Source organism: Triturus cristatus, chromosome 4_1 (assembly GCF_964204655.1).
Source record: "Triturus cristatus chromosome 4_1, aTriCri1.1, whole genome shotgun sequence".
Classification (NCBI taxonomy): domain Eukaryota; kingdom Metazoa; phylum Chordata; class Amphibia; order Caudata; family Salamandridae; genus Triturus; species Triturus cristatus.
The window spans coordinates 1,055,423,027-1,055,495,115 of record NC_140585.1 but is presented as its reverse complement, the minus strand read 5'-3'; the positions used below and the strand labels follow the sequence as shown (position 1 = coordinate 1,055,495,115).

General features: G+C 47.0%; 1 pseudogene; it reads left to right on the top strand.

Annotated features, from left to right (window-relative positions):
• Positions 1–46,276: 46,276 nt before the first annotated feature.
• Positions 46,277–46,694, top strand: LOC146856047 (small ribosomal subunit protein uS12 pseudogene; annotated as a pseudogene).
• Positions 46,695–72,089: the final 25,395 nt, after the last annotated feature.

Here is a 72,089-nt window from a genome sequence, read left to right as displayed (position 1 = left end):
GTGTTGAAATATTAATTACATACATTCAGAGTAATATAATATTATTCTACAAGTGTCAACAATAAAAACAAATCATTTTGTAACATCATTGAAACGTTAATATTAAAATGGATTTTCTGTCCTATTTGTTCACTCAAAATGTGTTCAAATGTGAATGTTAGTCACAAAGCAAAACTTCAACTCAAAGCTCACATTTCCAGCAGTGTATCAAACACTTCAATCACCTGTGAATGTGATTACCACCCCCCCACCAATCTCCACCAGAATGTCGTTAGCCCAGCAACCAATCACAGCCAGGATGAATACATTATAAAAAAGAGTAACCAGGAAACAAACTGAGTGCATTTGTGGGTTTTCCCAGATAATAAGAATGAATGATCTGAGGAGGAGGATGAGGAGGAGAAGAGGTGAGAGTATTTTCAGACAAAGAATCAATATCTTTTGGATGTTCAGCGAAGATGTGTTTTCCAGATTCCCCTTCCACCTTATGTCATCTTGGACATGGTTTCTGAGTGGAAACAGGATCTTGATTCCGCTACATGCTGCTTTCTGGCTATCACAACCAATGCGAAGATCTTAACAGCTCTACATTTCCTTGCCACTGTATCCTTTCAGAGGGTGTCAATAACATTGTTGGCATTTCAAAGGCAAGCAAGTTCCGATGCTCCCATCCGGTTCTGAAATGCATAACTAGAAGAGTGCTACTTAGCCATGCCGCATACGATGGCAAGAAGGCAAGGGTTGCTGGAGATTTTTATCTCATCTTTCACAACAGTCACCTCTGGCACTCGATCAATGTGCAGGGTGTATATGATGCTAGTGGCTGCTTCACCGATGTGCATGCTGTGTTCCCAGGCAGTACACACAACAGCTTTTTTTTCCACAGATCACCTATTGCATGCTTGTTATTAGTAGACTAATTTGGGAACATATGGCTTCTGGGTGAGTACTCACTCACCATAAAGTTACATTATGCATAAATGTTGGTAAACAGTCCACAGCCATACCAAATGATCCATACTCATACAATAAACATGGCCCTATCTGACACTACATATAGCTTGCTATACATAATATACTACACAGATGAGAGAGGGCCATTTACTATGTTTCATTATTTTCTCCCTCAGGTGATGTGGTGTGTGCAGTCTCTTCTCAGCTCACACCATACTGACGCGAGTGACCACTGTATCTCAGCAAAGGTCCAATATGTCACACATAAATATGGGCCATCACAGAGTGTAGTTTTGGCCCGTAACAGTCGAGACTTGGGGCAGTCAGCGACACCAGTATAGGAAATATCATACAGAATGTGGGATAAAGGAAATAATGTACAGGAAGCAGAAGTCAGCCATTTTGTTATCATTGTGTGCCACCCTAATCTCAGAGAAGCCTCTTCCTCCATCTTGCTGCTCTATTCATCTATCCTAGATGAGGAGGCACCCCGTTCACCAAAAGGGAATTCAAGGTCATTAGTGAGGGGATGCTTCCTAAGTATCCTCAGCTTAATGGGGGTCCTGAAACAAAGCTGAGCAGTGCAGTACGTGATCAATTCTGGTAGGGAAAAATGTGCCAAAAAGGCTGAGAGGACACGCAACACTGGGCGCGGATAAAGGCCCAGAACATCATGGGTGTGTCCTCCCAACCCCATTCACACTGGCCCCCCGTTGATGCCACATTACTGGAGGGTCCTACAGGCAGCCTAGCTGACCCTTAATGCTCAGCTGGAGGAGATTGAGCAGCAGAGAGATGGTACATGAACTGAATTACTTGTCATGAGGTTTGATGTGAGTGGTGAGTAAGATGTCCTGTCATTTATTTGTCACATTTTACTTCACTTGAGTCATGGCAGCAACATGTATAAGGCCAATGCATCAGTAGATCAGCAGGATTTTTTTTCAAGGAATTCTAGGACTTGTTGATTTCTGAACACCAAAGGGTAGATTTGCATCAAAATGCAATGCATGTGTGGTTTCATGAAAAGTGAACCAAGGACCTTATAAAAGTTGAACCCTATGGAGAATATTTGGCCCTGCCACTGTTCTTTATTAGTATGACAGTTAGTAATGTTATAATTTTTGCATCATGCATGCTTTTGGTGAGTGTTGTTTTTCATACCTACTATTTGTTGCATGAAATAAAGGCAAGGCTGGCATTGTATACCTTACCTTACTCCATTTGTTGGCATTTTATTACTTTAAACATTCTGTGCATCTGCTTGCCTCTGGAATGCACATCTGGGTAGGGTGACAGCTGTCCTTTGTTCATTCCTTGTAGACAGTCACACACAAAGAGAACTGAGGTGTGCCTTGCACATTTTGATGGCCCATCATCAGGCTGATGGGTCTTCCTCAGCTAGAGTGAGAGGGAGAAGCTGACACTTGCACCTGAAAAGGTCTATGCCTGTCCCCACACAAAGAGTTGCATACCCCCTTGTAGTGTGTCTGGAGCTAGGGCAAGGAAGGGCATGATCTAGTACACTACAAAGACCTTCATTGGAAGTCTCCCTACTTCAAAGGCTAAAATGGGTATGCGTATCAAAACTCTGCCACCATAAACTCAAAAAACTTCTAGAACTGAGGACATTCTACCAGGAAGAAGTGCTGTTCTGCTGCCAGGAGGAACTGCCACTTTGCTGCTTGCTTTGCTGTGTTGGCCTGCTGCTTCTTGCCTGGGAGTGAGAGGACTGGACTTGACTCTCAAAATTCTGCATCTCTAACGGTTCTCCAAGGGCTTGTTGGGCTTGGCTCCGGATTCTGAAGTCTAAGGGATTTCGAAGACTTCACCTACATCTTGCTACCAGCACCTGGGTTCCCCTGCTGTGAGTTCTGCTCTGCCAAGTGGTGTCAAATCTAGTCCTGGGTCCTTGGAAGTGAGTGTTTGGAGCTGCAACCCAGGAAACCAATGCATCTACACCAAAGCATCATTCACAACTGGCGCATTTCTCTGCAATATCGATGTATCAACACTGCCTGCACCGAAGCCATGGACACTGCTCGCCGACTGGGTGATGCAATGACATCAACTTACAACATAGCCCCACCTTTGCCGATGCAGCAAATACAAATCAGCGCTGCTGCCTGAGTCTCGTATACCACATCGCCAACATCTGCAGCTCCTTTGTGGCAACACATTGACTACATCCCAGTAGTTCGACATCAACACTGCGGAACCAACACACAGTGCTCTTTACATCACTGCATCAATGACAATGCCCAACTTTGGAAATTACCCATCGACCTCGAGAGCGACGCATCTCCTCCTTTTTCCAGTGCATTATCCACAAGCTTTGGTTCTTCCAAGGTACTGTCAGTGGGTCTGTGTGACTCCTGTGTCCGTCCTGCGCTCATTCTCAGTCAGACTGAACTTTTGGATTTGCCCCGGTCAAGTGTGACCAGACAGCTCCAGTTGGAGCTATTGATTTCTGAGCACTGAATTTTGATTTAATCTTGCAAAATGAATATCATGGCTTATTTGGCAAAATTAATATCTTGGCTTGTGAATGTGGGATTTTTGTTGTTTTGGTCTTTATTTTACTCAGATACATATTGGCTATTTTTGTAAACGGGTGTGGAATACTTTTGTGGGGTTTTCACTGTGCTACTGTGTGTGTATGCACAAATACTTTACACATTGCCTCTTTAGTTGAGTCTGACTGCTCAATGCCAAGCTACCAGAGGGTGAACACTGGTAAACTTTATGCAGGCTTCTAGTCTTATAAACCAGAGTTGTCATATTGAGCTGGGTGATAACAGGGATGTTTGCAAAGCCACACAGTGCTAACATATCATTCATTAAATTTGACAATTAGTCTTTTGCGAGGTTGTGTGTAATTGAACTTACCAGGGTCTACCATCCACCCGCTGTGTGGTGCCTGACCAGTTGTGAAGGTAGTACAAGGAACAGAAGTCACTCTTACCTGAAATTAAGTCTTGGCCAACAGCCCAGGCCCTGGATGAAAATCAATATTTAAGATATCAAACCAAAATACAGCAATTAAGTTCACAAGCAGTAAACCACGAAATGGACATTAATTACGGTGTTGGAAAGTGGGTCTTCTCTCAATCACATCTTTCATCTTACTTACATATTTCTATTCTACACTCATATTATTTTTCCTCTTAAATTTTCTTCCTTCTCTATCTTTGCCAAAGCTCCTTGCTCAATATGGAATGTATTTACATATATCTAATTAAAATAAGATTAAATGGTGTTCTCATTGTTTCCACAGAGTGTTTCCTAAAGTCCCTTCTCATTGTTACATAGAACCCTTGTTTGCACCTCATGTAAGAAAATCTATTTGGATGAGTCTGGATTAATACTGACCTCCTCTCGAATGATTAATGTGTCTGCGCCCTGACGAAGGAATCATGGGTCTCTGATTCCACTCAGAAATGCGCGTTGGCGCGTTAGTCTTTCTCTTGTTTTTATTTGTATATATTTATGAAATGTCTCATAATATGTTTTTATCTGTTAAACCATGTTGTGTAGTATGAATGCAGGTGAGGTATGTTTGATAGGCTGAATGTTTGGTTTGGTTAGAACGTATAACCTAGACATTCTCTCCATGTTTGTCTTTTTTCTATTTGGGCTCTTTCTATATAATGTGTTGACTTTGTATTCTATTTTGTAAAATCATAAGTACATTGATATATATTCAAACATTTTTTTAAAAAGAAATCAAAAAAAGCTTTTTGATAAATAAAGTTATGAATTATCAACTCAATTCTGTGGGACAATGTTGTTGTCTTTGATTGTGGAGGTATTACCCAAATTATAATTGAATATTAAGAAGAGGTTCTCTGTTGTCATTGTATAAGTATAGGTATGGGTGCGCTGTGTGCTGTGAGCCGGGATCCGAAGGACTCGTTCCTTCACGGAAAATCTGAACGTTCAGATTTTCCATGAAGGAACGAGTCCTTCGGATCCCGGCTCACAGCACACAGCGCACCCAGGCCCTTATCAAGATGGCCCACGCGCTGTACTGTGTCCACCTATACTTAGGTTCTTTCGATTGTAATATGACAAGAGCGCCTATTTTTGCCCTGAAGAAGTTCATTTCATGAACGAAACGCGTTGGCTGGCTAATCTTTGTCTTTGAAAATAAAAGGGACTTATCACCTACTAAGGCTTATCTGACTCTTTAACTGTCATTGACGTTTCAATAAGCGGTGCACCACTCCACCAACCTGTTCCTTCAGTTGTCTGCATAGCAGTTAGCACTCCTCAACGGCAAGTGCTGGAGTTTGTTTTTGTGCACGCTCTTTCTATTTCTGATGACCAAGTAATACCAAGGGAACTACATAAGGTAGTGCGGTCTTTGTGTCCGCCGTTGTCCGGTACCATAAACTCATCTTCCCCAGGAATATAGGTCTCTCAAACTATGTATTGTGAAATAGTCCCTACTTCATATGGCATGTGCACTAGCTTCAAACAGACGGTGAGGAGGGTGATGGGGGAAGAGGCCACGCAATATGCTGTTAGAGCAGTATGTTTTGCAGGGTGAGTCATTGTAATCGTAGCCTGCACTATGAAACAGGCCATGCCCAACCTACCGAGCCACACTCACAGCTGACTGGGTGTAGAAAGTGGGAATGCATAGGTACTGAGATCGTGCACCACGTATTCAACTCTAAAACATCTCCTGCCTCAATACATGGGAGTGAAGCAGTGATGGCCGGGCTCCCTTAATTCAGAGCAGCCCCATCTGTATCGCATCCCATCTGGAAAATTAGAGCAGTGGAGGATGAGGGGAGCAGCTTCTGACCTACTGCGATGTGTCCCTGGCTGCCTCTTTATTTATAGCTAAAGTGCGAACTTTTACATAAAAAAGGGTATTTTGGATTGTTTAACTTTAGTACCTTAAATTGGATCACTGCACAGAGGGGCCTTATTAGAAATAATGTACCACGCTCTGTTTACCTTGACAGTTGTATTAATGATTAAAGAGGCCAATCAGTTGTCTTGTTTCCCCTATGGAGAAACATCAGGGCCTATTAAACCATACACAAGAGAGAATGTTGTACAAGGTAATCATTAAAATGTGCACTCCGATGTGATGATCATGGAAAAGATGGCTCAGGGAGGAAAAGTGATCAAGAAGGGTCACGCTGTTTGGGCAAGCTTCAAAGTCAAGATTGAAACCAGGTTTCCTGATTAGACATCGCTCCTGGACGGGTATCACATTCTTTCTGCTTATGACAATTTTATTAGAGAATGGCAGAATCATTGAACTTTTGTTAGGCACACAGATACTTTGGGAATAAATGTCCTGCCACTGGAATTGAGGGTAGGATGACACAAGAGGCAAGTCAGTTGTTTAGATACATGGCCTTTATTGTTGTTATTGATAAAGCATCATTATTGTCCATTGTACCATATTTCAGAGAGGTTTTTGTACCATGCACATCCTGAACTGAATTATTTCAAGGTGCTCTCAAATGTAATGATCACTGAAAAGGAGGCAGAGGAAAGAAAATGAATTGCCCAGGGTTACGCAGTTTGGACAAGTAGGGAGCTGTGACTGAAACCAGAGTCTCTTGATCAGGTCTCAACAATTAGTGCTTGCACTGAGTCCAACAAAAGATTCTGACTGGCCTGGGCATATTATGCAAGTGCAATCAAAATATCCTTTGTATTTTTATAAGATAGGGCAGCAGCATTGGAATTAACCCTTTTCATAGAACAGGGGCAACTTGGGCAGAAATACTGTAAGCTTCCCAACTTAACAGGACATGTACAGTGAGGGTAGCATCAATTCAAACTTTTTGCATCACAGACCCGTTACAATTCAGGCCACAGCAGTGCGGGTTTTACTTTCTCACAGAACAGGGACACTAAGGCAGTGACAAAGTAAGCTTCCCTCTCACAATGAACATATACAGATAAGGCATGATTGACATGTAGGTTACAGATAGATTTCTAAGTGGGTGCTTAAGTCAATGTGCTGAATGCATAGGTGTATGAATTAGTGAATATGCAAGTTCTGACACCATTCTTGTTTAGGTGCTATTCCAAGTCAGTCAACATCCTGAAAGTCCTGCTGTTGTCAGTTAGAGACCTGCTGTTTGTGTTGATTCTTCAGTGTTCTGTGCATTGAGAAGTGTCTAAATCTTAGGACACTGTTATTTGGAGCAGCTCAGGCACAGGCTTCTTAACTGTGCTCTAGAGCATGGGTAATTGCAAACATTTTACCCAGGGCCAAAAGTTTGCTCTGTGGTGTGACCAATGCAATGGCATAGCAAGGGGTGTGGGTGGCAGCCTCCCTCCGCTTTTACCTGCAATCGCCAGCGACCCCCCTGCTCTTCAGCTGTACGAGGCAGCAATCTGAGGAATCTCGCCAGTCCCCCCTTCAACGAGGCAGCTGCAGTACAGCAAATGCAGGGGCTGCCATGGGCAGCCAAAGGGCTAGCTACGTCACTGGATCGACAACTGATGAGTGGCAGTCATGGGCAGTGGGCGTGTTTAAGGTGGGCATAGGGGAAGTGAATGAACAAAGTATCTTGAAAAGGCCAGTGTCTGTAAGTGTTGTACAAAGCCTCTCATACACTCTAACCCGTGGGCAGCGGTACATCTTGGTTCTCAGCTTGAGAATGTTAGGTGATTGGTTTTATCATTGGGTCCTTTTCCGCCTCTCCAGGCAGTTAACCTTCCTCCACCTGGAGGGAGCCCATCTGGTCCTCTGACGGTCGTGATTTTGATAGTGTTAGATGTCTTTAAAAATGAAGATGTCCCTAAGGTTAGGGGTTCCTTGGCTGCGGCTGTTTCTCCGCCTTTGCCCCTCTTTTCCTTGGGCTGTTGTGAAGATCGTCCGGGCTGGGAGAGGCTCTGAAGTCCTGGTGACTGCGCCAGCTAGCGCTTCCTGCCACCAAGTGCTACAGCAAAATCGACGGACTTCAAGTCCCAGTGTCCTTTGCCCTCAACTTCAGATGCCGGTGGTCAGGGGGAGGTGTGGCCATCGCGCTTATAGCGCTGCCTCCCCCACCGCGGTGCTGGTTCCTTGGCTGCTGCTGTTTCTCTGCCTTTGCCCCTCTTTTCCTGGGGCTGTTGTGAAGATCGTCCGGGCTGGGAGAGGCTCTGGAGTCCTTGTGACTCCGCCAGCTAGTTGCTTCCTGCCACCAAGTGCTACAGCAAAATCGACGGACTTCAAGCCCCAGTGTCCTTTGCCCTCAACTTCAGGTGCCGGTGGTCAGGGGGAGGTGTGGCCATCGCGCTGATAGCGCTGCCTCCCCCACCGCAGCGCGGGACGCGCACGGGACGCACCCGGGCAAAGCCCGGGCCAAGGGCGGACACGTCCTAGCCCGTCATTGCCAGGAAGAGGCAGGGCCACCCCTCTTGGTTTTGTTTCAGGAGACTCACCGACCATCTAAACTTGGGTAATACTACTTTCAACACTTGTGCAGACATGGTGTGTACAGAGGTATCCAGCATTACTACCTAGGAACTATCGTCCAGCAATCAAGAGGAGGACTGTCTCCACCTAATCTGTAAATTGGGAAGTGGAAAGACTAGCACAATCTTTGTATGCTGCAAGTAGGTGGTTAATAAGGTGTTTAGTCTCCTGCCCATAAGTCTAAATAGCGAAAATCCATTTTGTGGCTGGAACGTAGGAGAAGCAGAGCACGAGTGGGTAGTAAAATGGGGGAAAAAGAAGGCACTGGCAGTAGTAAATCTGCCAGTGCCCGAACGCCACCATCTACATCAATAGATAAAATATTGCAGAGGGCAATTGGGGCTGTGGACACTGAAATTGCACGCACAGAGAGGCAGTTGTCTCTTACCCCGGATATGCCCACCGCGTCACTAGACCCAGCACCGTCATCTCCTATGTCCCAAACGATTTTAGCTGAGTCCACTGAGCTATCTCTTCAGGAAGTTCCTACTAAGAAAGGTCCCCGCAAGGCTAAAACCACATTGCATAACATCAATCCAGGCAAACGTAAATCATCAGCTGAGGCGGGGTCTAAAAATAAGAAAGTATGTGAATTTACACTAGACAGAAAAGGGGGGGTGATGTGCATGATTTCAAACTGGCCAATTCGCAAGATGGTAGAGCTGATACAACTTACCCCTCTTGGGTATTGAATCTGTTGACAGACTTGCACACCAAAGTGCGAGCCACTATTAAGGAAGAACTGGCTCCCTTATCTAGCAGGTGAGCAAAGCTGGAGAAAGCACTAGTAGCAAGGGACGTAGGGACATCGGTCCACCAAGTTGGTCCCACTAGCACTACAGTAGAAAGAGGGGATAAAGGTTGCCAGGTGGATTCTCCAAACATAGCCCACCCGAGGGGGGAGTAGAGACGTTCTTTTGTGGGTCCTGCTAATATTTCAAGAGCAGGGATTTGTAGTACCCATAGGGAGAGCGAAAATATGCCACATGGCCCTATGTCTGGTGCCGGGATGTCAGCCCCTAATGATAGGAGGTGTGCCAACCCTATTTTTCATGCCCAGGACGTAGCAAGTGTAAGGGGGAGGCAACCTGCAGAAGTACATCTTGTAGATGGGAACAAGAGTGCAAACAGCGGTCTGCCCAATATCAACTTACCCCCAGCCTGTGCACCTTATGTAGCCATTCTGACTGGAGCCCCTCCAATCGCACCCAATACAAAGGAAACCCAACTCGAGCTCAGAAATAAATGCCTATTTTGGTTGGCGAGGTATAAGCACTTTGAATATGCTTGAGCTGGGGAGATTTTAACGGTTCGAAGAGTAGGGTGGCTAGGACCCAGCCCAAAAACAGACAAAGGGGAGTGTATAATTATTAATTTTAAAAATCCACTTACTGCTGGAAATCTTATAAATACCACTACCCACTGCCATAGTGTTTTAACCGGAATTACCCTGAGACCTTTGAACTATTTTTATCCCCAACACCAAATGACTAGCAGAGAGGGTGCTATCCCATCTATATCCTGTTTGACTCACCCAAGTGAAGCCAGTAGGGGAGATTCCTTTAGGCGCTCCTCATTTGACATCTCGGTAAGCAACAGATATGAAAGTCTTGAGGGGGTGGGTTGACTGGGGAGTGGACCACCTATAGGAGATATGCCACCAATGCAGTGGCAGGACCCAAAGGGAGAAATAGGTTATGGTGGGAGGCAACAAGTCAGGGACAGTAATACAGATACCACCTTTCATCAAAGACCCTGCAGCGAGAAGGGCCATCGCTGCTACACCTAAAACCCCATTGGCAGGCAAAAATAGTGAGAATAGATCTGAAGCTGTCTCTGCCAACACACAAGGGGCCACCCTGGGTGAACTGTCCCCTCCTCATGCTACTGTACCTTAGGCCATAAGTGAGCCTTAAGCACAGGACAGTGGATTGCGGATATTGTCCTGGAACTTGGCTGGTCTAAATAACAAACTCCCCTGTCCAGACTGGGGGCACTTAGTAGATAAACAGGACATCTTCATATACCAGGAGACTTGGACAAGGGAAACTGTCCACCGGGTTGGCTTTGCGTCTTTTCACATCTTGGCAACTATGGGGGGGAGAGGGAGACCATTTGGTGGATTAGCTATATGGGTAGGTACGCACCTAGGCTGTAGAGCCGAGCAGTTATCTTCACCCTCAAATGACATCCAATGTGTTTTGTTGGTGTTCCCTACCAAGATAAAAATAGCCATCATTAATGTTTACTCTAGACCTGGGAATAGTAGGCACGAATCTGCCGCCTTGGACCATCTGGCGCACTTTATACCCACCCGAGATCCAGCAATGTGGCTGATAGTGGGGGGTGACTTTAATTGCCAATTTGAGCCCCTCATTGATTTCAATCATGCAGCACCCTCAGAGGAAGACCTACTTTGGTCGATTCCTGATCCCTTGATTAATCCTATTAAGGTGTGGTCACCTCTGGCCCTACAACTTTATTCACTCACCCTGGCCTTCTCACTTAGGGCATGTAACAGGAGGACCAAATCGGACGAGCTAGGCCAGTTTACTTTTAACCAGCCAGGACAGGCCTCCTTATTGGATTATATTATGGTGGAAACTAGACTCTGGGGTAAAGTTCTTGACTTTTATGTTGAGCCTAGGCAAGACAGTGACCACAACGCATTGATAGTGATCTTATATGATGGAGAGCTCGGCATGACCAAGCCACTACTCCCGCCCACTAATGACCCAAGTGCTCCAAGGCTGACTAACAATAGAAGGAAGGTAAAATGGCCTTATATTAAACACTCTCCTATAAAACTGGCGAAAGTTTACCAAATAGTTACACCATTGATTTCTACTATGTGGGGGGTAGTACAGGATCCATTAGCACAGAAACGAGATCTAGCAGGCAAAATACACACGGAGCTTGTCACTAAATTGTCTGACATGTTCTATCCATTATCCAAGTGGAGAGAGCGGAAGAGCCCTACCTGTCCATGGTATAATGATAAGTGTTGTAGGGCTAAACGTGATTTGTTGGCGGCACTGAAGCACAACGATAGGTCGCTAATCAATCTTGCAAGGGCAAGGTATAAAGAGACCTCCCTTCAGGAAAGGAAAAACTGGGAAGAAGAGAGGTGGGAGGCCCTAAGGCTGGCCCTGAGTGATAAGGACCTAAAAACCTTCTGGGCTATAGTGAGTACAGGGGACAGCGAAGGGAGTTCAGCTCTAGAGCTCAACATTGCTCCCGAGGCATGGGAGTCTCACTACGGGGCGCTGTATGACATTAAGGATGGTATTAGTGATAACATCAGCTGACCTAGTCAACCTAGGGCTTGTCAGCGGGCAGGGGATTGGGAGATCACTATAACTGAAGTAGCAAATGCTATTAATAATCTCCAGTGTAACAAAGCACCGGGTTTAGATAAACTTCCAAGCGATCTTTTCCGGGAGAAATGTGCTATTTGGGCTCCATATCTGTGCGCCCTGTTCAACGCAATTCTGAATGGTATGGACCCCCCGGACACATGGTTAGAGGCCGAGATAGTCCCCATATTTAAAAAAGGTTGCCCCCTACTTCCCTCGAATTATAGACCCATCAGTTTGATCGACACCACTCAGAAACTGATGGGTCGGGTCCTTCTAGATCGATTACGGGGTTGGAAAGAAGAGGAGGAGATACTATCCCCATCTCAGGCCGGCTTCAGAGCTAAGATGTCAACTGTAGACCAAATATTTAGGTTGCAGTTGCTCTTTTGGAAAACAGTGTTAGTGGAGGGTGGCAGCCTCTATCTAATATTTGTTGATCTGAAGTCGGCCTTTGATTTGGTTCCCAGAGAGAAACTTTGGGAAGTATTAAAGGAGATGGGGATTCCACCCTACTTACTCAATGTGAAAGCAAGGCTCCATTCGGAAAACTATGCCCAAGTAAGGTGTGGAAAACATGGGGAATTGTCCGCACGCTTCCCTGTTAAAAAGGGGGTACGCCAGGGAAGTGTCCTTGCCCCTACATTATTCTGCCTCTTCATAAACGGGCTAATTGAACACTTACTAAATATAAAGGATAACGATGCCCCTAAGTTAGTCACGGGGAAGGTACCCGCACTTATGTTCACGGACGATACCCTTTTGCAGTCAGAATCGCCAATGGGTATACAGCGTATTCATGATGGTTTTGCGAACTTTTGTAAATTGTGGGGCTTGGAAATCAACCTAACCAAGACTAAATTTATGATCTTCAACCCACCCTGGACTACACGCCCTAATCCCGCCTTAAATGGCACACCCCTTGAAAGGGTGAGGACTTTTGAGTATTTGGGAGTCACTCTTTCTGAGAACTTTGAGTGGGGGTTTCAGCTGGCCATGGCAAGCCTTAAGCTTACACAGACCGTGGGCGATATTTTGAAAATGCACAGAGCCTCAGTATCTAAGCCAGCAGCCCCAGTTATGGAAATCTATAAAGCTCAGGCGAGGGGGGCCACGCTTTATGGGGCAGAACTGTGGGGTTTTTGCCCAAGTCCTGATCTAATAAAGGTTGAGAATAATTTTATGAGGCAGCTTATAGGTCTCCCCCGCAGCACGCCTCTAATTCCTCTTCGCTTGGATTTGGGTATGAGGCCTATTGAGGAGGAGGTAGCGATTAGACCTCTTACATTCTAGCGGCAGGTTTGGGTGACCTCGGAGTTGTCTTCTTACAAAGCCGAACTCAAGGAGATTTTGTCACTCACCGCCTCCAGGAAAATACACTGGCTTTGCCATATCAGGGATCTTGCGCTGAGGATGGGTAGGTCTGATTTGTGGAAATCTCCTGAGGCCGCCTGCCCAACCCTAGCCAGGACTGAACTGGTGAGGCTCTATAGGTACGCTAACATTATGGCCATCCAGGGAAGCTCACGGGGAGTTGGCCGTATGACTGCTGAGTTCCTCCAGATAAAAGATGTATACAGAGGCAAACCCTTCCTGGATCTTATCCATTGCCCTGTGGCCAGAAAACTGTATGTCCATTTTAGATTAGGGAATATCCCACTAGCCACACATACAAGCAAATGGGCTAAAGAGTCCAAGGCTGAGTATCCCGTCTGTAATTACAATCTTGAGTCAGAGGCACATGTTTTGTTTTTCTGCCCTGCATATCAACTGCCCCTCAGACGCTGGTTAATCCAAATTTGCAGAAATTTGGGTTTTGTGAGACATGCCCAGGCGTACCAAGTCTTAAAATACGACACGCACCCCCCAATCGTGTTTGCTGTGCCTCGTTTTCTGAACCATATGTGGCACATACGCCCGGGAATGATTAAGACTCAATCTGGGCAGACAGGGTTGTAGGAGGTTTAAAGGCTTCTTTTGGTTATATGGCAGTGGCTTTATGTCCCGCTAATACCTCCCTGTATTTGTAATTTTTAAGGCATATTTTTAATCATTTTATATCTCAAGTTTTTAACTGATATCAGCAGTGTATGAAGATAGCTGTGGCCCAATTGTGTTATTTGGTAATAGTGTGAGAACTTTGCTATTGTAAGGTATTTATAATAAGTGGATTTATAACTGAAAGTGTTTATTCTTTTTAGTGAATTTTTTCTCTTTGTGATTTTATATTTCTGTACTTTTATGGCCCTAGCGGCCGAAATAAAGTTTAACCTGACCTGACCTAAGGTTAGGAGGCACAGGACATCTTAGTTACTTCCTTTCTTTAACTTCAGTTAACCTGCAAAAACATACTTGCCCATTTATTTAACATCTTTATGAATGTTAGTGGCGAGTCAATTAAACAGCATACCAATGCTGCTGTTGACCAGTATGTAAAAGTCAGAAAGGTTGCAAGTGGCCCCGGTGTACTTGGAGTGGCACTGCTCTAGACTGGCATAAAGGTGGTAGCAACCTCTTCGAAATGGTACTGAATGTGTGCCAACCAGGCACTGTGCAAACCCAGGCTCGGTGATGCACCTGTTCTAAATGTTGAGGGCTGCAAGTGCCCGTATATTATCTCAATAGTACAACCACAGTTCATGTATGTACTGGTTTTATAAATGAAAGTATTTTGTTGGTTGTCTTGTTGGTCAATGAGCCACTTACAGTTACACCTGACAATAGCGAAAAAAACACATTTGTTTAGTCGGACCTTGCTGTTAGTTTCCGGGCCGCAGGCTAGCGTGTCAATGGTTTCCTGGCGTCCTCTCAATGACGCACGATTTTCTCTGCTCGGGAGAATCGTCAGTTTGTTTTCAAACAAAATATTTGAATATAGGCGTCAGCATGCCATTTGCCTGTACGTTGTCATCACATCTAAGTTGATAAACACTATGCAGAACGCACAGCCAACATTCTAAATGTCAGGAGTTCCGCAGTAGAGTTGTTTGACGAGTAAAGCTTAATAGCTCGATATGTGTGCGCACCGGTGGACGCCTAGAAACACCACACCTGATTGCCACGCGACAAGTCTTTGTAGATATTTGTATAAGTCGCCCCCGCGTGCGTAAACCAACTGAATTTTGTCTTCTGTCTCGTATATACCATTAATTCCCTGATCACTTTTCTCTGCTGCAGTAAAACCCTCTTTTACCAGCATGAAGAGTACATGTAATTCGCAGGAGCTATTTTACAAAGATGTTCTATTAAAATCACACATTTATCATTTTTTTAATACATAGCAGTTTCTCTGTTTCGTAGCATTTTAAATTGCGGGTTCCACTGTAATATTGAATTGTGAGTACTCAATATACCGGAGGGTAGAAGAATAATCCGCCCTCTGGATCGACTCCTGTACGTGCGGGTTGGAAACTATTGGACAAGTCACGTTTTAAGCCAGCGAGATGCTTTGCCAGCCACAGAGGTCAAGGACGAGACCTTGGCTCACAGGCCAAGTCCACAAACATGTAACTTAGGGACTACTGTGAGTGAAAGCATCAAGCGATTACGCGGTGCATCCCAAAATGCGTGCTTATCAACTGCGTTTCCCCACTGTTCCCGAACAGATACATAATGAAAAAATCAAATCTCCTTACTGTGATATTTTGTGACATTCTGTGACATTTTTATGATAAGATCCAGAATTTCATATGATACATTTAGAATTGAATGAGCTCATGCTTTCTGACAATCCGTGTCCCTCAAAAGGCCAGTGTTCAGGAGGTTATCGCACTAGCTCTTTGTCGCAGGGATGGCGCCTTCGAGCACGCGCCTGCTGCAGACTTGGGCTCGCGAGCGTGAGCCATTTGCCTGGGTGGATCCCGTCAGCCTTAGAAAGCATGGATTCCATACTCCCTCCAATAATGTCACCGCTCACATTTTCCCATTATAGCATTACATGTTTTAAATATATTTGGTTTATATTGTAATGTATTGATATTTGTATCAGAGTTGCCTACACATTACAACAAGGCCCAAAATTGCAGGCAGGTAAGTGGTCCTTTTGTTATGCCCGGTTAAAAGATGCCTATCACGGGCATGCATTTGTTCTGTACTTGATGTTTGGTGGAAGGCGCCATCTGTACTGCAGCAGGCACATTGCAGTGCAGTATTGCCTGAGATATGAGTGGGAGAGACTGGGTTGGGAAGAAAGACACATCTTTTTTTTTCTTCAAATAGCCCCCTTTTCAAATTACGTTTTAAGAAACAGTCAGGTTTTTATTGCATTTCTAACTTCTAGGGGATTGTCGATTTTTCCAGCTGTGCCAGTGTTGTGCCTTGATGGTAAAGACGAAGGGCCATATTATCAAGAACGGGCGTAACATAATCGACGCTTTAGCGGCAGGAAACAGCCGCTAAAGCGGCGATAAGGGGCATGATAATCTGCCCTTGAGAATTCCAACAGAAGCCCTGGTTTGATGTCCTTCCCACCAAAACCTGGGCTTCTATTGGATTTCTCTAGGGCATATTATCAAGCCTCTTATTGTCGCTTTAACGGCAGTTTTCTGCCGCTAAAGCGGCGATAATGTTATCGCCCGTTCTTGATAATATGGCCCCCAGTGCTCACGTGGGCGCAGGTTTACACATGTAACACTTCTATGGGTGAGGGGGTTAAAAAATGACCGGGGATGGAATTGTTTTACCTTGAATCTTCATGTGTTGCCTTGTATTTTCATACTGTGAAATATTTAATCTTTGAAACGCTGCATGGACTATCACATTTGAAAAACACATTTTGCCATCTGATTCACTAGTGAAATGGCACAATCAAACTCAGTTCTATTTCTTAACAGCAGGTCTCTCCCCATTTGACATCCTTTTGTAACCACATTCTACTTCCTGGGGGACTGCTCTACATGATGAAGAGTAGTGGTTTATTTTTGGGGGGGTTGCTCCATATGATAATGTGTACTGGTATATTCCTCGTAGACAGTTCCTAATGATGATGAGTACTGGTATATTCCTGGGGGAGCCGCTCCGTTCGATGTAGCAGGGTCGGATTGGTAACACGGGCACTCGGAAAATGTCAGAAGGGCCGATAGCCGAGTTCCAGCTATGTGCTGCTTTTTTGGGCAGCCTGAGGGCTGTCTGGGGTGTTAGGATGCCGCCAGCTAGAGGCAGATGGGCGGAGGTGTCACTCCCTTTCTCTTGCTGGGCCGGTCCGTTAATGTATGCTGATTGAGCGGGGGTCTGAGTAGAAGTGGTGTCACTTGCATTCATGTGTGGCTCAGCAGTGTGAACTAATCTGTGCATTTTTTTTATCCAAGAGAAGTTAATAAAACATGCCCCCATCCCCTTTCTTTTCATAAAACTTCACTGAAGCAGTGTTTTGTGCAAAAACAATACCCACATTTGTGCCACTTTTTTTTAGGTGTGCCTGAGCCGATTTTTGATCCCACTCCAACACTGCGAAGAAGACTACTGGTATATTCCGGAAGGGGATGGCGCTCCATATGATGATGAGTACTGGTATACTCCTGGGAGACCGTTCCATACGATGCAGACTACTGGTATATTCGGGAGGAGGGGGGCACTCTATACGATGAAGAGCACTGGTATATTATTGGAGACCGGCCCATACGATTAAGAGTATTTGGGAGAGCATTCCATATGATGATGAGTACTGGTATATTCCAGGAGGGGGTGGGGCTCCACATTTTAATTTTTTTATTTATTTGAGTTTTATATAGTGCTGGCTAGACCTGGAGGTATCAGAGCGCTTTACATGAGGAGAGTTACATAGGTTACAAATTACATATTGTTACAGGAGGTACCACAGTTACAAGTTACATTCTTAGGTTAATGGCGTGTAAAGGGGTAAGGTGTAATGTAAAAGGGTGAGGGGAGGGAGAATTAAGCGGAGCATAGGCTTAAGGAAAGACAAAGCAGGCAGGTGGAGAGGAATTCAGGGGAGAGAGGAAGGGAAAAGGGGAGGTAGCCAAAGAATGAAGGAGGGAAGCGGAGGTGGAGGGGGTGGGGGACACAGCGTGGAAACGGGGAAGTAACTGCGTCTGACGTCTGGCTGGGTGGGACAGGGATCATTCTCAGTCCTCAGTTTTGTGTGATTCCCATTTTCACAGTGGACCCTCTCAACGGGGTTGCTGAGATTCCAGGGCATAAGATGCTGGATCCCTCCCCAACAAGGGAGGAGGAGTGCTTTGGTCACAGGTACGCTCTGAGGAATGAAGGAGGGAAGAGGTGGGGCAGGGGGTAGGAAACCCAGCAGGAACAGAGTGTCCGACAACCGTCAGGGTAGGGGACGGCTCCCAGTGGTAAGGGGATCAGTCCCAGTCCTCCACTATGTGTGACACCCTTGTCACTGTGGACTCTCTCAGAGGGGTCTCTGAAACTCCAGTGCAAAGATACTGGATCCATCCCCAACAAGGGGAGTAGGAGTGCTTTGGACAAGGGCATAGTTATGGGGGCCATTTAAGGGAGTCAAGTTGGTAAAGAAAGGCTCTCCCTGTAAAAGGGTCTAATGGCATTGCCTCTTCCCACTTGGCTAGCGCCACGTTGACAAAACATCAAATAGCCAAGTTGGAAGGAGGAGCTCCGTGTTGCTTGTACAGTCGCCATTTTAAGGACAGGCAACACGCTTTAAACGAACAACAGCAGAGCCCCTAATAGAGTCAAAAAATGCGGCAGATACCTCATCGTGTGTGCGTCCGGTTGGATTAAAGTTAGATCCTTGGGTTGTTCCAGCGTTGTACTTTGATGGCGCCGCCTTCGACCACAGTGAGGCAACCATGTCAAGACAGCAGAATCAACAAGCAGCCCCAAACCCTCTCTACTTCCGGAACTCCAGCCGTGCCAGGGATTTCCAAATATAGAACCAGGAGAGGCACCCCAGTCCTCAGCCGTAGGAGCGCACGGGCAGCGCAGGGAACAGTTCAAAGACCCCAAAGAAATCAGGGCGTCAATGTAGGCAGAGGGAGGGGTAATCCCTGAAGTTGGATTATAATACATAGGATGATAAGTACAGGTATAGTCCTTGGAGACCATTTCATATGATAAAGGGCACTAGTATATTGCTGGGGGGCCACTCTATACAGTGAAAAGTATTGGTATATTTCTGGGGGACCATTCCATATGATGAAGAGTACGGGTATATTTCTAGGGGCCCGCTCTATACAATGAAGAGTACTGGTGTATTCCGCGGGGGAGGGAGCTGCTGCATAAGATCAAAAGTTTTGTGGTAAGGTGTGCCATTATTTTCAGATAGATCTTAGTAATCACACCAAGACATTGATACTCAGTGGAACCTCCCCAAATCCCCAGATGCTGTAAGGGATGACGCTCAGAGGAGCAGGTCAAGGACCTTCTGGGCAAAACCTGTGCAGCCCTTTTGATCTCCCCCTTTTCTTTTTCTCTCTTGGCTTCTGGGCTGCAGAGTGAAGGCAGGTAAGTGATGCTTTACAGAGTATCATTATGGGGGCGATAGGCACCTCAGTGTCACTCTTATTGACCCACTAGCATATTTTTCTAAAGCTGTGCTGAAGCTCACTTCAATTAAAGCTGCCACCCCTCCATTATCAGTATGACCTTGCCTTTTCTACAGTGAATTTCAGGACCCTGGTTAGAGTGTCTGGCGCAGTTCATATGTTCTGTAAACCAGACTATCACCCTTTGCCATGCCATATGCTTTAGTCATCATTTATTGTAACATTAAAAAATGTACACCATTCAGGTAATTAACAGATAATATATGGGATAAAATACCCCCTGCTGTATATCATAACAATATTGCAAGTCACTGAAGAGTCCAATGGCCATATAGAGGAACAAGGCTGAAGGAAGAGTTCCTTTTTAAGGTTATGGAATTCCTTCGTTTACAAGGTTATGGAAGCCCGCGATGACTTGCAATATCCTTATTATGTATAGCAGGGGGGTACTATATTCCTTATAATGCTTGGTCACACTATCACCTTTTCCACAAACCACTTAAATAATTAGTGCATAGCTATTTCCTATGACAGAAAGAGCATGTTTGTAAATATAAAGAATTAAAATAGAATCTCTACTGCAAAATTGAAGACATCAAAAAAGCTGTTACTTGATTGTTGCAAAAGGTATTAGAACTGGTTTAATACAAGTCGGTATTTTAAAAAGAGAAGCAGAAGCTTGGAATGTGTGGACAGAGAATTCTTCAAATTTTCCTACAATTACCTATACAGTGCAAAAATAAACATGTTGCTATAAATATCTCCTTTGCCAGAAAAACAGATCACAAAAATGTGTTGTTTTCGTTCTTTAAATAGCTGCTTTATTTACACTCAGTGATCTGACTTGCCTTTCCCCTCGGCTACCGGCTCAGCCACAGGTATTGTGACATTCAAACTCAGCTGTAATACCTTATTACAGTTGAGTCGATATGTTATTTCTTTATAATAGGCGACTGTATGCGTCAGAAGGTACTGATTATATTTAGAATTATGAGAGGGGTAAAGTACCCCCTGTCATACATTATGAGGATTGTACAACTCATCGAGGAGTTCCATAACCGTGTAGAGGAACGCGGTCAAGCTCCTTTATAAGGTTATGGATCATATACTACAGGGGGTATTTTATCCCAAATATTACTGGTGCTTAGCTCTTTCATAGGTAAGAGCAAGCTGGTTTGAAAACTTGAAGATTAAAAATAAAACCTCTATTGCAAAATTAAACACATCAAAAACCTGTTAGTTATTTGTGGCAAATGCAGATTAGAAACAGTTCAATACAAGTGAGTGTTTAAAAAAAAAAATCTGCAATAGCTCAAATGTGTAGAAACATGCATAAGGATTGTATTTTTTCTCTAAACTACCGAAGGAGTGCAAAAAATAAACATGTTCTCTATGCATGTCATTGTAAGCTAAAAAGTAGAGCAGAAAAAAGAAAAGCAACCTTTGTTTTCATTGCTTTAAACAGCTGCTTCAATTATGCTCGTGGCCGGACCTGCTTTTCACCTTGACTCCTAGCTCTGACAGCAAACAGTGTGACATCAGAATTCAACTGTAATAACTCATAATAATGGTTTTCTGATGTCTTTTCTTTATAATCGGTGAATAGGTGCATCACAAGTCGACTATTATAAAGAAATTTGCGACTTGCATTTACACAGGGATTACTGAATCCCATGTATTACAGATGTGAATTACGGAGATGTTTTTCACTGAGTGATTCTGAGTGACATCATGATGTCATTCAGAACCCAAGGTGAAAAACATCCCTGTAATTCGTTTTTTAACCATCTACAATTTTATGTTATGCATGGCCCCCCAAATCACCTGCCCCTGCTTTCACCTAATAGATAGGGGCAGATGAGTAAACAGGCAGCCATTAAATTCAAAGTTTATTGTTTGATTACTAAAATCCATAACAAAATGTTAAAAACCATGTAATTCATGTATACACAGAGCAAAGTTTAAAAAAGAACCCAAGTTAATACAAAACAGTGCTATAATCTTACTTTAAAATGGGTTAAGGCAGCCATTCATAACTTGGCCTCTCCTCCCTGACCCAAAAGTGAAAAAATATCTTACCTGCCATCCTTACAAATCCCAACACCTTATCTGCCTTCCTTTCCCTTCCTGCATGTGTACTTTGTGCTTTCAGTAAAAACAGACAAGCAGGGCTGCACTACAGGTTCTCACAGAGCCATGTCACCTGGCCTGGCAGGCCTTTATGACGTAACAACTGTGGATAATAAATTGAATTTTGTTCTCAACTTTTGCTACTCATAGGAGTGAATTACCAGGTTTAGAATCATCTGGTGTAAATACTAGAGGCTTTCTGTGGAAGCCATGCATACCATACTGAATTATAGATAGTTAATGGTGAATTGCGGGGATGTTTTCACCGAGGGCTTCTAAGTGGCAACAAATGTGAAGCTCGAGTTGTCTGTGATGTCACTCAGAACCCCAAGGTGAAAAAAATCCTGGTAATTCACTTTTTAAAAATCTATAATGTTATGTTATATTTGACTCTAAGGTCATTGTTCCTTGCTTTCAACTACTACACTAGGGCAGAGGAGTAATGGGGGAGTGATTCAAAACACAGCCTCTCCTCCCTGTCCCAAGTTAAAAAAAGAAATTAAAAAATCTTACCTGAAATCCCTAACCAATCACAAGCAACTTCCCTTCCTTCCTTCTCCCTCCTGCAGCTGTGTTTTATGCTTTCAGTTAACGCACTGACATGCTCTCAGAGATCACTGTCAGCCTGGCGTGGAAGGCCTGTATGACATAGCAACAGTGGATAACAAGATTTGTTATTAACTGTTGCTATGTCATAGCAGTGAGTTATGACTTTTAGAAACTGAAATAAATAAGGGAGGCTTTCTATGAGAGCCATTCATAACCAAGAAATTAGAGGCAGGTTTTAATACAGGAATTGCCATATCTAATGTATTATAAATGCCATACATTCTAACCTATCCTCTGGTTTTTAATCTTACCATCCGGACACCTGAATAAAACTCTGTTTCTGGGTACTGTGGAGGTAATTTTAACTCACTCACACACGTTTTAGGCCCACACACCCACAGGCACAACTGTGGCGTCTCTCCTAAAAGATCTCCAACAAAGAGCCCTCTCGCGGGGCCATGGGGGACAGCAGTGCCACCTCCACGAGGAGCAAATGCCCGATGATGAAGCATGACATCCGCAAGGGTGTGTGAGGGCACTATTTCCAAAAGGAGAAATTCACCTACCTTCGTCTAGATCCAACCGCAATTGCAAAACAAAACCACACTCTAGTATCTTTAGCTACGCAACCAGAATAGGTTGCCTCCTTTCTCATAGGAACAGTTACCCCTTTTTGATTTCTGAACTATATGCATGTAGAATCCTGCCAAACACATAATAGAAGCCCTAAACAATTTTATATTGTCACATCAATTGCTTTTGCATTATTTTATTTATTTAGGTATTCTATTTTGTATCAGCGTATCACCTTTCGACTCTTCAGGTTTTAACTTACCAACAAATACACTATGGACACAGTGTGACGTATGTGATTAAGAGTGAAGGTAGTATTTAGGGCAAGGGTCAGAGGAGCGCTCAGGAAGTACGATGGTGCCTGATGGTCACTACAACAAACAATATGGGCCATATTATATATACAAAGTACCATGGGGAGCAATGGGCAAGAGTGTCTGCTTTTTGCACCACCCCAGAAGGCGTTCCCTCATTTGCATGGTGGAAATGCCGCATGAAATGAGGATATCATTTGGTTTTGGAATGCACACTCACATTGAGGGTTCAACTTTGGATGGGGTTTAGGGTTCATAGGGACACCACAGGCATCTGCAGTTAGGTGGGTGCAGCCATTCACAGTACCGGCATGCAAAGGCATAGTGCTGCCATTGAAATGCATCCCAATTTGCAACTTGTTCTGAAAGATCAGAGGCTTCAAACAGCCACTCTGCCTTTCACCAATGGCTGTTCTCTGTGTAGGTACGGCTTTGCACCACACTGGGAACAAGGATGTTGCAATGGTTGCTTTCTGCCACTGAGTGTGGGCCAATGCGCTGTATCTGTAATGTGGCCCCAGTAATACAGTCATACAGCATCACTGTTGTCTGTGGATCTCAGCCCTCTGCTGTTAAAATATTTGGATGGCCCAGTTTGTATGCTAGGAATGCACCTAGGTGTTGTTGCCAGTGAAAAGCAATGGCATGCAAATCCGTCCCCTCTCACACCTTGCCAGCACATTCATTCTAGCTGCTAATGACCGTAATAAAGGTTTTGACATAAGAATATTCAGCCCATCTGACCTTTACATGCGGCCCCCGGTCAAGCACTGGGATGCTCTTAACTCAAAACAGCACTACCATTAAAAAGATGTTAAATAAATAGGCAAACATGTATTTGAAGGTTAATGAAAATGAAAGAAAAGAAGAAACTAAGGTGCCCTGCACCACTTAAGAAACACCTTCGTTTTTAGAGGCAACTTGCAGCATATGTACAAAAGTATAATAAAGTCCATTCAAAATTCTAAGTGTGTTTCATTAACATGCAGAGCAGTTTCTTCTTTGTACATCGGATAACAGTGCATTGCAGAATACCAGGCCCAAACCCTTCTTTAAATTCATATAAGTCACCCCTAAGGTAGGCCCAGGACAGCCCCAAGGGTAGGGAGCAGTGTATTTAAAAAGTTGGACAACACGGAACTTAGAATCACTTAACACAACTACAAGCAACTGGAAAGGAAATGGCGCACCAGCAAGGAGCCCACAGACTGAGCATATTGAAGACATCCCTCAACCAATGCCGTCAACTCCTGAATAAAAAGAAATGGAGCGCCTTTGCTGACTGCATTGGAGCCAGTTCTAACCACAGCAAAAAACTCTTCAACATTGTCAGAGAGTTCTCCTACCCCTTAGCCAATATAAATATCATAACACCTTGCCAGGAACTTCTTCCATGACAAGATCTCTAATATCTAAAAAAAACTTCGAACCTCAACGTACCACCTGCGACTAGCTCAGCCTCATCACCCCCAAAGATGCAAACCATGACCACCTGCTCACTACCTGGGACCAACTCAGGACACAAAACACCACAGCCATCATCAACTCCGTCCACTCAGGACAGGAGCAGCCACTGACCCTTGTCCCCACCTCTTTTTAAACCTCGGAATCAAGATTATCAGCAATGTGTTCACCACTATTTTCAATGCATCCATCACCACAGCCACCTTTCTCAGAGAATAGAAACACACTGAAATTGAATCCCTGCTAAAGAAACTGTCTGCCGATCGCAGCAATCCCAAGAACTAAGGTCCCGTCTTTCTGCTCCCCTATCCCGCCAAAGTCTTCAAAAAGGCCATCAACCACCAACTCACAGAACACCTGGAGAACAACAATGTTCGGGACTCCTCGCATTCCAGGTTCTGCACCAACCACAGCACTAAATCTGCCCTGATTGCTCCCACTGACTTGACCGGGCTGAAACAGAGGCCCTGACCCTTCTAGATTTCTCAGCAGCATTCAACATCATATCCCACCACACCCTTATCTAGAGGCTTCACCACATAGGAATTGAAGGAAACACCCTCAAATCGATTGCGTTTTTCCTCACTAGAAGAACCCAGAGAATCCGCCTACCACTTTTCACCTCAGAACCTAAGACAATTATCTGAGACATCCTTCAAGGCTCGTACCTCAGCACCACACCTACATACCCCCTGGGCCAACATCATCAGAACTCATGGACTAAACAAAATATCCTACACAGATGACACCCAGCTCATCCTCTTGCTATCAGAAAACACATGCAATACAATGGCCAACTTCTGCAGATGCATGACAAGCATCGCAAACTGCATGAAAGACAACTGCCTACAACTCAACATAGACAAACCAGAAGTGATGTTCTTTAGAAACACCACCTCCCCATGGAATGCCTTCTGGTGGCCCTCCAAACTAGGACCCTCACCCATTCCAAAAGAGCATGCTCGCAACCTTGCCATCATCCTGGACAGCAAGCACACCATAAAAACCAGATCAACACAGTCTCCTCTTCCTGTGTCCTCACTGTCTGCATGTGCTGCAAGATCTTTAAATTGCTCCCCATCAACACCAAACTAAGCGTCACTCAAGCCCTAGTCACCAGCCAGCTGGACTAAAGCAACATACTCTACATAGGAATGGCTTTGCTTCTCCTAAAGAGACTGCTGGCCAAACAGAACTCAGCGGCCTGACTCATCCACGACCTCCCTAAGCGGAACCACATCACCCCTCAACCCAAGAAGATCCACTGGCTCCCGATTCAGAAGAGATGTCAATTCAAGATGCTGATCCATACCTACAAAGCACTACACAACTAAGAACCAGCATACATCAATCCCCACCTGAACAGCCCTCCAGACAACTGCGTTTCCTCTCCCTCACACCCCCATATCCGTGAAGCAACAGAGGAGGACGCTCCTTCTCCTACCTCGCAGTGAAGTCCGGGAACTACCTCCCCCTTCACCTCCAGACCTCTTCCTCTCTGCTGGAATTCAGAAAGGGACTCAAGATCTGGCTGTTCATCTGAACCCCCCTTTAGTATCAGGGTTCTCAGCACCTAGATACACTTACAGGCGATAAAAGTCCTGTTTGATTGATTGATTGCTTTCTAACCTGCCCTTGCATCTCAATTTTGTAGCATAGGCTGAGCATGAAGGCTTGATCTTGGGGAGGAAAGAGAAAGTATCTACATTTCAAAATGTCAGTCGTTTTAGAGAATAAAGAATGTAATGAAGGGACTGTGCCTCTTAGGGTTGTCTGTGGTAGGTCCTCTCTTCTAGGTCCTCACCCCTCATCCAGTCCAACAACTCTATGCAACCATTCACTTTAAAAAACATTCTCTTGCCCAACTATTTCATATGTCAGTTTACTTGATCTTAACCTTAATATCCTCATCACTGACAATTTCCCTCCGCATCAACCCTTCCCCTCTGATTCCTCTGTAATACATGTCCACCAGCATGATCCCCACTCCAAATCTCAAGGAACCAATGTCAAAAATAAAGACCTCTGACATACTTCCTAACTAATGAATTCATTATTGAATTTGTTCATTTTTATTTTACGAAATAAAACTATAAATGTATAACATTAGCATAATTCATTACACTATGGGAATATAAATAGACAATTTGCACACATTAATAAGATAAATCAAGAAAACTTTGTTAGCTGCATTCAGAACACTTGAAACTTTCTTCTAAACATCAAGATGTACTGTTCCACGATCTCTAACAGTCAAGCTGCCTAAAACTTTCTCATCCGAGTTGACTCATTGATTTACAGAAAGGAACATATGCTCTAATGTTTCTATACATTCCTACAGAACTTTCAAGCCAACACGTTCCATGTGTGAGTAGTCAATCCAGTTTAGGTTTTTTCACTGCATGCTAGAGTTTGTATTCCTGTTTTCCCAGTATAGAACATGTACCCCGAACTCACAGAAAAATTCCTGGGCTAAATGAGTTACTCAGGCATAGAACTGTGGCAGATATTTTCAAGAACGGGCGATAATTATTGCCAACCTAGGTTATCGCAGTCTTACATAACGCCGTCTATCACGGGAAACTAACGCCGTGATAGAAGGAAACAGACGATAGTTTCTGGATAACGCGTCAAATATCCGCGTTAAAATTACAGAGACGCCGCTAAAAAAGGAAACCCGAACGTGAAAAAACTAGTGATGGGCCCAAGAGCGATAAAAATATCAGCGAAAAGCAACACCAGGCTTGCTATTCCCACATCAGGCAGGAAAACTCACGATAAAAGCTGCAAAAAAAAAACCAAACAACTGAGAGGTACCATGGAGGAAGCTGGAGCAACTACAGAGGCCAACCAGAACCCCACAAACCCCCCGGAGGACCAGTCAGGGAAGGAGAAGGTCAAGGAGTAGAAGAAGAGGAACCCACGATTCAGTCCGCAGTAAAACAAGATCCTGATTACGGAGGTGATAGAACACCACCACCAACTGTTCATCCCTGTGTCATTAGCAACCAAAAATGAAATATGGCAGTCCATCCTGGCAAAGGTGATTGCAGTCGTGGTGAAGTGCCAAGAAGCGTTGGAATGATGTGAAGCGCAAAACCAAGCTGAAACTCGCTAACAACCGGAAAGCAGCAATGCAGACTGGAGGTGGGAGTCCAGCGCCACAACAGGAGCTGGATGAGATGGAGGAAATGGTGTCCATAGTTCCACAGTGGGGAGACGGTGGCAGGAGTTGGGGGACCGGACACTGCTCAACATGACCTGACCTGACCCAACACCAACAGGGTGAGTAACGACCAGGGACAGGGGGAGCGTGGGGAGATGGGCACTATGGCACACATGCCCAATTAAGTATAGCACAGTGCACACCCACAATGACTCTGGATCATGTCCCTGATCTCCTTGGCATACGGCAGCACACATAGAAACAGCAAGTAGGCCCCCGTCGACAATGTGCCCAGAGGGGGCCATCCCACACATCACTATTCTCACAACAAACCCATGCACATGTGTTGAACCCATTAAAGCTGCGGGTCCATGAGCCACACTGACAATGCAAGTGACACTACATGACGATTAGCATAGCTGCAGTCCAATTATCATGACATAGTGCACGCCACAACACTGAGGTGGCTGAGTGTGGACCACATCCGCAAAGGAGCAGGTCACACTGACACATCCACGTGCACAAACAACCCCTGACATCATCCCCCTTACGTCCATGTTGCTCATGTTGTGGAACTTGAGTCACAGGGTACATCTCTACATCAGGGTGGTTCACATTTGACCCCAAATGACACCCGAAATGCCATATTTGACCCCAAATGACACCCTATTTTTTTTTATTAACACCAAGGACAGCCTTCATGTCATGTTTTTGTACACATGTGATACGCTGATGAGTGGGACTACGTACTACATTTGAAACCCTGAAATGGCATTCCAAATACGTGACACTCTAAACAGCCTCTCTTTACAGAGGTGACATACCCACCATCCATTTGCTATTCTTGAGATTGTTAGCACTTAATGTTGCACTTACACTTGTCAGAGTGATGTACTAATGCAGAGGACTGACATGCACACAGGAAATGTGTGTTACAATCAATTTATTTGGATTTAGAGAAGGTGTGCAGTTCCTGTGTGAACGTGGGGGAAGACAGGTCTTTCTTCATGATGCCCTCACACACCCTGAGAGGTGTCATGCTTCATCATAGGGCGGTTGCCCCTCGTCATGCCGGCGCTGCAATGCCTGATGGGCTCCCGAAATCGGGGCTCTTTGTCGGGGATCTTTTGAAGAAGCAGCCGTAAGGTGTGTGCGGGTGTGTGGGCTGGTCAGTGCACAGTGAGGTGAAAATGGGTAAAATAGGTATGGAGCAGTCCTCTTAAATCAAACTTTAATAAAAAGGTAGCCCTAGCCTAATTAAAAACAAGTATGTGCCCCTGTATGGAAGATGATGTTCCTAGTGGGCAATCTATATGTGAAAGGTCGACATGTTTCGTGCCTGGTCTTGCCCCTAACGGGTCAATTAGCACTTCTTCAGGACCATTAAAGAAAATAGTATAATTAGTGCACTACCACCTGGTATTCAATTAATTAGTAGAAATTACCAGGTGCGGTAGATATGCCCTAGTTGACGTGTGCTGGGGAGTATAGTAGACCCCTAGCACAACGTCAAGCGGGTGACGGGGATGGCCGGAGCACCTCGTTGCTCCGGTAATAGGTGTTGAAAAGCAACTTGCCATCCTCCTACCCTAGCTCCAGGGTCCCTACTAATTAAATGAATACCAGGCGGTAGTGCACTAATTTCACTATTTTCTGTAATGGTCCTGAAGAAGTGGCAATTGACCCGTTAGGGGCAAGACCAGGCACGAAATATGTTGACCTTTCACATATAGATTGCCCCCTAGGAACATCATCTTCCATACAGGGGCACACACTTGTTTTTAATTAGGCTAGGTCTACCTTTTTATTAAAGTTTAATTTAAGAGGACTGCTCCATACCTATTTTACCCATTTTCACCTCACTGTGCACTACCCAGCCCACACACCCGCACGCACCTTACGGCTGCTTCTTCAAAAGATCCCCGACAAAGAGCCCAGGTTTCAGGAGCCCGTCAGGCATTGCAGCACCGGCCTGACGAGGGGCAACTGCCCTATGATGAAGCATGACACCTCTCGGGGTGTGTGAGGGTATCATGAAGAAAGACCTGTCTTCCCCCACGTTCACACAGGAACTGCACACCTTCTCTAAATCCAAGCCTCATTCGGGAGCTTGTGTGTAGGACCTCATAACCCAGCTCTCTGTCCCCCTTTTTTTTAAATGAATTTATTTGCACATGCTGTTCATGTGGTCATTTTGTACTGTTCCATGAGTTCTAAGGACAGTCGCAATGTGACTTGCCCATGCGAAGAAATTGTTAATGATTGTGTGCCTTTGGGCTATTCCTGCTGCAGATGCAGTGGGGTGTGGTCCACCTGCCTCATCTTCCTCATCATCGTCCAGTGCATCTGGCACTTGGATCCATGGGGCATTGGTGCATACACATATGTTGTGCAATACACAACATGCAATGATCATCTTGCACACTATTTCTGGGCTGTACAAGAGTCTTCCACCTGTGATGTCCAGGCACCTGAAACATGACTTTAACACGCCAAATGTGCGCTCAACAATGCCCCTGGTGTGTTTGCAGGCCGCATTGTACTGCCTCTGGGTCGGGTTGTTCGGGGCTCAGAAGGGTGTCATCATCCACAGGCAGAGTGCATATCGTTGATCACCTGTGAGAGTTAAGTGAGATTAGAGTAAATTAGTGGTTCTGCATGCTGTGTTGGCAGACTCACAAGTTTTGTCATGTGATTTGTGCGACTTTGGGATTTATGTTTGCCAAGTATTGCTCCTGGCAAATGTGTGGGATCAATGTGTATTACGTAGCCTCACAGCTACTCCTCCCTCCCCCTGAGCCTATTTACTTGTATGCGCTGCGCGGTTGCATCACTTGCACTCCTACGGCACACCACTGTCATGCCTGTCTATGCATGTCTGCAAGCCTGACAACAACACCACTGTAATGTTGGCTGTTAAAGTTGGGAGGCCACGTGTGTGTAGGCCTATGGTAAGGATAGGGCGGACACAGATGCAGAGTTCAGGCCTGGCTGAACTCGCGCTGCGATTGAGGTATGCCTTCGGCTCATGCTGCGTCAATGAAGATACACACACAACAGTTGCAATGAATGAGCCAAGATCCAGAGCAGTCTTGCGCTCCTTTATTTATCAATTTGGGCGAGTCCGCCCTCCAGGTGCATGCTACATTGCAACATTGTCGATTAAGGGCCGAGTGGCGCCGACACTACACCAGAAACATACGCCTTAGTTACTTTTGTGGCCAGCCCGTAACTGTACCACGCTCAGAGACCAGAACTAAACCACGCCCAGAGCCCCGGGCCATTTATTCACAATCCTCACATGCCTACGCGTGGGCTGCCGCGGTGGCACTGGGATGTCGTGCACTTCAGTGTACGTCTCCAGACGTTCCACCCAGCCTTTCCAGCGGCCTTCCTGGGACGGGGGTGGCCCGTGACTGTGAAGGGCTCCAGTGGCTTTACCGAGGACATGCTGTTGGCTGCTGGAGGATGACTTGTGGGGTAGCCCCACGGGACGATGACTTGTGGTGCACAGAGGTAGTGGCACCTGAGGTGCTGTGTCCAGCATGGTCCTACCTCCACGTGGCGATGACTTGCGGTGCACTGAGGTAGGCCCACCTGAAAAGCTGAGCGGGTGTGCAGCCTGCAATGATACAGTAGGCCTGGAGGTCCAGACTGGAATGGATTTGTCTGAGACCTGCTGGACCGCAGTGTAGGCCAGAGGGAGCAGTCAGCACACACAGAACTCCGCGGTGCGGTGCCACAGGGTGCGCTGGGGGCCTGTTGCGCAGAAGCCAGCGATCGGCTGAGAAGGCTGCCAATATCACAGGCCTCGGGATTGAAATTGCACCGGCACGTGGTGGGCCCTCTTGGAGACACGCCAATGGCGGCAGGTGAGCAGTGAGGCCTGGGTGCACAGGGGAGGGCAATCACTGCTGGGCGCCGGATGGGTCTGGCGAACAGCGGGCTGGGGTGCAGCAGGTGCACAGGATCGCGCAGGCACCACCGGTCATGGCGGCGGCCTCATGGCAGGGTGAGCGGCCCCACCCTGGCAGACACGCCCTTGCAGGCGATGAAAAGATGTGCACCGGGTGGTGTGTGCCGTAGCCACTGCGCCGCCGGTGTACCTTTGGCCGTTGAAGGTGGTCGGCCATGTGTGTTTGGGCCTATGGTCAGGATATGGCGGGCACAGAGACACACGCAGTAGTCACTTTGGTGGCCATCCCGGAAGAGAACCACGCCCAGGCCCGGGCTATTTATTCACACTCCTACGCTGTACTGACGCATGCCAGCCCAGCCCACTATGCTTACGCTTTCAGGGGGGTGACATAACTACATGTCCAAGGTCTTCCCCAATGCCTGAGGTAACATGGTTGCGTCCACTGTCCACAACACTACAAACACCAGCAGTATATATCCACATGATCATGTCTGTGCTCTGCATACTCAAGGCTGTCCAGCACATCACCGCCACACTTGGCATTGTGTGCATTCTCATTCATGGGTCACTTGCCTCCTTCGCACATTCTTGGTTCCCATCTCTCCCCACATTCTGCAATTGTGTGGCATGGTTTGTCTACATGACTGGCCCCTGTTTCCACAGTTACTTGTGTTGTCGTGTCATGTAGGTGGTCATGTTGGTTGGTATGTTGTATGTGATTTTGTTACGTGTGCATTCCCACAGTTGTGAGTTGTATGATTGTGGAGTTGAGGTGTGTGGTGTGTTCCATTAGTACTTACCAATGAGGAGTGCATTTCCATAGGTGCCATCCTGAAAGCGCTGGCTGATGATGGACTGTCCGAAGATGTAGGAATCATGCACACTGCCTGGGAAGTTGGCGACAACTTTGGTGAACATTCCCCAGTGGTCCACTATTGCCTGCACATTGATGGAATGCGTGTGCTTTCTGTTGTGGTAATTGTGTGCAGTGTCGGCAGGGGGCACAAGTAGGCCATGTGTGAAGTCAATTGCCCCCAACACAAGCGGGAAGCCAGCTATGGCGTAGAAGCCTTGCTTGGTCTCTAGCTGTTCCTACGCAGTGTGGCAGAAGCGAAGGTGTTGGGGTATCAAGCTGATGATGGCATCCAAGACAGGTGTGAGGAACTTTGATAGGGCTGACTGTGAGACTCCTCCGACTCTGGCAGTTGTTGGTTGGAAGGTACCAGGGGTCAACAAGTGGAGCACAGCCAGCAGCTTTGTCTGCGGAGGGATGTTGGTTGTCCGCTGTGTTGGTACCGTCAGCCTGTGGGCAATGTGGGTGAGGATGTGGAGGATGGTTGTCCTTTTGAGCCTGTAGTGGGCAATGAAATCCTCTGGCGTTAAGTCTCTGAGGCTGGTGCATTTTCAGAAGGTCCGCTGTCTTGTTCTGCACTGCCTCGGTGGCAGCCAGCGAGGGGAAGGGGTGATCACGGGGTGGGAGTGGTCCTGGGGGTGATGGCTCTCTTGGGTCTCCAAGCTGCATGATTAGTAGCTCCATGGCATTTGTTGGTCTTTGGATGTGGCTCTGGGCTGGGCTCACTTTATACTGCAGATTTTCGTCCTAATTAAGACCAGAAAAAAAGCAGGTCTTCAGTCCCTGCTGCTAATGTGCCGTATCGCCTGTTTTTGGACTGCATCGCCGATCTGGCTGGTTGTTGAGAATATCGCAACGTGGTGTTGTCGCTGTCAGCCTTGGCGATGTTTTTAGTGGCAGCTATCGCAGTTAAACTGACGATGTTGGCTGTCAGCGCAGGCTTGTAAATAGGGTGATAAATCTATCACCACTTTCGTGGCGGAAAAGTGCAGCTAAGTCTGCGATGAGTCTTTGAGAATATGCCCCTGTGAATCTTGAGAGCTCTGAGTTATGGAATTTTTGGAAAAGCCTTTGTTTATGAAGAGCCCCTGTCATGCTTCTGCCACTTTAGGCAGCTGGAGATGGTTTTGATCTTGTGCACATCAAATCTTTCGATTTTGCAGAACATTTCAGTATTTTGTACTTCTTTATGAAACCAAGAACCCGGCCTTACCAGACACTCTGATGTAATGGAATACTGGGAGAATCTGTAGGTGAATTTGTTTTAGAAGAATTCAACCAGGCACTAAAATGAAGATTGAACTCAATATGAATTTTTCCTCTTTCTAATCCAAATAGGAACCGTTGTTTTCATGAACAACTTGTGGTTAAAGTGTTCCACTGTCTTAGAAAAGCTTATGAAGGTACAGTGAAAAGGAATGGCTCCAGGATCCAAATTAATAATTAGCTCATTCACCCTCATACTCTTCCCTTGATTTTCTTACTGTTTCAATGTAATGTTTTCTCTTATACCCTGAACGCTCTCCTTTCTGCCCCTACAATGCCATTCTAAATATTCGAACAGCTGATGATTTGCTACCTGACCCAAGCTGAAACATACTCAGTATACCTCTATCCAATCTTCTTAAAACTCACCCATGGCATGTCCCAACTATTTTCCGTCCACCTACTTCCCAGAAGTTCCCCTTTTCGAGAAGATTAAATTTGAATAGATTCCCTTTAATCCCTTTTTGCTCTAGACATCTCCCATTTGGCCCCTGCTGTGACTGCAGCCCGATGACAAGGCCAATTCTTATGTGATCGTTTGAAGTATCTGATTTCAATGTGTAAAATGCCATAACTGCTCATCTTGGAAGTCATCCACTGAAGAGAGTACGATATGAGAAGAAGCCGCAAAGAACAGATGTGTACAAACTATTGTTACATAAATCATCGTTTTAAACTTCCCGTTTTTACTAGCAGCTACATCAGCAGGGACTTGTCAACTGTTATGTGAAATGAAATGTGGCATTAATTTGCAATGTTCGCTTGGAAAATGCGTTTAGAACTACATTTGCAATATACACGATGCCTGGACTAAAAGGATGAATGGTAATATTAAATTACTGTTGCCCTGCATTTTTAAAGCAATCATAATAAAAAAATATTCTGTCTGTACGCAGCTATTCTGTATCCAGTAACTAATCTGCTTGCAAGCCAATACCGCAAAGACATTCTCATTCAATACACAGCGTTGAAGGACACAGTTGCCTTGTCAGAGTGCACACCATGTACACAATGTGGTGCCCTTCATAGTAGGAGGTGAAGTCCATATATTGGCTGGAGAAGTAGTTTTCCTTTGAAGCTTAGTGAGGTCAACCTGGAGTTGGGAGGCAGAGGAGAACTCTGCAGAGCTCAGATAAAGTCCCACCTTCTTGGGTCTTTAATTGAATGGAATTCTGGGGGAAATTTGGTGATACAAAGCGCATTCCCACAACATTCTCTATGACAGATGTTGTGGTGGGAACCAGCTACATTTTATTAGGATCAGTTTAGGGATCACTCTCAATATAACAATAGTTTACAATTTAAAACAATGCAGTGCCCAGCACAATACATATTATCTCCTTAGTGAATCCATCAAATGTATAAATGCATAGCTCATCTGACTGTCAAAAAGCTGTAAGTATGCAAACTCTTCTCACAAGGATATGGTGTTGCAGACCCTGACAAAGTATTGTTTTAACATACAACTACTGACAGCAAGAGCTATCAGTGTGTAGGTAGACTATTTTGTACACTTTTGTGATAACAAGATTCTGAATCCTAGGGTTCACTGCCACATTCATAACTCAATGTTTGAAAAAGCAAAACTAACTTCCTTAAGACTTACCCGGCATGGAGTCTTTTACATTAAAATGGTCATATGGAGGGGTGGCCTGCTCAGCAAGAAAGATGGATGCATCTTGCTAGTCTCCCTTGGCCAGTCGGGACTCAGTGAACAATTATCCTGGCCCCGGGCACTGACCCCACAGGACTGAAGGGGGAGATGACCCATGGAATGTGAGGGGACCCCTCTCTGACATTCATCGCTTCACTGAATTGCCCCAATACCTGATACCCGGCAGACGAGCCGCAGCGACCTGAAGAAGAAAATTGGCGCTGTCCATGTATGACAAAAATCAAAGGCAGGTCGGCTGGCTGTTGAAGCAGTGCCGGGGCCATGCTGCAGTAACCACCCACATCAGAGACCAAAGCTCCTTAGCATTGCCTCTTCTCCACCGCATCACCCCCCTGATTGCAAGAAGCTGCACCTGGAGCATCCTGAAACTCCGTACGGGGTAGCGCAGAAAAAACTGACCTGAGGAGACATAGCTGCAGTTGAGCAGCGCACACAGCGAATGACCATGAAATCAGAGCCCTGAATTAAGGTTAGTGCATTTAGGTGGAAAATATATTCCTGGTGGCAGTGGGGGGGCACTTTAAGTAAACTCCACCCCCACCACTCACAATTTCAATCATTGGAAGTGGCTGCTTACTGGTGATATTGTGCCTTGACAGAGGGGCTGAAATAATGAAAATATGAAGTGGTTGACAAAGACAGATTTCCCATGATATGTTACAGCCAATTACTGCTCTCTTTTGTTGTATGTCGCATCATCACATGGGGGCTCCCTTAGTTACCCCCTGATAGCAACTCCCACTGGAACACTTTAAAAACGAGGGGCCCTTCATATTAAAGAGGAGAGCAGAATTGAGCATAGCTTGGCCCGATCCGGGTGAATTGCGGAGTCTGAAGAGAAGGTGCTGGAGTCATATTTCTTGAAATGCATAATGGAGTGGGGGAACAAAATTAACACCAAAGTGCAAAGTACCCAGAAGTTATTCCAGAGCTCCAGTGAGAGTGTCCAAACCATGACAAACACTGCGTTCTGCCTAAGGTGTAGGGAGAGTCTTAGTAGTGTGCAGAGAGGCTCCTTCACATCCCCAACCAGGCCAGGACCTACCCGAATGGCTGCTCGATTGGAGTGCAGGAGTTGGACTTGGTTTAAAATGGGGAAGCCCTGATCATTGAAAGAGGAAACTTCGACCATGCAGGGCGAAGAGGACATAACTGGGCAAATTGAAAAGACCCAAGAAGGAGATACTTTGGCAACCCACAAAGCAGTAATACTGGCAGGTATTAAGGACACCAAAGTATCTCTAGAAGCACAAATAGCTAGGGTAGTGAATGAAACGGGAATTTTAATTGACAACCACGAGAAACTTGTGGAAAGGGTCAGAGAAGGCTTGAAACAACAACACCGGAGATGGCGGCTCTCACGAAAAAATATATACAGATGGAGAAAGAACTGAAAATACTTGCAGATAGGGTGGAAGACACGGAAAGTCTATGAAGACATCATAATGTAAAATTGGTTAGAGTTCTGGAGAGGGCAGAAGGCCCAACATTGAACTGTTCATTAAAGACTGGCTTGAGAAAACTGTACTATAAGGAAAGTTGAGTTATTTCTTCTCAGTGGAAAGAGCCCATCGAATACCTGCAACGGCACCAGCTCCAGGTATGCCTCCTCGTCCAAGTGAGGCTGATGAACCATAGAGATCAGGACTATATACCACAATTGACTCGTAAACATGGCCCATGGCAAATAGATGGTCAAGATTTCAAGATCTATCCAGATTAAACACTCAAGGTTCAGAAGCAAATAGGAGCGTTTATGTCAGTGAAAAAGGTCTTGCATAGATTTGGGCTAATTTGCCCTTGTTTTTCCTGCTAAAAATGAGAATAGTACATAATGATAAGTTGCACTTCTTACTATCAATAAAGGAAGAGTATGACTGGCTGGAACATCATGGGTTGTGGGCTGGAGCAGCAGAAGCATCCAACGAGGAGGCTGACTGGCAGACACAAACGGGCATGAACAGGCGACGCGATGGTCAGAGAATTTCACTGATGTAAGCTCAAATGGGGTAGAGCAGGCCAAGACTGTTGAGGAAATCAAACATTATAGTGAGATACTGGATACCAACAGATGGAGAGTGCTGGCATCCGGGGGCAGAAGTGACTCTGTGGGATCGCGATCCAATACAGATGGATAGCCCTTGCCAAACATTACTCTGATGACATCGGACATCTTAATCTTGAGCATCAAGATACTAAAAGGGGATGGTATGAGGTATATACGAAGGGGGAGCTAAAGAAGGGAAATGGAAACTGGCTTCTCTAGATTGGTAACCAAATCAGCAGGACACTGTGACTATACTCTGGGGCCCCACAGGAGAGGTGGGGTTTCGGTGGGCATAGCTTTGTTAAGTGATTAACTTTTGAGACACCACTGATGACCTCCTGGCGAGGGGTGATTAAGTTGCATGTTTTTGTTTGGGTTTACCTGTACCGTGAATTTGGGAAATGGTCAGTTTTATGATCATGGCATGGTAAGGTAGGGTGGGGTGTAGTTTATGGGAAGTTTGAAAAACATCGAAGAAACATTACAAAATAATGTAAGTCAGGAGATCTGGCAATGTTGAGATAGGAGGGTGGGGGAGAAATAATCTACTATGTTGGAATACCATCACAACAACTTATGATAATCACCTGGAAAGTTAATGGCTTAGGACATAAAGTAAAGAGAGGTCTGGTTATGAAATCCCTTAACAGATATTAGGCAGACATAGTATTTCTGCAAGAGACACATCTCCTAGAGGGTCAGCAGTGCTGCCTTGGGAGAGGGAGATATAAGCTAGCTTATTTTTCACACTGCACATCGGGCTCCAGGGGGGTGGTGATTTTATACCAGAGATAAGTTCCTTTCCACATACTCCATACTTGGGCAGACCCTAGTGGCTTCTATATGGCTTTGCAGGAGGAATGGGAGGGGCAATCAATCATGCTGGTAAATGTGACTGCCCCACCAGCATTGTAATCAGCAACATTGAGTAAGGTGGGAAATGTATGGGGCAATTTTTTCCAAGCACATAGAAAGTAGATTGAGGTCGCGGTTTCAAAAGTTCTTTATTCTGATATCTTTGTTGCTGCCCATATGCCAACACTTGTTTCGTCTTTAACTGTTTGAGTCACAGCAGATTTCATCAGGGCAAGTACATAAAAAATGTAAGCGTATCACCCAAGTTTTATGACTAAATAACCTCACAAAATAGTGGTTCCAGTCGTGATTGGTGAATCCATGCTTCTAAATAGTTTAAGACTATTCTAGATTAATCTCAGTTTCCATGGTGTTCATGTCCATTTAATCTATGTCCTGTAACATGCAGGATTCAAGCATGCAAGTGAATTTGCATGCAGAGTCATCTTAAAAATAGTGCACAATAGTATGTGGGGGAGTGAAGCGCTCATACTCACTGAGTCTATCAAGGATAAAATGAGACATCCAAGTAAAGCTTGACAGAATCTTTTAAACAATCTGTGAAGTTAATGTTGTATATTATAAAATGGACTACCCAAAGTTTGATCTTTACATGATGTATAACATGGTATTAAGGCCGGCTCTTTACCTTATGTCTGGAGTCTAATATCTTAAATCCAGGTAAAGAGTATCTATAGGTTGAAAGAAACAAGGAAGTGTTCCATCATCAATCATGCAAATATCATGATCTCATTAAAATCAGCAATGTGTAAATTAGTTATATTACTGACTTGTCCATAAAATTATTGGACCGCATAAATCAGTAAATTAAAATGGTTAAAATGTAACCGGCAAAGTAATACCCTTAACATGATCAATAGTCAAATTATAACGTATTTTAAAATCCAAAGTGAAACTCGAAACGGGTCACCGAGAATTCTTCAACCATCATTCATATTTCAAATGTCTAAGCCAGCCTACACAATAACAAATATGCATCGACTTACTGTTTTCTTGCACGTGTGTGAAACAAAGAGTTGGTCCGCTGAGTACGTGAGGCCAAAGTCGGTATGGTGAACGGTCGCCATCTTGCCTACTTATATAGAATGAAAAGAGAGAAGACGGCCCGCATAGACTGCGTCCACTCATATGGATCCACTTTGGCGGCCATCTTATAGTGGTGTAATATTCCTATGAAAAGCGAAAGGATACTTGGGGTCTCCCTGTTTCACTGCCCTTAAGTGTTCCATTACCCTGTCCTTCAGCATCCTTATTGTGCTGCCCATGTATATTTTTACATATTTTCATACGCTTACATGTAATAAACAATCACAATATAGAACATTTGACTTTCATGGATTAGAAGTGGTCCCCCGTGGTGAATGGGGTGGTAATCGAGAATTACAGTTGAGATGCCAAGAAGCAATATGGATCTTACGCTTGAAAGCAGTAGACCAGGGACTTAATATTGATCGTGATCTACACCATTTTTTGGGTGACTGACAAAGAGGAAAATGCACAGACTGGCTCTGACTATATCACATTTGACCCTTCCCCCCCTTTTTAGAATTGTAAATCAAATGTGACTAATAGGGTGTCTTATTATGTTAGTTGTACAACATATGTAAATTTCATTTAAGTATACTGTATTGACATATTGGAATATAGAAATGCCATATTTTGATAACATAAAATAACTGTAATAATGTCAAGTAAAGATGGGAGTTTTTTAGTAATTGACATAAAATTGTAAAAATGTCTGTTGCATTAGGCCAATGTAAATATGTACTGTAATGTGGTAATTCACAGTGACATTGAAACACAACAGACTTCTTAGCCTAGAGATCTGATCATGCGATTTGTTTATTTCCTTCTCTTCTTCCAACCTTATCTCACTATACACTTATTTGCACACTTAAGATAGATTTAGCAATGAACTAAATCTATAAATACCAACCAAATATCTGCACAAATTAACTTAGAGGAATATTTTAACTTTATTCACGAGACTTGGCAAAATACTCTGACTAACCAATCTTCTGCACATGACCTTGGAAGCACTAAGATGGCCGCTGAAATTTCCGTCGAAAATACTTATTCTCTGTTTTATGTAACTAAGATAATATAAAGTTATTTATGTATCAAGAGATAATGTGGCTTCATGCCGTGAGTGATGCCGGCCAGATACATATATGTATCGGCAAGAGAAATCTCAATAGAGAAAGAGGGTGTTTAACAATTTGTAAGCTGATAATAGATTTCGAGGAAGGAATATTACACTACTATAAGATGGCCGCCAAAGTGGATCCACATGAGTGGATGCAGTCTATGAGGGCCGTAGTCTCTCTCTTCATTCTATATAAGTAGGCAAGATGGAGACCGTTCACCACGCCGACGTTGGCCTCGCGTACTCAGCGGACCAACTCTTCGTTTCACACACATGCGAAAAAACAGTAAGTCGATGCATATTTGTTATTGTGTGGACTGGCTTAGACGTTTGAAATATAAATGATGGTTGGAGAATTCTCGGTGACCCATTTCGAGTTACACTTTAGATTTTGAAATACGTTATAATTTGACTATTGATCATGTTTATGGGTATGACTTTGCCCGTCAAATTTTAACCATGTTAATTTACTGATTTCGATCACCGGATTACGGTAGTCGCTTGTTTTTAGATCAGTCACTGATTTCGCTCTAAAGAAAATTGTAATTTGAAGTTTTACACAAGTCAGACATATTCCGGTCGGGTTGTCACGACTTTGAACCAATGTTACTGTTACATGCAGATCGTGTTAACAACAGATTTCGCTCACTCTTGTCGCTTAAAGATAATTGTAATTTTGAGGTTTTTTGAGATCTTATGCGGTCCAATAATTTTATGGACAAGTCAGTAATATAACTAATTTACACATTACTGATTTTAATGAGATCATGATATTTGCATGATTGATGATGTAACCTTTCCTTGTTTCTTTCAACCTATAGATACTCCTTACCTGGATTTAAGATATTAGACTACAGACATATATTTAAAGAGCTGGCCTTAATACCAGGTTATACATCATGTAAAGATCAAACTTTGGGTAGTCCATTTTATAATATACAATATTAACTTCACAGATTGTTCAATAGATTCTGTCAAGCTTTACTTGGATGTCGTATGTTATCCTTGATAGACTAAGTGAGTATGAGCGCTTCACTCCCCCACAGACTATTGTGCACTTTAAAAAAAAAATTTAAGATGACACTGCATGCGAATTCACATGCATGCTTGAATCCTGCAAGTTACAGGACATAGGTTAAATGGAAATGAACACCATGTAAACTGAGATTAATCTAAAATAGTCTTAAACAATTTGAAGTATGGATTCACTAATCATGAGTGGAACCACTATGTTGTGAGGTTATTTAGTCACAAAACTTGGGTGATGGTAACTGTGACTTAATAGGAGATACCTCCTCCTGATTTTCTGATACGCTTACATTTTGGATGTACTTGCCCTGATGAAGTCTGCTGTGACTCAAACAGTTGTAGACAAAACACGTGTTGGCACATGGGCAGCAACAAAGATATCAGAATAAAGAACTTTTGAAACCACGACCTCCATCTACTTTCTGTGTGCTCGGAGAAAATTGCCTCATAAAGTTGTGGACTTTGTCCTGATTGGAAGGGATGGCTAGCTTCCTCTCCTCCTGAAGCACCAGATGGACTACATGCTTGATTAAATAACTTATTTTCAGACACTTTTGAAACAAGGGGTAGAGTGCACCTTTCATACGCAGCCAGTGTTCGAATTTGTATTAAGGTGGGAAATGTTATGCTGGAGGATTTCTCTCTCCTGGTGGTCCTTGGGGGAGACTTTAATCTTGCCCATGATACCCAATTAGACAGGCAAAGCGCTAAACCAGAAGGAGGTGTGACAAGAGGGAAACTGGAAAGGTTTAAACAGGCGATCGGATTATGTGATATTTGCAGAGATGTTCATGGACAAGATAGGGGATATTCATTTTACTCACATGCACACCATATGCAGTCTAGACTGTATTACTTTTTCACCACTGGGGACATGCTATATAAGTTCACAGAAGCTCACATACTAGCCAGAGGGATTAGTGATCATTCACCATTGCAAATAACTTACTCAACCGGTACCCAGAAACCTCTTCCGGAGTGGAGGATGGCAATGTGCCGCCTTTGGGACAGACAAGAGGTCCAGAAACTAGATAAAGCCACCAAGCTTTCTTTTAAGGACAACAAAAGGTTAGTCAACTCATAGTGTGGAAGGCTTACAGGGGTACCATTAGGGGCATGATTATATCAGGTGAAGTTAAGGATAGACGGAATGGCACAGAAGGCTGATTTATCTAGAGACTGAATTGACACAACTTGACACTGAGCATGCGTTGAATCATACTCCCACGCAATATGGGGAGATGGAGCTGAAAAGAGAAAAGTACCATCTAGTGGCTGAGAATGAGATCATAAAGGCATTCATTGAAAAACAGCTACGGATCTACGAAGCAGGAGATAAAGCAGGAAAACTGCAACAATGGCTTGGAAGTTAAGAAAGAGAGGGAGAACATGTGAGGGAACTAGTCCTGGACAGCGGACAAAGGGTGATAGTTAGTGATGGGATAACGGGTGTTTTCGCTACTTGCATGGAACAATTTTATAGTAGCAAGCTCCAGACCACAGAGGAGGAAATACTAGAGTTTATTGATTGCCCAATGCGTATCTTCATCCCAGAGCAGAGGATGACAATGGAGACTGAACTAACTGTGGAAGAAGTGACACTGGCAATGGCACAGATGCAGACAGGGAAAGCCCCTGGGCCAAACGGTCTCCCTATAGAACATTTTCATAAAATGTCCAGACATGTAGTGGTCACCTTGAATACAGCCTACAAGGCTGTGCTGGAAAATAGGATCGCATCATAGGATTATAACAAAGGATCAGTGAGTGGTGCCAATCTTATTTCTCCCCAAAGAATAGAAATCTTGCAACAAACGTAAATCATATATGCCGATATCGCTCATTAATGCAGATACCAAAATTCTGGCCAAAGTCATAGCTACAAGGCTGCAGTTGGTAATACACCCAGATCAAAATGGGTTCATGCCAGGCCGCTCTACTAAATTGAATATGCGATGATTGCATAATAATATTCCGGAAGTAGAGAGGCTGACAGATCCGATGAGGCATTTGAATCAGTGGAGTGGCCGTGCATGTTTGGGATTTTGGCCAGAATGGGGTTCGGCCCTAAATTTATTGGGAGGGTAAGACTACTATATCATCAACCAAGAGTGAGAGTGAAAGTTAATGGTTGCATTTCCTGAATCTTCCTGAAAGGATTTAGCACCAAGAAGGGATGTCTGTTGTCACAGATGTTGTTTGTGCTGGTGAAAAGAGTAGATGCCCAGGTGTGGGGTTGGCTGGAAGGTACAGGATGGGAAGAACGTATTTCCCTATACACTGATGATATATTGCTCCACTTAACAAATCCAGTGCAGTCACTAGCTCGACTAAGAGAGATATTTCAGATATTTGGCGGATACTTGGGATTTGCAATTTACTGGCAGAAACCATTATTATATACAGTGGGAGGTTGGGTGCAAATGGAGCCGCTACCTCTTCCATTGCAGGTAGAAACCCAAACATTTAAAGGCCTGGTTTTCCACACAAAAGGAATGGCTAACAGAGGGATTTTGGGGGCAAGCTGAGCTGTGGTGTCACTGATCTTTCTTGCAACTATATTGTGTTCTGGGACTGGGGGGTGCCATGTTTGCATTTTGCAAGTGTTTTTTATGTTCTTAAAGCACCTGCTGCCCTGTCCTTTCCTCCAGCAATTCTCAAGCAACTGCAAAATGTCAAGATAAGATTAACTCCTGTGATTAATGTTCTTCCTAAGGAGAGATTGGAGTGTTGTCTAGTTTAGGTTTTGTCTCAATTTAAAGCGCAGAGTGTTAATAATAATATGCCTGTTGCAAAGAATGCGTGCTGGAGTTTGCACAGGTTAGCCTAGAGTTTGCACAGGTTAGCATGGAGTCTGCACAGGTGAGGCTAAAGTTTGCACAGGTTATCCAGGGGTTTGCACTGGTTAGTCTGCATTTTGCACAGGTTAACCAGGAGATAGCACAGGTTAGCCTGGAGAGTGCACAAGTTAGCCTGGGGCCTGGAGTTTGCACAGGTTAGTCTGGAGTTTGCACACGTTATCCAGGAGCATGCACAGGTCAGCCTGGAGTTTGCACAGATTATCAAGGACTTTGCAGAGTTTATCTAGGAACTTGCCTGGATTAGCTGGGAGTTTGCACAGGTTATCCTCGAGTTTGCACAGGTCAGCCTAGAGTGTGCACAGGTTATCCTCGAGTTTGCACAGGTCAGCCTAGAGTGTGCACAGGTTAACCTCGAGTTTGCACAGGTCAGCCTAGAGTGTGCACAGGTTAACCTCGAGTTTGCACAGGTCAGCCTAGAGTGTGCACAGGTTATCCTCGAGTTTGCACAGGTCAGCCTAGAGTTTGCACAGGTCAGCCTAGAGTGTGCACAGGTTAGCCTGGAGTTTGCACAGGTTATCCAGGAGTTTGTAGAGGTTATCCTGGAGCTTGCACAGGTTTATCCAGGAGTGTGCACATGTTATCCTGGAGATTGCACAGGTTATCCAGGAGTTTGCACAGGTTATCCAGGAGTTTGCACAGGTTATACTGGAGCTTGCACAGGTTAGCCTGAAGCTTGCACATAGTATCTAGGAGTTTGTACAGGTTATCCAGGAGTTTGCACAGGTTATCCAGGAGTTTTCTTAGGTCATCCTGGAGTTTTGTGCAGGTTATCCAGGAGTTTGCACAAGTTATCCTGACGTTTGCACAGGGTATACAGCAGTTTGCACAGGTTACCCTGGAGATTGTACACGTTAGCCTGATTAGCCTGGAGCTTGCACAGTTTAGCATGGAGATTGCACAGATTAGCATGGAGTTTGGACAGGTTATCCAGGAGTTTGCACAGGTTATCCTGGAGATCGCACACATTAGCCTGGGTAGCCTGGAGCTTGCACAGTTTAGCATGGAGTTTGCACAGGTTAGCATGGAGTTTGGACAGGTTATCCAGGAGTTTGCACAGGTTATCCTGGAAATCGCACACATTAGCCTGCTTAGCCTGGAGTTTGCACAGGTTAGCATGGAGTTGGCACAGGTTATCCTGGAGTTTGCCCATCTTGGCCAGGAGTTTTCAAATGTTATCCTGGAGTTTGCACAGGTTATCCAGGAGTTTGCACAGGTACCCTGGATTTTGCACAGGTTATCCAGGATTTTGCACAGGTTATCCTGGAGTTTTGTACAGGTTGTCCTGGAGTTTGCACAGGTGATCCAGGAGTTTGCACAGGTTATCCTGAAGTCTGCACAGGTTATCCAGGAGGTTGCACTGGTTATCCTGATGTTTGTACAGGTTATCCTGGAGATCGCACACGTTAGCCTGGTTAGCCTGGTGCTTGCACAGGTTACAGGGTGTTTGCACAGGTTATTCTGGAGATTGCACAGGTTATCCAGGGGTTTGCACAGGTTATCCAGGAGTTTGCACAGGTTACCCTGGAGCTTGCACAGGTCAGCCTGGAGCTTGCACATGGTATCCTGGAGCTTGCACATGGTATCCAGGAGTTTGCACAGGTTATTCAGGAGTTTGCATAGGTTATCCAGGAGTTTACACTGATTATCCAGGAGTTTGCATGGGTTATCCTGGAGTTTTGTACAGGTTATCCAGGAGTTTGCACTGGTTATCCTGATGTTTGTACAGGTTATCCAGGAGTTTGCACAGGTTATCCAGGTCGTTGCACAGGTTATCCTGGAGTTTGCACATGTTAGCCAGGAGTTTGCAAATGTTATCCTGGAGTTTGTACAGGTTATCCCGGAGTTTGACAGGTTATCCTTGAGTTTTGTACAGGTCATCCTGGAGTTTGCACAGGTTATCCAGGAGTTTGCATGGGTTATCCTGAAGTTTGCACTGGTTATCTAGGAGTTTGCACTGGTTATCCTGAAGTTTGTACAGGTTATACTGGAGATCGCACATGTTAGCCTGGTTAGCCTGGAGTTTTCACAGGTTACATGGAGTTTGCACAAGTTAGCCAGACGTTTGCACAGGTTATTCAGGAGTTTGCAGAGGTTACCCTGGAGTTTGTACAGGTTATCCAGGAATTTGCACAGGTTATCCTGGAGTTTGCACAGGTTATCCTAGAGTTTGCACCTTTCCGCTCCGTAACCTGAAGCTGACACGATGGGGAAGTGCCATGGACTTCGTACAGCTAGGAAGCTTTGCATTCACTGTCGTGAACAGAAATGGCATGACAAACAGTACAAGAAGGCTCATCTGGGTAATGCTCTGATGGCCAGCCCCTTTGGAGGAGCATCTCACGCCATGGGAATCGTCTTAGAAAAAGTTGGTGTAGAAGGTAAGCAGCCTAACTCTGCCATCAGGAAGTGTGTCCGAGTACACCTGATCAAGAACGGCAAGAAAATCACCGCTTTTGTTCCAAACGATGGTTGCTTGAACTTCATTGAGGAGAACGATGAAGTTCTTGTGGCTGGATTTAATCGTGCTGGTCATGCTGTTGGTGATATCCCTGGAGTCCGTTTCAAGGTTGTAAAAGTAGCCAACGTTTCCCTGTGAACCCTGTGAACCCATCATTTGTTTGTTGTAACGCTTTTCGCCCTAAGTGGGATGGGTATTCCCAGACGTGGGACCCGTGCTCACTACGCCACTGGAGTCAAGCTATCCTGGCTGATGACGGCTGATAGCCAGAAACCGGTCCTAGGATGCTTGATTCTGGGTCCAGGGAAGACATGGCTTGGCAGTTCGGGCTGGACTGTTCCCATGAGGCACAGGGTCAAGACTGATTTGCATATGGCCATGTCTGAACTGGGGTGGTGTATTGGGCAAAAGAACGATGGATTTAACCCAGATCTCTTGACTGGGGGAGAATGTATGCATTGTCAGCATTCCGTCCATCATTTGTTTGTTGTAACGCTTTTCGCCCTAAGTGGGATGGGTATTCCCAGACGTGGGACCCGTGCTCACTACGCCACTGGAGTCAAGCTATCCTGGCTGATGACGGCTGATAGCCAGAAACCGGTCCTAGGATGCTTGATTCTGGGTTCAGGGAAGACATGGCTTGGCAGTTCGGGCTGGACTGTTCCCATGAGGCACAGGGTCAAGACTGATTTGCATATGGCCATGTCTGAACTGGGGTGGTGTAGTGGGCAAAAGAACGATGGATTTAACCCAGATCTCTTGACTGGGGGAGAATGTATGCATTGTCAGCATTCCGTCCATCATTTGTTTGTTGTAACGCTTTTCGCCCTAAGTGGGATGGGTATTCCCAGACGTGGGACCCGTGCTCACTACGCCACTGGAGTCAAGCTATCCTGGCTGATGACGGCTGATAGCCAGAAACCGGTCCTAGGATGCTTGATTCTGGGTCCAGGGAAGACATGGCTTGGCAGTTCGGGCTGGACTGTTCCCATGAGGCACAGGGTCAAGACTGATTTGCATATGGCCATGTCTGAACTGGGGTGGTGTAGTGGGCAAAAGAACGATGGATTTAACCCAGATCTCTTGACTGGGGGAGAATGTATGCATTGTCAGCATTCCGTCCATCATTTGTTTGGTGTAACGCTTTTCGCCCTAAGTGGGATGGGTATTCCCAGACGTGGGACCCGTGCTCACTACGCCACTGGAGTCAAGCTATCCTGGCTGATGACGGCTGATAGCCAGAAACCGGTCCTAGGATGCTTGATTCTGGGTCCAGGGAAAACATGGCTTGGCAGTTCGGGCTGGACTGTTCCCATGAGGCACAGGGTCAAGACTGATTTGCATATGGCCATGTCTGAACTGGGGTGGTGTAGTGGGCAAAAGAACGATGGATTTAACCCAGATCTCTTGACTGGGGGAGAATGTATGCATTGTCAGCATTCCGTCCATCATTTGTTTGTTGTAACGCTTTTCGCCCTAAGTGGGATGGGTATTCCCAGACGTGGGACCCGTGCTCACTACGCCACTGGAGTCAAGCTATCCTGGCTGATGACGGCTGATAGCCAGAAACCGGTCCTAGGATGCTTGATTCTGGGTCCAGGGAAGACATGGCTTGGCAGTCCGGGCTGGACTGTTCCCATGAGGCACAGGGTCAAGACTGATTTGCATATGGCCATGTCTGAACTGGGGTGGTGTAGTGGGCAAAAGAACGATGGATTTAACCCAGATCTCTTGACTGGGGGAGAATGTATGCATTGTCAGCATTCCGTCCATCATTTGTTTGTTGTAACGCTTTTCGCCCTAAGTGGGATGGGTATTCCCAGACGTGGGACCCGTGCTCACTACGCCACTGGAGTCAAGCTATCCTGGCTGATGACGGCTGATAGCCAGAAACCGGTCCTAGGATGCTTGATTCTGGGTCCAGGGAAGACATGGCTTGGCAGTTCGGGCTGGACTGTTCCCATGAGGCACAGGGTCAAGACTGATTTGCATATGGCCATGTCTGAACTGGGGTGGTGTAGTGGGCAAAAGAACGATGGATTTAACCCAGATCTCTTGACTGGGGGAGAATGTATGCATTGTCAGCATTCCGTCCATCATTTGTTTGTTGTAACGCTTTTCGCCCTAAGTGGGATGGGTATTCCCAGACGTGGGACCCGTGCTCACTACGCCACTGGAGTCAAGCTATCCTGGCTGATGACGGCTGATAGCCAGAAACCGGTCCTAGGATGCTTGATTCTGGGTCCAGGGAAGACATGGCTTGGCAGTTTGGGCTGGACTGTTCCCATGAGGCACAGGGTCAAGACTGATTTGCATATGGCCATGTCTGAACTGGGGTGGTGTAGTGGGCAAAAGAACGATGGATTTAACCCAGATCTCTTGACTGGGGGAGAATGTATGCATTGTCAGCATTCCGTCCATCATTTGTTTGTTGTAACGCTTTTCGCCCTAAGTGGGATGGGTATTCCCAGACGTGGGACCCGTGCTCACTACGCCACTGGAGTCAAGCTATCCTGGCTGATGACGGCTGATAGCCAGAAACCGGTCCTAGGATGCTTGATTCTGGGTCCAGGGAAGACATGGCTTGGCAGTTCGGGCTGGACTGTTCCCATGAGGCACAGGGTCAAGACTGATTTGCATATGGCCATGTCTGAACTGGGGTGGTGTAGTGGGCAAAAGAACGATGGATTTAACCCAGATCTCTTGACTGGGGGAGAATGTATGCATTGTCAGCATTCCGTCCATCATTTGTTTGTTGTAACGCTTTTCGCCCTAAGTGGGATGGGTATTCCCAGACGTGGGACCCGTGCTCACTACGCCACTGGAGTCAAGCTATCCTGGCTGATGACGGCTGATAGCCAGAAACCGGTCCTAGGATGCTTGATTCTGGGTCCAGGGAAGACATGGCTTGGCAGTTCGGGCTGGACTGTTCCCATGAGGCACAGGGTCAAGACTGATTTGCATATGGCCATGTCTGAACTGGGGTGGTGTAGTGGGCAAAAGAACGATGTATTTAACCCAGATCTCTTGACTGGGGGAGAATGTATGCATTGTCAGCATTCCGTCCATCATTTGTTTGTTGTAACGCTTTTCGCCCTAAGTGGGATGGGTATTCCCAGACGTGGGACCCGTGCTCACTACGCCACTGGAGTCAAGCTATCCTGGCTGATGACGGCTGATAGCCAGAAACCGGTCCTAGGATGCTTGATTCTGGGTCCAGGGAAGACATGGCTTGGCAGTTCGGGCTGGACTGTTCCCATGAGGCACAGGGTCAAGACTGATTTGCATATGGCCATGTCTGAACTGGGGTGGTGTAGTGGGCAAAAGAACGATGGATTTAACCCAGATCTCTTGACTGGGGGAGAATGTATGCATTGTCAGCATTCCGTCCATCATTTGTTTGTTGTAACGCTTTTCGCCCTAAGTGGGATGGGTATTCCCAGACGTGGGACCCGTGCTCACTACGCCACTGGAGTCAAGCTATCCTGGCTGATGACGGCTGATAGCCAGAAACCGGTCCTAGGATGCTTGATTCTGGGTCCAGGGAAGACATGGCTTGGCAGTTCGGGCTGGACTGTTCCCATGAGGCACAGGGTAAAGACTGATTTGCATATGGCCATGTCTGAACTGGGGTGGTGTAGTGGGCAAAAGAACGATGGATTTAACCCAGATCTCTTGACTGGGGGAGAATGTATGCATTGTCAGCATTCCGTCCATCATTTGTTTGTTGTAACGCTTTTCGCCCTAAGTGGGATGGGTATTCCCAGACGTGGGACCCGTGCTCACTACGCCACTGGAGTCAAGCTATCCTGGCTGATGACGGCTGATAGCCAGAAACCGGTCCTAGGATGCTTGATTCTGGGTCCAGGGAAGACATGGCTTGGCAGTTCGGGCTGGACTGTTCCCATGAGGCACAGGGTCAAGACTGATTTGCATATGGCCATGTCTGAACTGGGGTGGTGTAGTGGGCAAAAGAACGATGGATTTAACCCAGATCTCTTGACTGGGGGAGAATGTATGCATTGTCAGCATTCTGTCCATCATTTGTTTGTTGTAACGCTTTTCGCCCTAAGTGGGATGGGTATTCCCAGACGTGGGACCCGTGCTCACTACGCCACTGGAGTCAAGCTATCCTGGCTGATGACGGCTGATAGCCAGAAACCGGTCCTAGGATGCTTGATTCTGGGTCCAGGGAAGACATGGCTTGGCAGTTCGGGCTGGACTGTTCCCATGAGGCACAGGGTCAAGACTGATTTGCATATGGCCATGTCTGAACTGGGGTGGTGTAGTGGGCAAAAGAACGATGGATTTAACCCAGATCTCTTGACTGGGGGAGAATGTATGCATTGTCAGCATTCCGTCCATCATTTGTTTGTTGTAACGCTTTTCGCCCTAAGTGGGATGGGTATTCCCAGACGTGGGACCCGTGCTCACTACGCCACTGGAGTCAAGCTATCCTGGCTGATGACGGCTGATAGCCAGAAACCGGTCCTAGGATGCTTGATTCTGGGTCCAGGGAAGACATGGCTTGGCAGTTCGGGCTGGACTGTTCCCATGAGGCACAGGGTAAAGACTGATTTGCATATGGCCATGTCTGAACTGGGGTGGTGTAGTGGGCAAAAGAACGATGGATTTAACCCAGATCTCTTGACTGGGGGAGAATGTATGCATTGTCAGCATTCCGTCCATCATTTGTTTGTTGTAACGCTTTTCGCCCTAAGTGGGATGGGTATTCCCAGACGTGGGACCCGTGCTCACTACGCCACTGGAGTCAAGCTATCCTGGCTGATGACGGCTGATAGCCAGAAACCGGTCCTAGGATGCTTGATTCTGGGTCCAGGGAAGACATGGCTTGGCAGTTCGGGCTGGACTGTTCCCATGAGGCACAGGGTCAAGACTGATTTGCATATGGCCATGTCTGAACTGGGGTGGTGTAGTGGGCAAAAGAACGATGGATTTAACCCAGATCTCTTGACTGGGGGAGAATGTATGCATTGTCAGCATTCTGTCCATCATTTGTTTGTTGTAACGCTTTTCGCCCTAAGTGGGATGGGTATTCCCAGACGTGGGACCCGTGCTCACTACGCCACTGGAGTCAAGCTATCCTGGCTGATGACGGCTGATAGCCAGAAACCGGTCCTAGGATGCTTGATTCTGGGTCCAGGGAAGACATGGCTTGGCAGTTCGGGCTGGACTGTTCCCATGAGGCACAGGGTCAAGACTGATTTGCATATGGCCATGTCTGAACTGGGGTGGTGTAGTGGGCAAAAGAACGATGGATTTAACCCAGATCTCTTGACTGGGGGAGAATGTATGCATTGTCAGCATTCCGTCCATCATTTGTTTGTTGTAACGCTTTTCGCCCTAAGTGGGATGGGTATTCCCAGACGTGGGACCCGTGCTCACTACGCCACTGGAGTCAAGCTATCCTGGCTGATGACGGCTGATAGCCAGAAACCGGTCCTAGGATGCTTGATTCTAGGTCCAGGGAAGACATGGCTTGGCAGTTCGGGCTGGACTGTTCCCATGAGGCACAGGGTCAAGACTGATTTGCATATGGCCATGTCTGAACTGGGGTGGTGTAGTGGGCAAAAGAACGATGGATTTAACCCAGATCTCTTGACTGGGGGAGAATGTATGCATTGTCAGCATTCCGTCCATCATTTGTTTGTTGTAGCCCCTTTGGAGGAGCATCTCACGCCAAGGGAATCGTCTTAGAAAAAGTTGGTGTAGAAGGTAAGCAGTCTAACTCTGCCATCAGGAAGTGTGTCCGAGTACACCTGATCAAGAACGGCAAGAAAATCACCGCTTTTGTTCCAAACGATGGTTGCTTGAACTTCATTGAGGAGAACGATGAAGTTCTTGTGGCTGGATTTAATCGTGCTGGTCATGCTGTTGGTGATATCCCTGGAGTCCGTTTCAAGGTTGTAAAAGTAGCCAACGTTTCCCTGTGAACCCTGTAAAAAGGCAAAAAGGAGAGACCAAGATCTTAAATTTGTTGGATTGTGATCAGTAGCACAATAAATATTTTCATTAGAGTTTGCACATGTTAGCCGGGAGTTTGCAAATATTATCCTGGAGTTGGCACAGGTTATCCAGGAGTTTGCACAGGTTATCTAGGAGTTTGCACAGGTTACCCTAGTTAAACTGCAGCTTGCATTGTTGCTGCAGTCTTTCACTGGCTCAGGTCACACTAGCTCTGCAGTGTGACGTCTTTCTCTCTGAGTCAAACGTGTAATTTGCAGTTCGCTGCATGCCTCCCTTCACGTATGCAACATGTGAACTGCGCTATGCAGATTACAAAGTGCATATCATATAAATAGGTCAGTGGGTTACTGCTTTTAAAAGACACATCCTTTGTTTAAGTTAAAATCCTATTATAGAACAATAAACTATTAACTATCATCAAATATCTGAATACACACTGCAAAGTTTAGATTGGAGCATAGATTAATGTTGCAAAAAGGGTTCATTTGGGAAGCAATCAATTCTTATTAGTAAAGAGAATCCCCAACTGTGGTGCTCCGTTTTCAGTTCTGAGTTTGTGCTTCTCCAGACCAAGCACTCCTCAACTATCTGCCTACTAGTATGGATGACATGTCACTCGACAACTTGTAAACCTCTGACTTAAGTAACGTTTTCGATACACTGATTTACAAAAGTATGATTGATTGTCTTTGTGTAATGAGAGTGTGATGCACTCTGACACCCTACACTGATATGAGTGGCACTATAATTTATTAGATTCATGTGAGAGAGAGGGCACTGTTAAAATGTGGTGCGGAAGAAACCCATGATGGAAGTGGTCATTTGGGGGCGCCAGCCAACATTGTCGCACCGGGCACCACCAGCGCGAAAGCTGGCCCTGATTACATATTTACAAGTGCAATTAATGACTGTGTTCAAACCTTCATCACGTGTTATTGAAGCACAGCCAGGAAGGTGTTTTAATGTTGTGCTTTGTGTGTTTTTTTTCTCATTAAAGCAAGCAATGGGATTGTTTACACTTTAACACTTCTAGGAAGCATCTTCCTCTTTAGTGAGCCACAGCAGCCCTGTCAAGTACCACGCAATGAATAGTCACGCATTATTAGCGCCTTGACCCCAGCTGCTGCAACGCGCTGCGAGGCACAAGCTGGCCGGGAGAGTGTGACTGTGACTGACCAGAGTACTCAAGAGATGGAGACTGTGCTGCACTGATGAGACCCCCACTCTGCAGTCTGGTCTCTGTAAATGTAATTTGACAGACTAGCAATACATGGTTAACAGCCTGCATCTACAGTCTGCTCAGCAACTGAATGCAATGAATCATTCAGTCCCGACCGCCAGAGGCCGTACCATCATATCACGCACGTGCCTTGACTGTCACGACATGATCACCCTATCCGGAGTCTGTCAGTATTATAACCCCAGCAGTGACTAGCCTGATGTGAATTCAGGGGCGGTGCCTAGTTGCCTCAGGTTGTATTTCCAGCAACTGGCACCACCCCCACCAGGGCTTCACTGACCTACTGTGGCAGGCATTACAGATCATGGGCAAACTTTGTTTGAAAGCGCCCACCATCAGTGAATGGGCACTTCTCTAAGGTCCATATGGCAGCCAATGCACCACTCTGAAGAGTGTAGCCAGATGATAGTCTTAAGGCGAGAATGCCGCTGCCCGCGTCCCACGCAGTGGGACATCAGCAGGGCAGCTTTCTAGTGGCCGCCCGTCGCAGCCTTCCCCCCCCCTTGTTCCGCCTCGTGAGCGAGGCCGCGCCCAGGGTGGGGAGCGCCCAATGAGTGTGCCGGTGGGAGGCGGGCCGTCAGGGGGGCGAGGCTAGCCCCCCCCCCTACTTAGCCGGCCCTCTCTCTCAGTTCCTCCTCTGCTTCCTGCGTGCCGCTCCGGCCTGGACACGCGTATCCTCGCTCCTTACCTCGCTGCATCGGTCCGTCGTCTGCTCCGTCCTCGTGCGCCTCCGGTCCCCGTGGCACTGCTGATTGTCGTCGCCTCAACGCTTCTTGTTCTGGTGAGTCTTGCTGTACCCACTCCGCCCCGGCCCTGTCCCTGGGCAGTACCAGGTCGACGGGGCCCTGTGACGAGGATCGCCACGGGCGGAGGGGACGCAAGATGGGGGGTTGGGGAGGCGGGGTTGGGCTAAAGAGCACGCTGTTTTGATTTCGCCCGGACCGTTGCGGAGGTGGGGGAGTGCGGGCCAAGCATGGCTGATGCCATTGAGTTGCGGCCCCGGCCCCTGGTGTCGATGGTTGGGCCCTGCGGCCTGCCTGCTCCTGGGCGCTGCGACAATTCCTTCGGGTCGAGTGCCCGTTGGATAAGGAACAATGATAAGGAATCTGATGGCAAGGACTGAGGCGCAGGTCCTCAAACACAATCCGGTCGGGGTTTTCGAGTCGCGGGGCCGTGTCCGCAATCTTGGATTTCGGGGTAAATCACTTAATCTCCCCATGTTTAAAGATGTATGTAATATACGTTACGCCGCTACTTCGCGCCCATAACTGCAGCCTGTTTTCTCGCTACATAACGAATACAGGCATGCCCAGGTTAGCGATCTCAAGCGGCGTGGTGCATTTGAATCCTGGGCCCGCGTCCGCATCCTGTGATACGGGGATTAATCCCGTGCCTAAATATTAATTTAATGACGGTGCTGCGCGCTACAATGTCTTCGGGTCGCGCGGTTGCTCGATAACGAATACAGATTTAGAGAGCAAACCTTCACAAGGGCCTGGCTCATGTCCTCAAGCCGGGGGGCGGGGTTTTTCGAGCTCGGGCCCGCGGCCGCATCGTGCCTTGTAGGAGAGCGATTGTGGTCTGATAATGTAACCGGTGCTCATTTACTTCGCACTGTACAAACCTGCATTGAATGAATATGGTAACCGATGCTCATGTAAAGCTCCGTCATACCTTCGCGCAGTACAAACCTACATGAAATAAATATTTTGATGGCTGCTCATGTAAGCTTGTAACTGATGCTCATGTAAAGCGCCGTCATACCTTCGCGCTATTCAAACGCACATGAAATAAATAATATTGGGGGGGATAGGCACTCCTGCTCCCCCCCCTCACAATTACAACAGCGCTTTAACCAGCGCTCACGTTAAGCACTCCCATTACCTTCGGGTTGGTCCAATGCTACATATGGAGGCGCTTCTAGTGCGGGGGCTGCATGGTCGAGAATTGGCGCCGCTACATCTAGGCGGGTGGCGCCGGCTAAATTAGCATCCTCCAAGGCCGCAGTGCCGTACCAGGTGCCGCGGCTGGGGGGTCGTGGGGGTAGAGGCGGGCGAGGCGGTATATTGAAAGAAGTGATATGTATGACCGCCCGTTGGGTTCCCGTCTCTGTGCTACCCCCCCCCCCTAGTGTACAGTCGTGCATGTGTTCTGGTTGCCCCGTTCTCTGGTGCAGGAATACAGGGGGCGAGCCGCGAGGTCGCGTCCACATTCTGTGATTCGGGGCAAATCACTTAATCTCCCCGTGCCTAAAAGTGTATGTAAATACGGTGATACGGGCTCCAATACCATCGGGTCGAGTTCGCGCTGGATAAAGAATATATGCATAAAGAGCGAAACGTATACAAGGACCGAGGCTCGGGTCCTCAATCTGGTTGGTGTTTCGCGTCTCGGGGCCGCGGCCGCATTCTGTGATTCGGGCCAAATCACTTAATCTCCCCGTGCCTAAATATGTATGTAAATACGGTGCTACGCGCTCCAATACCTTTGGGTCGAGTTCGCGCTAGATAAAGAAGATATGCATAAAGAGCTACATGTAGTCAAGGACCGAGGCTGAGGTCCTCGATCTCAATCTGGTTGGTGTTTTAGAGTCTCGGGGCCGCGTCCACTGCCCCCACAGCGCCCAGACCAGACCCCCGTGGCGGGAAGCAGTGAGGTGCACAGCGGCTCCCGCGCTGCTCCTACTCCGTCTCCGGTGCGCCACTGCCCCCGACCCCACTCCACTCCAAGGTAACAGGATAACCCCTACTTTGCGGAGAGAGGTCCTCAGTAGAGCGCTCCAATATCTTCGGGTCCATTTTGCGCTTTTTAAGCACGTACAATAAGAACCCTCCTGTCACCTTGTCAAAGAAAAGGGCAGGATTTGCTGGCTGCAGGCCTCTTTGGTATAGGGATCTGCGCCAGGGTTGATTCCAGGGTCGCGGTGGCGGCCTGCACCGCAGCTCGATTCCAGTGCTGCGCGAGACAACCCTCTCCCTCGCGATATGTTCTACCTGGCTGGGCCTCTGGCGCGATGCAGGCGGCAGCTGCCAGGCACCATTTCCAGTTAAATTAATTCGCTGCGTCTTTCAGTTACTGTGGGGATGTCCAGCAAAGCACCATATCTTCCGGTTCTGGCCATGGGCGAGGTGTGGGTCATGATGTCCTGATTCCTGTATCAGGAGCCTGTTTGACCATGAGTCAGCGTTGTTGAGGCCCCGTCTATAAAGAGGCAAGCTGTGGAAAATCTATTTTCGGCATCGATTAGACTATCCCCTGCCCAAGCGTCGCAGCAGCGTGATGCCAACAGTCACTGTGGCCTAATGTGGAGCGGTGTGGTGCGGTGGCCTTGGCACCCGACTTTGGAGCACAAAGCTCACGGTTCGATCCCGGTGACACCCTCAGCCCCATGTGACTTTGGACAAGGCCTCCAATTCCACAGTGGCCCCCTGCGCCTTGAGACCCGTAAGGGGGGAATAGTTCATATTCGGTCCGGCTTCGCGAGCAGAGTAAATTAAGGGGGGGGCGGCCGGCTAAGAAGAGAGATTAGCGTGGGTTCACGGCCCCAATACACCAGCACTGCACGGCTGGGAGCTGCCTGGGTCCCCGCTGATCGCGGGAGGTGCAACACCTGTGGCGCTCCCTGGTTAAGGTTATCGCCCCCGTCGGCTACGCTGCCGTTTAGGGTGGGGGGGCATGTAGTGGGCTGCGTGCGGCTGGCGCAATGGACCTGGCACGGTGATCGTTTAGTATGATACGAATCTTGTAAGCTCCCCGTGCTTGAATGTGTAATGTAAATAAGGTGCTCAGGTAAAGCGCTCCAACACCTTCAGGTCAGTTTGCGCTATATAATTCTGCAACATGTATTGCTGACCTCCTATATGGCAGATAAATGACACAAGTGCGTGCACTGTTCACATATGCGATCATGGGCATTAATAAACCCCCCGCACCTCAATGGAAAATCTGGTGCGGTGCTCGCGTGATCCGGTTTTGGGGATCGGGTAATATGATACGAATTTCTTAAGCACCCCCTGCGTGAGGATGTAATGTAAATACGGTGCTCATGTAAAGTGCTCCAAATGCCTTATTGTCGAGTTCGCACTATATAAATATGCATCATGTAATTCCAGGCTTCCGTTGAGGCAGATACATGATACCAGTACATGCACTGTTCACATCAGGCGATCACGGGTATTACTAATCCCCCCCACACACCTCAAGGGTTAATCTGGTGCGGTGCTCGCGTGACCTGGAATGGGGATCGTGTTGTACGGTACGAATCTCTCACGCCCCCGTGCCTGTATGTGTAACGTAAAGACATTACTCATGTGAAGCGGTGCAATACCTTTGGCGTCGAGTTCGCACTATACAATATGCAACATGTATGTGCTGGCTTGCTATAAGGCAGATACTTGATACAAGTGCAGGCATAGTTCGCAAGTTTTGCTCCGATACCTTCGGGTCGAGTTCACGCTAGATAAATATGCAGCATGTATTGCTGGCTTCTTATAATGCAGACACATGATACAAGTGCACGTATTATTCACAAGAATTGCTTGTGCCCACATTCGCACGCATTAGATGATTACGGGCATTACGACACCCCCTGCACCCGAATGGGTTATTCAGTCGGTGCTTGTGTCCGGTGCTCGATGAATTTCACGCACATTACGGTTGGAGCTAATCACTAATCGACCGTGCCCGAATAGGTATGTTAATACCTATGGCTCATGTACTGCACTCCAACACCTTCGGGCGGGTCACGCTGGGACTCTGGGCAGATAATTTAATATCCACGTGCCCGATGATGCATGTATATACAGTGCTCATGAACGGCGCGCCATTACCTTCGGATCGAGTTCATGCTGGGTTGCGACGCTGGGTAAATCGATGAATATCGCTGTGCCCGCATATGTATGCGAGCTGCTGGACCTGGTATGCCTGGGTTCCCGAGGGTCGTGGACCTGGCGGCTCATGATCTCACTCCCGTGCCCGAATATGTGTGTAAATATGTTGCTCATGCACAGTGTTGCCGTACCTTCGGGTCGAGTTCGCGCGTCATAAAAGTGCTACTTACAGCAAGGGTCGCGCAGTCGGATCCCGACCACACGTGACCACGTGTCGCTCGTCTCCAACCTTTTGCTGAAAGGGGGCTTGGGTCGTTGGTCATTGTTGTTTTTCTCTCGACACCCACCCCCCATTCCTTACGGCCTCGCCCTCCCAGGTGCATCAGTCCTTGGGCAGGGCGGACCATGGGGAGATAGTCCTAACGTAGAACGGTCATTGCCATGTTAGTGACAGTTAAACACGGGTCGCTGCCGACAGTCTAAAAGAGGTATGCTTAAGCCTGCAACCCGGCCCCGCCACCATGCTTATGTGGGCCGCCTTCAACGGTCACTGATATGGGGAACTCACACATATCTAACTGTAACCTAGACACCCGGGTGCGTGCCTAGTCGGGCAGGGCTACGCAACCGAGATAGAATGGTAGTTATTATCTAATGCTAAAGGAAGTCTGGTTTGAGCCACTAGAAGGGTTAGTTATGGGTGCAGCTCAGTGCCCCAATCGCATTGAATACGGGGACGCACTGACATAGCGGCAAAGAATAAGTGGTCACCACATAGCGCATCACTAGGGCCTAAATCACGGCACAAGGTTACCGGCGTGATTGTCCAAGTGGTTGCGGGTGCGCCGCTCGCGAGCGGATGGCAACCCGTGGTTTACCTCTGTCTCAAATCTACCGATAGTTCATGGTTAAGCCGATTAGCCTGCAGAACACTGAGCGGGGCACCATAACCAAGAGTTAGGCCTGCAGGAGGAGTAGCTGAAGGAACCATATAGGAATAGGTCCAGATGTACTTTGGGGGGCATTCCCCTGCAACCAAAGACAGATTTCGGGTTGCTTCAATGAAGTCCTTCCACCCGGCTTGTGGGTGGTATAGTTGTTATATAGCAAGTGTGCGGTCGTTCAAAGTTTGGTAAATACCACGTAGAGCCCCAGGGCGTCAGGGCATTATTGACCGTGCGGCATCCGGGTGGCACTCTCCACCGGAATCACTGGTCGCGTACTGCAGCTGCAGGACACTGGGATCCTGGTTACGCACACTTTTACCGTTTTCAGGGGGCGCCGCCAGCCAGCATATGGGGGCTGCTGTCCCAATAACTGGGGTGTCAGCGGGGCAAACACAAGGGGACATTATGGCAATAGAACATTGGTCACGCCCAGGGTGCACTGAATCTCTACTTCAACGGAGCAGGAATTTGGCACCGCTGGGGATGCTCTGGGTTGTGGTGGGGGGCACCCCCCGCCACCCTCCTTTTGAGGAGCATGATGGGAAGGGCGTAGCAGGACTTAGTCAATCCTCAATGCGTGAACTTTACTGTCAGCGCGTAATGTTTAAGCCGGACAGATTCCCGAAGCTGGTATGCCTAGGGGGTTACATCACTGAGTGATCGGTAGGGGCATAATTCCCATAAGGAATAGGGGATGGTGGGCAGGGGCAGGAGTCGCCCCTTGCCCATGGTCACATGCCTGAGAAACAGATTTAGGTGTTGCTCTTCTCGCTCAGCCTTTCCTTGGAGCCAGGGAGGTGGGATACGTTCACAAATTTGGGTCTTTGAGCTGAGAGATGTATCCTTCGGCAGCTCAGTCAGTCATATTGGCGTTATCTGGAGTCATGATAAAAGCCGTCTTTTTAGCAGTTACGTTAAAATGTTTTGCCCTGCTGAGAAATCATGCAATCCTCGCAGCAGCAGCAGCAATTCAGGAACCATGACGCTATCTATACATCGCCTTTGTAGACAAAGTGGAAATTAAACCTCCTTCGTGCTAGGTTATGAAGGGAATCGATGGGTTGACGAATTCAGCTAGGGTTCAGTTCTGGCTCCATAGGTAGGTGCTAGATCTTCCCATAATTACGTTAGGAAGATCTGCAGTGGCATCGTTAAGAAAGTTACGAATACCAGTAACGTCTAAACTGAACGGCAGTGGGGCCAAAAGACATTCTTTGTCAGTCTGCCATGGGCTTCGGAGTAGTGTTGCAAATTAATGCCGCATTTACGGGTTACAGAACAGGACCCATAATTCAGCCCAGTAAAAGCTGGCTCGCAGGGGCAGGGCACCTATAACAGCGGAGGGAGGAAGGGGGGCTCTGGCAGCGACGGTAGCCTCCCCAGAGCTGTGGCGGAGTTACAGGGCGATCTGAAGGCAGAAGAGTACAGTAAGGGTACCTCTGCGACAGGCGGTACAGTAAGGGTACCCCTGTCCGGCACAGTAAGGGTGCCCGAGCCAAGGTCCAGGAGCCGAAGGGGGTTCTGGGAAGACCGCGACGGTGCCCCGTTAGTCCTTCGGGCGGTTGGGGGGCCTGACCAACCGGGGGTGTGCCACAACACGCTCCGCCCCTGTCAGAAGGGGCGGGAGTAGGAGACAGATCACGTGACCCAGCGGATGATCTGAAAATAAATATGTGCCGCACTGCCGGGCATCGACCCACCGTGCGTGCTGGCTCACCAGGCGGGCGGAGCAGCGAGGGGCTGCTTGCCCTGGATCGCCTGTAAGATAACCCATTTATCGTCATACTTATGTTGTATGAAATAAACCTGCAGCAGTTCTTCACCCACAATGAAAGTGTCAGTGTAATCCTTGGGTGACGTCTGTGCATGCGTGTTGTGTGGAGCGGATGACGGTGTGGTCACTATGCCGCTGCCCGCGTCCCACGCAGTGGGACATCAGCAGGGCAGCTTTCTAGTGGCCGCCCGTCGCAGCCTTCCCCCCCCTTGTTCCGCCTCGTGAGCGAGGCCGCGCCCAGGGTGGGGAGCGCCCAATGAGTGTGCCGGTGGGAGGCGGGCCGTCAGGGGGGCGAGGCTAGCCCCCCCCTACTTAGCCGGCCCTCTCTCTCAGTTCCTCCTCTGCTTCCTGCGCGCCGCTCCGGCCTGGACACGCGTATTCCCACCCTTTCCGCTTACCCTGCGTGGCGGAGACAGCGCGTTATTGGAATGTTTTAATGTTTCTCTTTTGAGTTGCAGGCGGAGTTACAGGGCGATCTGGAGGCAGAAGAGTACAGTAAGGGTACCTCTGCGACAGGCGGTACAGTAAGGGTACCCCTGTCCGGCACAGTAAGGGTGCCCGAGCCAAGGCCCAGGAGCCGAAGGGGGTTCTGGGAAGACCGCGACGGTGCCCCGTTAGTCCTTCGGGCGGTTGGGGGGCCTGACCAACCGGGGGTGCGCCACAACACGCTCTGCCCCTGTCAGAAGGGGCGGGAGTAGGAGACAGATCACGTGACCCAGCGGATGATCTGAAAATAAATATGTGCCGCACTGCCGGGCATCGACCCACCGTGCGTGCTGGCTCACCAGGCGGGCGGAGCAGCGAGGGGCTGCTTGCCCTGGATCGCCCGTAAGATAACCCATTTATCGTCATACTTATGTTGTATGAAATAAACCTGCAGCAGTTCTTCACCCACAATGAAAGTGTCAGTGTAATCCTTGGGTGACGTCTGTGCATGCGTGTTGTGTAGAGCGGATGACGGTGTGGTCACTATGAAAAGGTCCGTCAGTGCAGGCAGCATCATATGTTAAATTAATTTAATTTCCTGTAGGATAGCATCGCTGCCTCTGCCTGGAGGGCGCGGCCTGCCAGAAAAGGACAACTATCGAACTTTGGTCACTCTCTGTGAACTGAAGTTGCGTACTCTCATGTGTGTTGCTGCCCTGCTCGTGTGTGTGTGGGGGGAGGGAAAGGGTAGGGGACCGGGGGTCAGCTCTGTTTGAGTTTGGTCAAGAGAGCAGGCACTGAGACAGTCTTTAAAAGGCACACGCCACAGACCGCTCTCACCTCGACTTCGAAGTGTAATCTGACAGACCAGCATGATCTGTGCCAGTCTGCCAGCCCAGCTGCCCTAGGATCGGGACAGATCAAAGAGCGGGGCCTATGTCATTTGTGATCTCCGCATCGGCAACGTGCTCCAGCACTTGAGTTTCTGAGCAACTGTCAGCAGTGAGTGAGTGTGATTCACTCGGGGACAGTCCGAGGCCGCAGGCATTACTTTACCCACTACTGAGTGTTGGAAAATCAAGTGGCCAGTTATAAACTACATGTGTGGAAAATAACTCATGATGTTGTCATTACAGGGGCCAGCCCCCCCCCCCCCCCCCCCCAACCAAATATTCCTGGCTACGGGCCTGAGAATGGTGCGAATTCAACATGTAACAGTCCAAACAGTGACGGGCAGGACATGATTACCGAGAGACTTTGTGCCGGAGGAGGTGTCTAGTGCATTAAGATAGCGATGTTGGTGCAAATGGTACGATGGGGTGTTAAATCTCAAAGGCGATGTGGAAAGATACAGTCTGGCGATTTAAGGAGGGGAGGGAGGGATAAGGATGGGAGGCATAAGGAGGTGCATCGCATGGCGTGATGTGAGTTGAGCATATGTTCTGTGAATTGTAGTGTCAATCATTTACAGATAATTTGTAATCAAGGCATGGTTATGTTTCAATATTAAAAATATATTTTTTTTTAATGACCATATATAAGGGTGACTGGTGGCAGCTCGGTGCTGGTCGCGCGGCAGTGGGTAGTGTGTTGTACAGTAAAGTATTCTGGTTGACAGCATACGTTGGCCTCTCGCTGCATATATAAGACAGGTGACTGGACTGGTTTGCTCCTCTTTGAGCCATTTGCTGCAGAGCTGGGGAGCGGGGATGGTTTGGGTTGCTGGGAGAGGGCCAACCAGGTGAAAATATATTGAGACTTGTGGTCTTTTCACTGGCTGCATGTAGCAGGGCCCATGGAAGGCAATGAGGCTCGGATTGTGGAGCTAAGACAATGTCTGCACTCAGTACCTGTGCGCCAGTGCACAAGGTCGAGTTCCGCATCATCGGCCCTGCGTGCGAAAAAGATTTGCATCAACTCACTAGCTTTGAACCAACCAATACGCGGTTACATCTTTCTCTTTATAGGGAGTAGATGTGCTCCAGGAACCCTTTTAGAGACTGCAGAACCACAGCACCCGCGGGTCTGGGAATATTAATAAGCATGCTGGCTATGCAAGGCAGTTTTGCAAAAAATAAAAAAAAATACAGGGCTCCAAGAAATTAAAGACGTAATCACCATGCATTATGTATGAACCTTGAAGAATACCTGAATATGTCCAGGGGCTCATAATTAAATCACACGACTGAGCATCTGCTAACACAAACTCAAATCAAGCATTGGAAACTCCATCACAAGATCGAGTCTGACGGTAAACACACTAGGGGGCATATCAGAAACAACCGGCGATAATTATCGCTAAGCGCACTTAGCGCTAGGATAATTATCGCCGGCTAACGTGGATTTTTATCGCTGTGATAGCGTGCTGTTAGCAACGCTTATCTCAAAAGCGATAAAAATCCTAGCGCTAACTGCCTAACGTGAGATAATCTCACGAAATGTGGCTTTAGCTTGTTGATAGGGCCACACAAACTTAGCCATGATATCCACCTTCCATAGGATATCATGGCTAAGTCATTCCTGAAGCAGGCGTAAGGAAAGTAGCGATAACAGGGGTTATGGCTACTTTTCATGCCGCTATGCTTCATAGCGTGGGGCTTGATGATAGGAGAAATGTCACTTAGCGACATTTCTCCTGTCATGTCAGGTCAGGAACGCCCACTTTGCATCTCATTAGAGATGCAAAGCTGGGCGTTCAGAATTCAGGCGCTAATGCAAGGTTTCACGCGTTAGCATGACCTTGCAAATTAGGCGATAAAATTATCGCCGCTTTTCGTCCGAAAACGACCGCAAAAGCGGCGATAATTTTCTATCGCCGCCTTGTAAATATGCCCCTAGTAACGTTAGTATTTTACATCACCAACTCTACTTTTTTATTGCCATCCAACAGTGCAAGGATGTAAAATCTAGGGGGCAGATTTTCAAGCCCCTTGCGCCACTTTTGCGTCACTTTTTCCATGTTAAAAGTGACGCAAAAGTGGCGCAGGGGGCTTGTAAATCTGCACCTAGGTTTTTTGTTAGTTTTATTGAATGTTGTCCTTTTTGTGATAGATATTCTGGGTTACGCATTTTGAGTTAAGTAGTTGGCAACCCTTTGCTGCTGGGATGCAATGCACCACAAACTTGAACCATTTCCAACCTTTTATCTACAGTTCTCAGATCTTTGCAAAGCTTTCATTACTCAGAATTCATTACAATTACAGTAGACCATCTGATCTCCAGGCATAGCACGTTCATGCTGGAAGCCTATCACTGCATGTGGAAATATTTAGCTGAGAACAAAAATGTATTAAAAAATGCACACGTGGCAGTCTGGAAAGCAACATTAGGAGCATGCCTTGGAACCCGAAGGCCCCTATGACTTTCAGGCAGAAAAATACAAAACCTTCGAATTCAGGAAGATAAATCCTGTTTCTCACCCACGTTTTTATATCATGAGGATCCATGGCACAATTTAAGGATTTTCACATACAATATATTTAAATAGGAGTAATCTAAATTGAACGCCTTTCCATAAGCAGTCAGCGGTCATCATGAAATGAGGCCTATGCCGAGCACCCCTGCTTTAAATTGACACAAATATCATTGACAATTGTGAAAAATTTCAAGAGTAAAAAATATACCTAACGTCCTAAACAGCGTTCTCAATGCATTCGCAAAAGGTTTCACGTTATAATGTCAATAAATATGTAATATTTCAGTACAGAAAATATTTGATGATGCATTTATATACATCCGGCGTTTAAAGTAGCTCGTTTAATTACCGGGAGCACGTCACTCGATAAAAAGAAGAGAAGATCATAGTATCAGCTCTTTTACCCTAAATCGCAAACGTCACATTTTCCATTATATAAAAAAAAGCAATCATTAGATAATGGCAGCTTTATTTACAGGGCCATGAGTCTAAACATTACCACCATGCGCATGGATGCCATTTAAAGACAATTACAATAACAGATTTAGGGGCATATCAGCAACAAGCGGCGATAATTATCGCTAAGCGCACTTAGCGCTAGGATAATAATCGCCGGCTAGCATGGATTTTTATCACTGAGATAGCGTGCTATTAGCAACGCTTATCTCAAAAGCAATAAAAATCCTCCCGCTAACTGCCTAACGTAAGATTATCTCTGGAAACCCAGCGATAATCTCCCACAATGTGGTGTTAGCTTGTTGATAGGACCCCACAAACTTAGCCATGATATCCACCTTACATAGGATATCATGGCTAAGTCAGTCCTGAAGCAGGCGTAAGGAAAGTAGCGATAACAGGGGTTTTCGCTACTTTTCTTGCCGCTATGCTTCATAGTGTGGGGCTTGATGATAGGAGAAATGTCGCTTAGCGACATTTCTCCTGTCATGTCAGGTCAGGAACGCCCACTTTGCATCTCATTAGAGATGCCAAGATGGGCGTCAGGAATTAGTGCGCTAATGCAAGGTTTCACGCGTTAGCGTGGCCTTGCTAATTAGGCGATAAAATTATCGCTGCTTTTCGGCCAAAAACGGCCGCAAAAGCGGTGATAATTCTATCGCCTCGCCTTGCTGATATGCCCCTAAATTACTGGGTATTCGCTGCTGTGGTGTGAGCTATTACAAATACATTTCGATTTCCACTGCCCTTTCATCAGAGCTTTGAAAACACGCAGTCTGAAGCTGTACATGGGCCCACATGATCCCATTCCTTCCCTGTATCTCCCAAAAAATGGAAGCCTGTGATCCTGTTGTCAGTGATGCCCCGATTACTTACCGGTAATCTTCATTACTCCGAGTATAGTCTTCCTCGCCACATGAGTTCCCATCCCTCCCTCCCTGTCTGGCAATCGGCTTCTTGTTTATGCTTCCCGGCGCCCTTCCTCGCTTCCCTCATTCCGCCTGTGCTTGTGTTGAGTACTACACGGGCGGTTGGCGGCGCCCCGTTTCCCCCTCAGGTTGTGCGCGTTGGACCAGTCTGGGTTTGTCTTCGGGGGGGGAGGCGCACTTTCCCGCTTTTGTGCCCGGTCTCCTGCGTGGCGGGTCCTGACGGGGAATTCGCGACTGGTGGCGTCTGAAGTTGGGAGTATGCCCTTGGCATTTTTTTGCGGTATTTTCGCCTATTGTACGGCTTGGGCTTCCTTGGTCTACTGTTCACTCGCAATCAGTTGCTGTGGCCTAGTGGTTCCGTTCTCTGACTCTTATTCCACTGGCTGTGGGTTCGTTTCCTGTCAGTAGTTTCTCTGTTAGAGGTTGGATAAAATATATATCTTTATATATTTTTTTTGTACGGTTTATTGCCTGTGTGCAGTGCTTCCTGCTTTTTTTCTCTGGGGGAGGTTCATCCAGTGATGACTGGCTCTAGCTTGCGGGTCCCTGCTGTGATCCTTTCTTGCAGTCCATCCGGGCAATGATCCATGTTGTGATGTAGGCTGCGTTTCTGGTGCGCTTTGGGGGGCTGGGTCCATCTTCCCCCTCGCGTCCATGCTTGGACTCCGGTGTGCTTGTGTGTTCTCAGTTGATACTGTTGACTTCCTCGCAGCCGGGTCTGGTGGCCCTGTGGACTTCCGCGTTTGCTGCTGCTACCTGTGTTGTCCTCATGGTTGCGGGTTCGGTTCCCGGCCCGTTCACTTCTCTATTCCTCCTTCTGGGGTTGTTTTTATATCCCATTATTCCTGGTGTTCACAGACCTGCTTCTAATCGCAGTGCGTACTTGGGAAGGAGGGGGGATGTGTCCTTAGGCATGAGCGGTCTCCGGTTCGAGTCTCGGCACCGACGCTCAACATCCTGTGATTCTTGTCATCTCGCTACTATTTTACAAATTTGTGATTTTCTTTACGGCGGCATCGAGGAGCCGTAGGTATCTGTCTCGTGCGCTGCTTGACTCAGTGTTGGCCCTTCCGGGTGTTTCTCTGTCTTTCTCTGTTCTTGGGTAGCAAAGGGTTCCTTTGGGTAGTAATACACACTTATTAAAGTGCTATATGTTTTGCCAATGTTGTACGTCCTAGTGGAATCTTATTATTTACCCATTTGCCCTCTGGACTGTGTGTACATGTCCTGGTGTTTTACTGGTGTTTAGGGGTGTGTCAGGGCCATGGCTTTGTTTTGTTTGCTGTGTGTGTCCCTGTCTCCCTTTCCCCTTCCGGGCTTTGGCCCTGTAGGCCTACAACCATACCACCCTTAAATCACTTGGTATTGTCTGACCTCAGAAGTTAAGAAGGCGTGGGACTGGTTAGTACCTGGATGGGAGACTGCCTGGGAATACAATACTTCCATCCCGTAGGTTCCTTCCCTCCTGCTCTCCTTTGGGGTGTGGGGTCTGGGCTGGTTGGTCCCTGTTTGGGTGTCTGCCTGAGGGTTCCGGGGGCTGTTGGCGGCTGTGGGTCAGATGGGGGCGGGCTGCTGTTGGCACCTGTCCGTTCTTCTCTGGGCCGCTTCAGTGGTCTCCGAGTGAGCTTTTGCTTCTGCTCCTTTGGGCTTGCCCTCTCCTGTCCGGGCCTTTCTTTTCTCGTCCTGCTTCGTGGCTTTGCGAGCGGCTGCTATGCCTCTTGTCCATGTCATGCTTCTCCTCTTCTCCTGACCATTGGACGTCCTGTGTGGCCCTTGTGGTGGTTCTGTGGGTCCCGCCTCCTGCCGCTCCACTCCGTTGTCAGTCTTGGTTGGTGGTGTCTGTTCTCTTTCCCGTCCTTTTGGTCGTGGGTCGGGTGGTCGGCTTTATTTTCTGCCCTGTCTGCGGGTGTGGCCAGCAGTCTTCTTTTTCTAGTGTACCCCTGCCGGGTGGTTGCGGCCTTCTCCGTCCTGTGGGGCTGGGGGATGTGCTTGGATTCCCTGTCAGTACCGGGTCAATTGGTCCCCCTGCTGGCGGGTGTCTTGTCTGGCTTTTGTTTGCCATTCCTTGGCTTGTCTGGGGTTTGCCCCTGCCCTGCGGGGGCTTTTTATTACTGTCTGGACCTTTGCTTACGGGGTTCTGGGCTTGTTGGGCCTGGACGGGGTTTGTCCTGTTGGTGGTACTCACCTGGGTGCTTCTCTCTTGTTTACTTTGGGTCTGGTGGCTTTGTGGCCTGCTGCGTCCATTCCCGGTGCCTAGGTTTGTCCTCGTGGTCCCAGGTTCAGATCCTGGTGGGTTCACTCAACCTGGCATTCTTCTGTGTTCGCTTGCTTGAGTGCCATTGAGTTGGGTGGCATGTTGCTTCTGTTATTCGGCTCCAAGCTGCCCGTTCAGCAGGTGTTGGCCCATGGTGCTTTGGCTCTATGGTGAGTTTTGTGCTTCTGGGGTACTCTGGCTTGTGCTTGACAGGGGTTTGCCTCCTGTCCCTATTTCGTCGTGTCCCATGTTGGTATATGTTCGAACGGTGCCCTTCCTTGTCCGGAGTTGCTGGGTTTTCCCAGTTCTCCTTCCCCAGGAGGGGCCCTGCGCTTCCTGTGTGAATTTGGTATCCTCTTCTTCTTTGTTCCTGGTTTTAGGGGTCCAGGTCTGGTGGCTTTGTGGACTAATACGTCCTATGTTGCGGCCTGTGTGTTGGCCTCATGGTCACGGGTTCTGTATCCAGCAGGTCCACTTATCCTTTCATCCTTCTGAGGTTGATTTCTTGTTTAATGTGTTCCATTGGGTTGGGTGCCATTGAGCATCTGTTATTCGGTGCCTTTATGCTGTCGGTTTCTGGGGCCTGCTGGCTCGGGTTTGCTCCCTGGTGTTGTTGCTGTTGCTTGGGCTTGTTTCGCCCGGCTCTTCTGTCCTTCTCGCCTTGGGTGTGTTTCTACCTGTGGCCTTGCCTTCCTTTCCGCTCCTGTTCATGTCAGCCCTTCGTTGTTCGGCTGGGTCGGGCCTAGTTGTTGGCTGGCTGTGTGGCCTCCTGGGTGCTCACTTCTGCACCTCGCTTGCTGCTTTTGGAGCATTTCTGGAACGATTTGCTTGACCCCTGGGCGGGGTGGTCTCGCTCATTGGTTTTGCGCTCCCTTCCGGGGGTTCCTTTGTGCGACTAGGATCCGTGTCCCGCCTGTTTATCTCCTTGCTGGTGGGGTTTTGGTGCCCTTCAATTTTTGTTGTTGTTCGGTTGGCGTGCTGGGTTATTTTTGGCCCCTCCATCCATTCTTGCGGCTCCTACCAGTCTGTTTGTTTGAGTCTGGTTCCGCTGGTTCGGTCCTCAGGTGGATTCGGCTCCCTTGATGTTGGTGGTCCGCCGTGCGGTGTTGCTGTGTTTTGGTCGGACTGCGTCTCTTCCTGCTGTGGCTTTTTGTTGGGTCATTGTGGTCGAGTTGCCCTCTGTTTCTTTGGGTCTGACGTCTGGGCTTTTGCTGCCCTCTCGCTTTTGGTCATCCGTTGGGCAGTCTTTGTGTGTTTGGACCGGCTTTCTGCTTTCTGTTCTGGGCCTGTTTGTTGTTGCTTTTGACCCTTCTCTGTCCTCCTTCGGTGGTTGGTTCAGGCGGATGTTCTGACGGCCCTGTTTGTCCCGGGGGTCAGGGTCCTCTGCCCTCCCGGTGTCTGTCTGTCTCGGGCGGGTTCTTCCTGTTCATGGTTGCCTCTCTCTTGGGTGGTCCTTCCACTCGCCCGGTCTTTTTGGTTTGCCTGCTTCGTTGACATCCTTTTCTGGTCCGTTGGTTTCTTGTGAGTTTCCATGAAGCCGATTGGCTTTGGTATGTGCTCACTACGTTACTCATGTGGCGAGGAAGACTTACGAGGAGGTAATGCCCCGATTACTTACCGTTAATCTTCATTACTCCGAGTATAGTCTTCCTCGCCACATGAGTTCCCATCCCTCCCTCCCTGTTTTTTTAGTTCTGGTGTGGAGCTGAAGCTCACTACGTTACTCATATGGTGAGGAAGACTTCTGAGGAGGTGATGTGTCACCATCTCTCCTGCCTACCGTGCCTCCTGCTTGTCTCTGCAGATCTGAGAGAGGTGCGTAAATGCAGATGATTTGCTGGAGTTGCCTCACATTATCTGCTCGGCTTGCTATTGGTCAGTGAAGATTTGTGGCTAATAGTGGCTCTAACAGGGCAGATGTTGGCATGGCTCATGCCCCGACAGCTATAGTTGTGACCATGACTCTAGCCTCATGAATCTGCGGGGTGGCCCAGGTTGGTGTGCAGCAGCAAATTGCAGGATGTGCAGGTAGAACTATTCCGGTGCAAAAATCTGAAGGAAATTGGAAATGTGATAGAGGGAGGCCATCCTGTGTATGCACCCCCTCTTGACTCCTCCATGAAATCACATTAGACCAGAGGTTTTCAAACTGTGGGTCAGGCCCCCATGGGTGCCTTATTTGCTCTTGGGTGGAGTGGGGGTTAGGCTCTCGCTAAGAGGAGCATTTGCTGTGCACATGGGGAGCAGATACTAACTCCATCACAATGCTGTGTTTTTAGTGAAAGGGATCAGAGTAACAGTGAACCGCTGTGTTATGGACCATCCGTAATTTCTTTTGGAACTTATGTCCTGGCTGGATTAGTAAGCAAAGTGGGGGAGGTGGTACCAAATGACCCTCAAAGTCCCTCCCCTTAGTTATGAAAAGGATCATGCAGTGGACACTTTAACACTTTTAGGGAGAACTGACTGCCTTTAGAATGTTGACAATCATATACTTAATTTTTTAAAGGAACATCCTACATAACTGCAACGTTAGTTTTGTTAACTATGTGCAGGGATGCCAATTTTATAGAGTAATTGTGGGAAAATATATTAGTAATTCTGGAGGGTTCCTATATATTTTATTTTTACACGAGGCGCTGCATTAAAAAGTTTGAAGACCATTGCCTTAAACAGATTAGCGAGCAGCTGTGGTCTGTGCAGGTAACAGCGGTGGGGCGGTGGGGCTGGGTAAATGGGGGATTTTGAGGGACAATGCAGAGGGGAAATTAAATAAATAATTAAATTTCCCTCTGCATCGTCCCTCGAAATCCCCCCTGACCCTGCTCCACCGCCCCACCGCTGTTACCTGCACGGACCGCTACTGCTAGCAAGTGCAAACATTGGCATGAACAACATAAACTAGTAGATAGAGGTGGTAGTCAAAAAAGGGGGTTTTGTGTCAAGCTTCAATCTCATTGTCTATTTCTTTTGGAACCTCTATTTAAACAAGCATTTGCAATGCAATTGGCCTCGCCTTTGGTGCCTTATAAGTATTTAGTGATGCAGCATATTATCGCACATTAGTGTAACATTGATCTCCGTGGCTATAAATGTATCACTGTGTAAAGGCTCCGTCAAATGATCAGATGCACCCCCCTCTAAAATTCGACATCATGCAGTAGTTTGGTGGCACATATACAGTAAAATTGTATACCCATGGGGAGAGTAAAAGCAGTTTACAAGGGGAATTCTGAGATGTGTTTTTAGATTCTTACAATGGGGAATAGCATTCAT